The sequence below is a fragment of the Anguilla rostrata genome, chromosome 3, assembly GCF_018555375.3.
Source record: "Anguilla rostrata isolate EN2019 chromosome 3, ASM1855537v3, whole genome shotgun sequence".
Taxonomy (NCBI): domain Eukaryota; kingdom Metazoa; phylum Chordata; class Actinopteri; order Anguilliformes; family Anguillidae; genus Anguilla; species Anguilla rostrata.
Genome location: NC_057935.1, coordinates 20,719,665 through 20,791,753, shown reverse-complemented (window position 1 = coordinate 20,791,753; position 72,089 = coordinate 20,719,665). Strand labels below are relative to the sequence as shown.

Here is a 72,089-nt window from a genome sequence, read left to right as displayed (position 1 = left end):
ACATTCAGTTCCTGACTGGGCGTTAATACAGGACCCTGTACAGGATGAATCATTAGAAAAAGAAATGTGTGTCTGAAGGTTTTGAAGCAAAAGCCTGTGGGAATTATCAGTTTGTCAAAACAGATCAAGAGAAAGAAAAGACACACACACACTCAAACACACACACACACACACTTTGGACAGAATGGTCAGAATCGTTATTGTATCACGTTAGCGTTATAAACATATTGCTCAGTGCAGTCATCCTTGAGAAGATACAATGTTCTGCTCACAATGCTTCCTCTGTTATAGTTACCATGTTGATAACAGATACCATTAGTTTAAATGTATGGAAGAGAGTTCTGAGACTAAAGGTCATTGGTAAGACTCAGCCAATACTGAATATTCAAGTTGCCAAGGTCAGGGTGTATAGGTTATACCTTTACCAGCCATTGAGCTAACATTGTGTAACCTAAATGCAAAATACTGGTTCAAACACTTAAGGACATCTATATAAAGATATTTAATAAGGTCTCCATTGGAGCGGACATTTAAGGTGATTGCAAATATTTCTAACACACTGCAAAAGGGACTGTAGTCTCACAAAGTCATAGGATAAGATTTCATTCCATCACACCCCAATGGGGTTGTATTCATCCCACTGACCCTAATTAACAAGCCCCATTTGATCAGATTTAGAGTTTTAAAAAAGTCACAATTTTAAACATAAAATAAATGGAGCCATTTTTATCATTTTAGGAAATGTGGTGAAATGTGAAAATGTTAGTTATGTGGTTTTAGGGAAACATTTTCTTAAATATTGAAGTATTTAATTTCCTCTCCAAGGTCCTGCAAAAGGTTGTTTGACCAGCATAGGCACAAAACATGTCCAAGATTGGCGTATTAGTCACAGATGATGTAATTTGTGTGAGGCAGAGTGAAGATCTCTGTCCATTGTCCTCTCAGTAGGCACTAATGCATTATGCAGCAGGCTGGGCTGTACCTCGTGCCTAAAATGGCCTCCAGTAACAGCAGGCTTATTACATGTGGTTTACACATTGGAGAAGGGCAGTCTGGTATTGAATCTGGACTGTGCCAGTGCTGGCAGCCCCCCAGGGTGACACATAATTGGTGCTAGAGGGCAGGATTCTGTATGCAGGGATAACAGTGTATCATTGGGCACCACTGACCCCCACCTGTCAATCCTTCAGCCGCACACGCAGCATCCTCCTCTGACTCACGTCTGTGCAAGCCCGACTTGTTTACCATGGTGAGATGAGGCGGCAGTGACACGTTGTACAGAAGAGCACGTGCTTGGATGAGAACACATGCTCTCCCAAATGAATAGAGGAGGTTGTGATGAATGTCACAGCTTGGGCATTCATTCATTCATTCATTCATTCATATTAGAGATAGGGGCCTGACAGGTTATCCCTGACGCTGATCCACTGTCAGTCTGAAATTAAATTAGACAGAATTCTTGTTTGTTTCCAGAAGGTGTGGTTTGTCAAAAAAAGCCTTGATAAAAACTATGGTTAAGTTCATGCTTAATGCAGTGAAAGTACTCACTGAAGAATATTTCATACAGCTGCATGTACAAAATGGCTACATTTCATCTAAAATTAAACATTTTTTCTGCATTAAAACTTTAAAACATCTCCACATTGAGTGCAAGGGTTGCTTAAAAAAAAGTTAATATGGGCATCTAGATTTAGAAAATTCTTGCAGCTTGTTTTCTCCAAGGACTGTGTGTTTAGCAGTCTCACCCAAGTATAATGACAATAACTTTCCATGTTTACCCCATGGGCATTATGCATGACAGCAATGTGAGTGTATGTCAAGGTCAAGTCCACAGTACCATGCAGAGCACAATGTCCTCATCTCTGAATCTCCCAGAAGGCTCGGATAAAACCTCTCTTTATTCATTAGAAATTTGCTGAAGTACCTTAGTAGACATTATTTTGGCTGTGAGTGGATCCTTGACAAAGGTTTCTGACGCATAGACAGACCTGGCTTGGTCTGGAAAAACCTTTAGGCCTGCTCTCTGTGATAGCCCCCCCCCCCCCCCCCCCAGACAAAATCAAACCCACTCATCAGAACCAAGCCCAATGCTTAATCCCTTCTTATTCTAGAGAACCTGGAACAAAATTCAAAGCAGCCAAGGGCTTTTTTTCCCCCTCTGTTTTTGGCAGGAACTTATTTATACAGGGTGGTGATTAATTATTCATGGATTTTTTAGGCCGACTTGAAAAGCTTATGTAATTACTAGGCCACACTTATGACAGTATTTTGATAGAGGAGAACAACTACTTAGTAACATGGACATGTATTTTGACTCTGTTTGACTCTGCTGAAAGAGGTTTATGTCATTCGTCAGCTGCTACGCCATCCACCCAGTTGCCTTCTCCTGTCTCCAAACTGGAGGCAAGTGGGAACTGTTTGTATTTGTTTGAAGGAACTTCTCAGAAAACAAGGTCACTGCTCAAAGTTACAAATTGCAGTAATGAGAACAGTGATTGTCTGAAACTAACATCATCAGAAAGTTTAATGTGCCCCACCCCCCACCACCCACTACCTAGCTCTGGACTTGTGCAAGGTATTGAAAAGGTACAAAAGGTTCTTGTCCACAGAGGACTTTGAATGTTCAAAGGGCTGCAGAAACTAAACCACTGAAAAGGACTCTCCCGAATGAGATAGGAGACTGTGCCTTCATAACAGGCCTAATGGAAGCAATGATTAACATCTGAGCTGATCATACCTGTGCATGATTTCTGATCAGCCGTAGGTGAGCATGCTTGCGTTTCAGGTGGCTGCTGTCCGAGAATCTGCACGGGTGCATTCCACTTGCTTGTTTTATCCATCCTTGCTTTTTTTCCTTGCATCGGAAGGCCAAACTGGTCAAAATATGTTAAATTGATGTCTGGCATTACGCATTGTCAACGTGTGATTCCAGACGTCAGTTTCAAGTATTTTTGACCAGTTTGACCTTCCATACTAGGAAAGGAAGCAAGGAAAGGAAGGAAGGAAGGAAGGATAAAATAAGCGATTGGAATGAGCCCTAAGCCTCTCTGGCTGTGGGAGGTGCAGCTGACATCAGCCAGTGAGGGGGAGGAGCCATCTCTGCACAAGTACCATTTAACCCTTTCCTTGCGTGCCCAAACCAAACATGCATGCGCATAACTCAGTCTGACAACCTGCGTTTCAGAAAATGCCACTGCGAGTCCACTGACATTAGCATAATGTCGGCGTCAGCTGCCTGCTGGATCAAAAAGATGACACCGTTTAACACGATGAGGCACAAGATGCCATGGGATCAGAGAGCCGGGATCATCACCAGCCTCGGGAATTAGATCACTCAGATATAGCAGAGAGTGATCAGAGGGAACGTGAGATAAAAGTCTTAAAGTCAGAGTGTTGACTTGACCTGGCACACATAACAGGTGTGTGCTGGTTCAAGGAAATACACCACTGTAATTGCATGTTTCCAAGAGACAGGATATGTGTCATTCTCCTTTGTAATCCGAAGGACAGCTGCACACACACCATCCCCATGATACTGATATACCTGTTACAATATTCCTTCCAGCACTTTGTCCAGTTCCTGCTGAATTACACGTGTTCCACACATTCATTAGAATATATAACAGATCAGCATAGTATAAAAAATGAAAAAATGTAGTCTTATGTAGAATTTGATTGAATACGTTTGACATTTTCCTTCTTTTCAATTGCAGAGAAAAAAGAAGACATAAAACATATAAAAACATCCTATCAGTACAAACCTTACATATAGATAGCTAAATATATAGTATCCCTGTGTGGTCACTGTATCTCATTGTCTCCTTTGTATGGTAAATGGCAGTTGAAACCAAATTTGGGTTGGGGCTTGATATTGCAAGTTAAAATACTGATAGTTTGTAGCAACAATCAGATATCACAAGGGAGTGTCTCAGAACATTCCAAAATTCCAAATGTCCCAATTTCTCAAGGTTTTACTCAGCATTAGAAGACACTACAGTGCTCTCGGATGGCGTGCTGTCCCTTTAAGATCAGTAGCACTGTTTTCAGTGTCATTTTCTACGGTAAAAACATCTGCGCTGCCATACTGTGAGAGCCCTGCGCAGCCCGTGGAGGAAGCGCGTTGCTCATGTCAATGGAATCCGCCAGTCCCAGGAATCCCAGGAGTGTGACTGAATGGATCCGCAAGGTGGTGAACATGTGTCCTCTTTACTCCCCGCCGCACAGCTGAGTGCACGCGGGCCGGATCCGGCCTTGTTCCGGGCTTAAGGATCGATGGAATTTACCAGTGCATTCCTCCATTCCCCCTTGCCCCCCTCCCCCATGGGTCCATAGCAGAACGTAGCCTGGTGCATTTTATTCAAAGGCATTCTTTGAGCTCAGCGTGATGCATGTGGAAGTAGGGTAAGCTGCTTTGTCGGCCATCTTCTGCATGACGCCACTTTCCTTAACTTAGCATAAATGTATAAGAGACCCCTCCAGCACCCAGAGCATAGATCCTACTGCAAAAATAGTTTTATGAGGGATTGCGGGCAAGTTAGCCACTCCGGGATCAACTGTCGCGGCTGAAAATAGCTTTAGCATTTAAAACGGAACAACATTGGAGTAAACTTACATCATCACCACTTTACAGTCAATCTGGAGACTGCAGATAATATTCCAAAATCACTTTCCAGTATTATTGGTGAGCACTGGCAATGTTCATAATTCACATATTTAGTATATTGCACATATTTAGTACATATGTACTTTTCACTACAAAAAATATTTTACTTTCCATAGAAGTATTTAAGGCAGTTTTCATTAAGGATTTATTTATTTCTCCTGCTTTGGGTTTTTTAGCAGCTTAAAGCATTTTATTTTAATTGAGTGCAGCAGAATAAGTAAACCGCCTGCCAGCTAGGCTACATTACGGGCTTTACAAAAAGCGTGAGTAATCAATATGTCACGGATCCACGGCCTCCCTCTCAGGCACGCTTTGAAACCGCTCGTTAGTCTCACTGCCTAATTGCTCGAGGCCCTCGGTACAGGACTGTTGTGACTTCAGTTGGTTTCAGGGGCCCGGTGTTCTTATCGGGTTCATTCTGCCCTTGTGATTTTAATCAACTTTTTTTTTGCCTGTTTTGCATCTAGGGCACCTGGAGAAGCGAGCCAGCTAAATTCATTTTGCCCACAAGGACATGGAGAGAAGTGAAGGTTCGGAAATAATATTTAAATATATGCTTTTGCATTGCCTGCAGGGGGGAGAAAATACGCTTTTAATGCATCTGTGAATGCATCAGAAATTGCACCCCTGGATGACAAGCAGTGAAGGAGACACCCACTGTCTGGAAAGATAAATATTTGTTACATTTTGAATTCTGCGGACTACTTCGATTGCAAATGTAATAAGCTGTCAGCAGACACTAATGACGTGGCTGGGGGCCAGGGACGCTATTGAATTTGTAGCAGCCGTACGGGTGGCCATTGGCTGGGAACTGAAAGCATCTTACACAAAAGCAAGGGCTCAGAGGAGCTGTAGAGGGCGAAATGTCCCTGCTCACGAAAATCAGGCTCGGTAGGACAGAATTTCATTCAGACATGTGTCTGCTGAAAACACAATACATCCCCAGAGGTAAGCAAATGACTGCATGTTCAGTGTCCTTTCATAAAACTGCACCTCCGCGATTCAGCTCAGGTAAATGACTCATTGAACTCATTGAGCTGCAGTCGAAGCCTTGGGTGCAATGTAGTTTACATTGCAATTTGTTTGAATATGGGAAAAAAACTGAATGTCACATCCAGTTTACTTGTGAAAAGCAGGATAACCACGCGTTCATGTACAACGCATCGAGGCTGTAATAACTGGCCACATTTGTGCTGTTGCTGATATGTTTGGTTTATCAACTTTATCCAGCTGGAGGCAAATTTGTCTCCTCTTCTCTCTGGGCACCACATAAAGCCTTTATTGAAATGAAAGACATTCTCTCCAGCTGTGATAGCACAATAAACCATTTATTCAGCTATATGACAAGTAGGTTGGGTGAAAGGAACTGTACTGCTGACAAGCAGAGCCCATCTCTCGCTGTAGGTACCCACCTTTTGTGCGGCAGGAAGTAGAGAGGAGAGACCAGATTACCGTGAAAAGCTGGACTTTAGAACCATTACACAATTCAGTGCTGTCCCTGCTGAATGAATCCGATTCACTCTCTACCTGGCTGGTGGATGACCAAAAAATGTCAGATAACAAAGTTTGTTTGCACTACTGTGATAAGCTTCTGGAATTCCTTTGACTCCTCCATGAAATTTTGGAGAGTGTAGAATCATGCGTAGAGTTCCTGACGGAGATCGATGCAGGACGCCATCGCATGAAGTGTGAAGCGAGTTAGAAAATGGATGGATGGATGGATGGATGGATGTCAAATCATTCTGCTGACTAGAGAATTACAACTGAAATGGCTATGCAGTAATGATGCAGTGCCACTGACTGACGAGAAATTGCAGAGAAGGTGAGACACCGAGGATAGGAGATTGTGCCACGTTTGGCGATTCAAATCATATCTTAAATTAATTGGAAAAAAGTCAGTCAATTGTCCTTTGTTGAACATTATGCAATGCAGACCTCTGGCATAAGAGGATTCCCAAACAATGGCTTGGCCAGTCATAGTCATCATACCTGACACTTGGGTCATTGTAATTGGATACATTGTGAATTGTACATCATAAATCATAGTTGGATAGAAAGAAATGGAAGCACACAAAAATGCATTGATTCTGAGCTGTAATCACCAGATTTTCAAAAAAAATGTTGTTTGTCCATTGCCTATGAATAGCCTATACTATGCATTGATGTATCATACAATGGTTTGTAGCTTAAATGTAAACTGCTGACAGGAAAACATTTTGGGTCACAGGTGACTAATTGAGAAAGAACAGAGATTGTGGAGTGACTGTACCATAAGAAGAATGAACTTTATCCCCAATTGCTTTATTCTATATGACGAATGAACTTGCAACTGATAAGGCCATCAAAAAGCTAGTTTTCTCTGCTTCTTAAAAGCTTTGACTGAGCAGACATTCTCTACTTCATAAAAGTAGTTCTCTACTTATAGAAAGTACTTCTAACAACATAAAATGCTATGCATATGTTTTGCAAATGCCTTCATTAATCAAGCTGTAAGGCTTCTAGATAGCTAGAAATGAAACTACATTATATTGCAGAATTAAACTGATTTTCCTCATTACAATGCAGGTGAAATCAGACTATATATGCAGTATATATTAAATTGACAAGAATATACTTAAAAATTGTGCACGTCACAAATAATACAATTTGACGAGTGTCAATTCTCATTAATCGGGCTAATTCCCTGTATCACTGAAACAGAGTGATGTTCCCAGCCCAGAGAGAGAGAGCAGATATGATGTATGACACTTGTAGTCATAAAATTGTCCGAAGTCATGACTATCAGTCAGTTATATTTTCTGACTAGCTGAAACACCCCTACTTAACAATGCACCTTTAAATTACCAATGGTTGTAATGGACAAGTCTAAATATAACCATATAACCAGTGCCTTTTCAGGAGGCACTTATCCCAGGATGACATATCTGCTGCCACTTACGATGCTGGCACCTGAAATTTATTTCTGCACATTTATACGGTGGCTTTGAAGGAATTATGAGGTTATACCAGGACGTAAAAAACTTCCCGTTTAGCATTTCAGAGCCAATCAAAGGTGCCTCTGCACAGCATGCAAATAATAAAATATGGCTGGTAACAGTCAGTAGTTTGAACATGTGTCTTTCCAGTTTAGTGAACAGTCAGCTTAAAGTTTGGTCCTTTGGGAGAATTTCACAGTCAACATGCTCATAATATATTGGTGGCGTGTGTGTTATTGCAACATGTTTTTTGTCCAAAAGACAGCAGGAAACACCGCTCATCTTTCCCTCGAGAGTTTCATAAGCTAAAAGGCATTCCACCCCGGCCACACTGACCTCTGTCTTTAGCAATGGCATTTTATACACAATGAAGGTGATGTGATAGCAAGTTTCTTTGCCTCAAGCTTTTGCTTTGGGTTACTGTGCTTTCTCTTCTCCCTCCATCAACCACTTTATAACATAAAGTGTGTGTGTGTTTGTTTGTGTGTGTGTGTATATGTGTGTGTTTGTGCCTGCATTCGTGTGTGTGTGTGTGTGTATGCGTGGACATGCATTCTTGTGTGTGTGTGAGTGTGTGTAAGTAGTAGAAGTAGAGCATATGAACAGATATTGAGGTTGTGAGAAGTGCTCATCCCATGCTATCTGCTTGGAGATGAAGCAGGCAGATCAGAGTGCACTGCGGATCGGTGCACTTTGGGGGCAGGGTCCGCTTTCCTCACCCCTCAGATGTGCAATACTGCTGACTCCTCGGCTCTCCTTTGTGATTGGCCACAATATCCTATCACTCGCCTGCCAGACACAATCATCCTCCACTCTCGGAGAGCTTTTGCCCCTCTTTTCCCTTGAGCTTGCTTGAAGCCCACCACTGCATTCAACATCACTTCATGGCCATCAGCTTTCATCAGTGCTCAGCATCAATGCAGTCGCCAGTGCCCTTGAACCCCAAGTCATCCTCTGTTCTCCCCCAGGGCAGGGCAGTGAAAAGCCTGTTTGAGTGAGTGAGTCTGTGTTTCTATACCTCAGCAGAAAGCTTTTTCAATGATGCATATTCCACCAGGGTTTTTATTCAGTTCAGTAACTTTCTGGAGGAAAAGTGACCGTGGATACTTTTGCTCATCAGAGGAACCAAAAATCCCTGTAGAGTACCAAGAATAATCTCTTTCACAGTCTCAGTGCACATCTCACAGAATAACTTGATTTCTTCAAAGTGCTTTTGCCAAAAACCAGAATAACGTTCAGTTCATTAACCCTTTTCAGGTGTGGAACTTAAAACGGTAAGACATTATTAACTGCGTGCCCAAATTAGACTGAGACATGTTTCCGTCAAGTCTAGACACTACTTCTGAATAATCCATCTTTTTCCCTTAAGACCGTGGGCCTTCACTAAAGACTTGTAACATTCTAATAGAAGTTTTGAGTGGATAGAAAATTATGAGCCTCTGTCACAAGTGAAAACTACCAAATTGTATATTCAAAAACCTAAACAATGCCGTGGAGACTTGACTTGTAAAGAGAAGCCCTACATTTCTGACACTTCATTCTGCAAGAAAAGACTGAACATTTCTTAGAATGCCAATGCCATATTTCCAGCTAATGGTGAATGCAGCTTTCTGTCAACAATTCAACAGCATTCCAGAATCAAGTGGTGTGAAAGGGCAAACAAGCTCCCAGGCGAACCACATGTCTCATTTTTCGTTCTGTTCACAGACGTCCTTGTTTAAGTACATGTCATTGCAGGTTTATACCTTGTTATTTTGAGGCAGTTTTTCCTGGTACCTACACTGTGAATGAAATGTGTTCTAATCTGCCTGACAGAGAGGATGTAGATTCTACAATGTTCTAAAACGTCTTCTACCTTTTGTTCACTTCCAATAGGCAAATTCATTAGCAGGACCAGGTTTCACTAGGGGCAATCGTTTACTGAATTACCCCTGTTTTTCACCAGGGAGTGTTCCTATAGTATAACCAAGGGCATCATGTTTAATACCCCATTGCAGCATTGCCGATTTTTGATGGATGCAAAAGCATGTTATGTTTTCTTTTTCTTTTCTTTTTTTTGACTGCCGTAATTGCTCGAACTGCTCTTTGAAATTGGCTATTAGTCACAGCTGAGCGCTTCCATTTCGATGAGCCTGTTTAAAGTAACTGGACCAGAGGATGGGGATGATGGCACACACCCCTTAGACAAACAGACACACACACGCACACACACACACACACACACATCATCTTAACCAGACTGACCTTTACAGTCTAATGGACAAATTACAGACAGATTAATTTATTTATAGCTGTAGATATTGATAATGGGTAAGCAGTGATATGTGACTAATCAATTACAGGTGTATCACTTTTCTCGTTGCACAATACACTCTCTCCTCTGATTGCTATGGAAACTCTGTGTGATGTCCCTGACCAATCACTGAAGACTATAGATAGGAATATGAGGCGAATGGAACAGGATCTTAGTTAACCTCACGATCACCCTTAGCGGAAAAGAAAATGTACTGCTAATAATTATTTTAATGGATGATTGCCTGACACTTGCTGTTAAACTTTAACTGGGAATATTAGCTCAATAATAGCTGTCATACATTTCTAATACAGATTTGTACCAACTTTGGGTGAGGTACAATTTGAGACAACCTGGGACAATTTAATGGTAGCGTTTGAAACAGACATGGAACGATGACATAGCTAGTATTCTAGAAGAGCATAAACATGGAGCACATTTTGTGTGTCCAGTCAGATGTACCAAACCTCAGTATTATATGAAATGTGGCTGTGGTTCTGTATACTCTATATAATTATCAAAGGAAGGCTCCCTGACTAGTTATAATTATACAACAGGAGATCAGCAGGGATCCAAACGAAAAGTCTAACATGGTTTGTATGGGAAGTGTGCTCTTTGAAAACATCTCCTTAACCGTGCTGAAAAACAAAGGACATTCATTTGCACATCAGACAAAAATACCCACAAATGTTATGGTGTTCAACAGGCTTCCAGTGTTGAATACAGACATCCCTGTTCCAGTAATAAGCTTTCTTTTGATTCACATGTAATATTTTAAAAAATTTCTACAGTATCATTTGTTTCTGACCTTCATTTATAGCCAGCCTTGCTTCAATTTTCATTAAATCCCCACCCCTTACTGAATGAACCAATAATTTGCATGTGTGACCTGTGAAACAAATCACTTCAACACAAGTTTAAGCCTAAGTGACTAAAGTTTTAAATTGCAGTTACTTTTTAATACGAAATATCAAATTATGCAGTGCTACATTTAGGCTGATACACTTTTTTCAAACTGTTACAGGTTTAAGTTGTTTATCCTGCCTCTCATTCCACAAAGGAAATCAGCTCTTCAGTGGCCTTCTACTTTATTGCAGGGCTTTTCCCCATGGCTGGACTTTACCTGCATGGTCTCAGAGAGATTAGCAGATGGGCTTTCTGCTGTGTTAGATATATCCCCAATCAGGTCCAAATCAATAAGCCACAGCTAGCAGCCTGTTCCATGGTGGCTGGAGAGAGATAAACCATGCATGGGCCACCAAATGCCAGGAAGGTAGATTGGATGGATTGGGCTATCGGCCAATTCCTGACCTCTAGCAGGTCCTTCAGACTGATCAATACGCTGTGTTGGCCCAGTGATGGGGGCAGTCTAAGCACTCCCAGTTGATGTCTTCTCCAAATGCGGTCACATTTGATGGTTTTTCAGATCTATTTATTTATTTATTTATTTATAGTAAATGAGGCAGGGGACTGCTAGCATTGTCCTGAAGGTTAAAGTGTCACATTTGTGTGTGTGTGTCTGTGTGTGTGTGTGCGTGCGTGCCTGCCTGCCTGCATACATGCATGTACAAATGCCAATGTGTGTTTGTGCATAGGTGTCTGTGTGTGCATGTGCCTGTGTGCAGGTTTTCATGTGTTGTCTCTGTGTTAGAGAGGTGACCATTTAAGCTTTCATAAGCAATGAGCCATTCTGGAGCAGACTGGGAACATGGTTAATGGTGAGAAAGAGAATTAGAAAGTCTATTTCTGATAAGTTGGAGCTCTCAGTGTGTAAGTAGTGATAATGTTGTGTGTGTGTGTCTGTGTGTCTGTGTGTGCATCGAGCGAGTTGAATTTCAAATTAAAGTAATGAAGAAGGTGGACAGAAACCTCCAAGGAGCAAAGCAACTTTGAATAATTTGCTTTTATGAATATTTAATACCATGCATTTCAACCAGGTTTGCTTCAAAGCACTGCTTCAAAGACACATTCAGTATAAAGGTCTTTATCCGTTTTGTTCTACAGTACTGTTGTGCTTTACCAGGTCATCTACTCTCAGCATTTACGACTGAAAGTGTCTGACATTGTGCAGCGCAGCAGTCATTTTGAGCCAAATACTTATGATTATTTGCAGAGTGAACAGATTTTTAAAAGCCATCAGCTACTTCATATATCTGGCTCCATTTCAAGAGATATGACATCAAATAATAGTTTCTGAATGATCCTTGTTGCATAAACACAGTGTGTGTGAGTACATGTAACACACACAAACTACACTGATGGACACTCAATTATTTCTCCTCCATGAGCATTTTTAATGCTTCTGCACAGGCCTAGTCTGCAGTAAATTGCCATGACCTTTCAGAGACTCGGCTAATCAATAGCCAGGCTCCCGCTGCAGACGCGGCTCACCTTTTGGCTGCCCATGTTTCAGAGTCCCAGAAGAACCGGGATTACCCTGCCCTGGGAGGAGCTGGGCAGCATAATGACTGCATTCTAAACACCTTTGTCCTGCTCCCTTTGGCTGCACTTCAGCCATCCTCCCTTGGATCCAAATGACTGGTGATGATAGAAAAATAACATGGTAGCTAAAGCCTCTAATTGGTGGTCTGGCCTAGGTCTTTGCATAAGGCCGGCATAATCTCGGAATCAATATGTTCCGAGATACTGGGGAGGGGGGAGCTTAAAATCAGCTCTGGGAATCCACGCTGTGGGCTCATCAGAGATTCTCTTTAATGCTCGGCCCCCAGAACGCAGGATCAGGGCCAAGTCAGCAGGGCGAGACGCACTTCGTCCTGCTTTGATCTCCCCGTGTCGTGCTTAACCTGATGATGCACTGTCTCCGCACAGCCGGATAGATGCAAAACACGCCGCCAAAGTGTGATTTAGCATGCTGGAGAGCAGAGAAAATTCGGCCCGCAGGTTGGTGACTCCAGCACTTCAGAATCGTTTATTCCTGGAAATTGTATCTGTGTGAATATTGCGTTTTATCGCATATTTTTCCTCTTCTTGACAGTCTTGTTAGACTCAGCAGTTTAGCTAATTTCTCAAATTACAAATGTTTTTGATGTTTTGAAGTTATCATTAAGCTACAGGAATAGCATTTTCCTGTGGCTATGTAAGTAAAAATTGAGAGAGGTGGTAAGCTATTGAGGAAGTCGACCGCTTGTGTACGGCCGCTGATGCTGGAAAGTCTTCCTCTGAGGAAGAGTGGCGGGTTCGTTCACGTGTGCCGTCACGTGACGGGAAGAGACATCTATTTCTGTACAGCTCCGCCCCCCAGCCCTCTGACTCATAATCTCAGTGTCCTTTAAAACCACCCAAAATGATCTAAGATGCAGGGGGAGCCACATTCATTTGTCTGTACTGTTTGCTCAGTAATAAGGGAAGGCTGGGGGCATTGGATAGGTAATTACACCATAGGGAATTTGATTAAACTCATCGGCACAACCAACACCAGTAAAAGCAGATTGTCAGTCGGACTAAAGAGGGTGATTTAAATTTTACAGCGTGTTGGTTACTCTGTAAAGAAAGCCGATGTTTTCAATTTGAGTTAATTGCCATCTCTTTTTCAGTCCATAAGAGGTGGATATTGCTCATGGTGATGTGGGTAAATAAAGAAGCTGTACCCAGTGGTTTGGAGTTTCAGCAGGGCAGACTAAGCTGAAGCATGCATTCAAACATTCACAATACAACTGTGAATATTTCATTGAAACGTATATTTGAATCAGAAGTAGGAGGTATTATTAAGATGTAAATAAAAGTATATTACTGGCAGTTTATCGCAGACTGAAACCTTATAGGCCCAGCATATAAAAGCATGATGTTCTTTTATAGGGCAGTGCACCAGTGATGGGTCTATGAGGAAATAGAACCAAGTTTTCAGTTGTTCTTGGTTCTGTATGTCCTGATAAGCATGTTTCTGTGAGGCGATGTATTTTTTAGATGAGCTGTGTATGTGAAAGCAAAATGTTAATAAAAGATAATTGATGATAACTTCACAGAGAACTGCCTTGGTTGCCAAAATAAATAATAATTATTTTGAAGTGCATGACCATGATCACTATTCTCTTATTGCCAATAGTCTTTTTTTAGAGAGAAATCATAAGGAATCCTTTAGATGATACATAAGTTTTTATTTTATATCAGAGAGGCAAGACTGTGATATGGGGCAGCTGAGCATCTACCACAGCGAGGCTTGGAATGTCACTGCCCCCCGTCTACAGAGAGGTTAAATGATGTCATGTGTGTGATGACCTCACAGTCACACAGATTAGAACCAGATGTGTTTGGGGTCCCTGCCCAGCACCGTTTGAGGGCTGTGGATTTTGAGGGTAGATGTTGTAGGCCTCAGCTGAGAACTCATTATTTCAAGTTATTTTTATTTATTAAAATTTTTTCTTGGTGATAATGGGATCAACCTTCACAGCCAAATACGGGTCAACAGTGCAAAAGAAAATCCGGGACGGCCATTTGCTCAGTACAACGTATTTAATCCAGAACCGGAGATCAATCTTTAAACAAAGAGATTTAATATTACAGCGAGGCCGGCTGGCAGACCGTTTTAGATAAGCAAACAGTGATGGCAGGGTTAGATATAGCAGCCAAATGGATGGCCAAATAGCTGATTAAAGATATGCGATAAACAGTCCCACAGCAATTTTATCAACACGGCAAATGATTGCTCATTCTATAGGTCATCCTTTGTTGTTCAAATGCTCTGTCGTTAGACCGGTTAGATTTGAATACACTTGCATTCAGCGGGCCATACATAATGCACGCGTGTAAAAAAGATAATCACGCATGTGTGTAGGCTTTGGTGACAAAGTGATGTAATCGTCAGCTTACCGCTCTGCAGTCGCTGCACAAAAGAGCCGCGGCACGCGCGCCGCTCGCGGTTTTTTTACGATAATTAGCCGCGCCGCGCAATTACCCGCCAAAGCGCGAGATCCGCGGTGTCTGCTTGACACAAAGTGCTCTCCCGTCGGGACGCGGTGCAGTAATAGGTCACGGACCGAGCGGCGGGCTGATTTAAGCTCGTTTCGCTGTGACTTATTACTGGGGCCTGGCTGGCTTACCCTTTAGATTGATCTACATCACCCGGGGGTCACCAGTGTTTTAGGGCTGTCCCTCAGAAGTGAGCGTAATGAATAGGACATGGGACTGTGGTATGATTCATCTACGGTGCGAAAGCCTGCGTGAGGGTGCGTGCGTGCAGGTCGAGTACCAGAAAAGGGATTGTGCTGCACAGTCTTTCACACGCTGTGGCCCTTCAGGACCGGCACTGACCCTCACCGCGCTGGTGCTTTTTCTCTTCAGGACCCGGGTTCTGTTTCACAAAGCAGGAGTACTGAGCTAGCTGGATAACTGCACTGAGTAAAAACCCGGAACCCTCCCAAATCTGGAGTATGGGCTGATGTCAGCTGAGTCTTGTGTTTTATTCAGCACAGTCATCAGCTAGCTCAGTCATCCTGCTGTGCGAAACAGGGCCTAGGACTGCATAGCCCTCCTGCAAGAAAATGTAAAAATTAAATAAATAAAAAAACATCCACAGGTCACTTCTTGCTGGGAGGTACCACTGTCCTGTTTTGGAACTAAGGTAGCAAAGACATGGGTATCACATACATTATAAAAGAGAAGGAAAACATCCTAAACTCAGTATAAAATGGAGAAGTAATATTCCAAAGCTAAGGCAAGGTTGACCTGCAGTTGGTAGATTGCCAGTGAGTGGAAAAGGACCCCAAAATCATCAGCTGCCTGACACGTGAAACGTTATTGATTTATCTGACTGGGTCACCTTTGGTTTGTTTGCTTTATCTGCCTACCCCCCACGTCAATGTTCAATCCCACTCATTTGGCTGTAGGTCCAAGTCTCACGTGCTGCCTGACTATATTGCAACCTTCACTTGAGGAAGACTAATCTCACTATCATTGCTTTGAGAGACTGTTTTGTATGACTTCACGTACGGTACTTGCCCTTTACCAGGGTCATTTACACTGTTGATATCACGTCACATAGGGAGTGGTCCAAAAACTATACATATTGTTATGAACAGCAGTAGAAGCTAAAATGAAAAAAGGAAAACTACCAGCAAAACACCCAGTGGCAGCTCCACTGTGTTTCAGTTATTGTTGTCCTTTTGATCTGATTTTCTGAATGTATTTCGAAAATAATCAGACATGTCCCATAAGTGCATGGCACAGATAGACTACTGTGTAATATCTAGGAAGAAATCTGTTCTGATCTCCTCTTTCCACTGTTGAAACCCCTGTGTCCAAGGAAAGCCATGCTCACAGTAATGAGCTGGCTTAGAGATTATTACCGCAGAATAAGAGATGGTCCCTCATTTGAATAGTGAAGATAGCAATTCCGGCCATATGAAGCAGGACCGGCAGCTCCGCCTTAAGTCGGGCTTCTGTGCTCTGCGCCTGGGTGACCAATTGTCCATCATTCTAATTAAACTCCTCATACATATACCATGCGTGACCCACAATGCTAATCCCTGCCTGTTGTCTGTTGGAATTTTTTCCTATGTGTTCATATTGTATCTTAAATACAACATTTTTTTCACTTAAGATGACGATGCCAATATGTCTTTTGTTTCTATTAGAAAATTAAAAGGTTCGGCAATTTTTTGGTTCGGCATGGCAAGCATTCATAACCCTAAATCTCATAAAGAGAACTGCATCGGTATCATGCTCAATACATGCAACCTTCCCATTTCCCACCAACCCTGGGGCTGAAGTGTGGAAAAAATCATTTGGAGCAGCAGTAAGCCACAGTGCGCACATTAAATGATAATTGACAGTGAATTGCTCATTACGGAGCACAAGGATTTAGGTGCCCTTTGGTAGAAATGAAAAAGAAACTGCCGAGAGAGTTATAAGTCAGTTATAAAGTAGATTTGTTCTTGCTTTAAACAAAGAACCTAAGGAACGATGTTTGTACACAAACCCACTCACCCAGTTCCCTCCTCCCCCAAGGAGCATTGTAATGGGTGGGGCGGAAGGGGGCAGGGGTGGGGGCATTTCGGGAGGTCCGATGTCCCATTCAATGATGCTGATGAGATGAGACTGGAAGCACCAGTTAAAATAGGTCAGTGCCCATCAGATCAGATCCCCCCTCCCCGCGCGCGGGGAAAGGTCAGCGCGCTCACCTTGTCTGACAGGCACGAGTGTCGTCATGCTTCGGTGGCTTCGCCCCTCGCCGACACCTGCTCGGGTTTGAGTGAACACAATTGTTTGGTCCTGATCTATCACTGGCGAGCGACGGCAAAACAAGGCAGAGCAACGTAACCGTGTGCAACCGTGGTGGTTTTGCCGTGTATTTGGCGATGAAGACGAGACAGGAGCCATTGATTTGTCAAGGAGAACTTTTATTACAGCTCAAACGGCTGCAGAGAAGTTATTTCCAGTCCTAATGATGCCAGGCGCAGCACAACGTGAAACGGTTCATATTTTACCTTCACTCACGCTTGCACAATACATTTCAAAATTAATCTTCTGTTAATAATGACAATTTTTTCAGTTATTGCTTTTGCCGTCACGCCCTCGCGCAATAAGAAGTTCAGGCTTTCGATTTGCTGTTGCATTATTCATTTTTTGTTTTAACTGAAGGACATGAAGATTAAAGACCAGCACAGGACTGCCATCAATGGGGCTGCATTCAACTTTCTGCCCCCACCTTTTCAGAGGGAATTTACAGCAGTTTCTACATCAATGCATTCTTGGGATTCATTTCTCAGTGCACACTGAGCTTCTGAAATTTACGGAACTGGGCTTGCAATTCTAAGGCTGCAGGTTCAGTTCATAGGTAGTACATAGCTGTTGTTGTGCCCTTGAGCATTTCACTTAACCTGAATTGCTTCATTAAATATGCAGCTGCACAAATGAATAGTATGTAAAGAATGTAAGCTGTGTAGGCGTTACCCTCAGTTGCGTAGCTAATATCAATCAATGTTTTTTGCTCACCAATAGGCTGTCAATGGGCCCTTTTCACACTTCCTGCTTTTTTTTGCTGGAAATTGCTGCCGAGAGGTAGCTTTACTTTTGTTTACTCTAAAGCACTGCCATCTTTTAAATCTACATCTTCAGCATATTGCTGGTTTGGCAAGAAACAGAAAACTGTTACCCACCCAGATGTCACAGCTGGTTTGCTGTGATTCGGGGCCGTCATCAGAGCAGAAGGCAAAGCTGGAGAGACAGGTGTAGTGAACACATCAGTACCTGTGAGGAAACTAACAATCTCAGCATCCTTTCATGTCTTCACTTGAGTGAAGTCTACCTGACATTATGGAAACTAAGAGCACAATGCATGTGACATTTTTGGGCATGCTGTGATCCTGTAGCTCTTCACATTAGACCAAACACTTCTGCTTGATTTGGGGAAGACCAGTGGACATTCAGATTACCGTCATGGAGATTCTTATGTCCTGGCCTATGTGACCACTGGCCTTTATGTGCAATGCCTCCTTTTTCCTGTGACTAAGTAACTCAACTCAATCAATGCCACCTGGATTTTTTTTTTTTTCTTAAAATTGGGAAATCTTTTCCTCACTCCCCATCATCATTATCATTGTCATCCTTGTAACAAATGCAGGTACATCAATATTGTTTTAGTATCTAATGCATTTTTGCATGCATCTTTAATGCATTTGAATGGTAACCTGTCGTGCCCACTTTATTGGGGATGCATGAATTTTGAAGTTGTGGATGTTAATTGTGTAAATAATGAAAATCATGGTTTGAGCTCTGTAAGTCACACTTATATAAATAGAAGACCATGGAAGAGTCCAAAAAGTAAAATAGTGACAATCTAGACACCAACCCCTGAGGTTTCAGTGACTGGGTCATCCATAGTTTGCTTGCCTTTTCTATCTTCCGTCCCAGGACCCTGTTAGATTGTGTTCAATTTCCTGTGGATCCAAATCTCTCATTTTGTCCAACCGAGCAAACTTGTGTTTGAGTAAGATTAACCACCCCAGCATACCTTGGAGAGATGGTCCACAGCGCTTCCTAATAGAAGCAGGCAGCTGAGTCTGTCTCCCCAGTGAGCTGCTGATCTTTAACAGCTGGGCCCTTTTGTTTGAGAAGTTGGGCCAGTTGTGTGTTGCTTTAACACACACACACACACTTATACTTCTATGCACACATGCTCATGCACATATATGCGCACAGGGTGCCAGGAAGTACAGTTCTTTGGAGTATTCACCCCCACCCCCACTTCCTGTGCATAGGAGAGTTCCATGCAGTGCAATGTAGGTCATATTTAAAAGTTCAACACCAACTTTTGGCCAATTTTCAGATTTCATGTTTAAGTAGAAATAATATACGATCTATGCAATTGTTAAAGAAAACCTGTAATTTATTTATAAATATGTTTTATCTGTCCAATTTATGCGCGGTTCTGTGGAATCCTTCCTCACGGACCAGTATTTTGGCTGTCTGACAGGACCCATTCCAAAGCCCCCAATATGAAAGCTCTTCTGAATCGACTTAGTTTTGTCACCAGTGCATGTGCTGTAACAGAGCAGCCTGTGACAAGATTCCTCTGTGTCAGGTATTATGGTCTTTGGTCTTACTACAGAGAGTCTTTAAAGAGGAATAAAATGTTGACATAAAATGTCTGATTCCTGGCAAGGCCTGCAGTGGAGCCTGAGAGAGAAGCTGTAAAGTTGAGTTGGGAAAAGCAGAGTTGAGTCACAGCTTTTCTAAGTATTCTTGAGCCCTGAAAATTTGGACTTAAACTTGTTACTCACTCTCTCACACAGACATACTGTCGGTGCATAATACAAGTTTGTGATATTAACTGATTGATTTATGATTTATTTTTGAGATGTATTTTGAAAGATTAATGGGATTCAAATTGTTTTAATGGAATTGGCAAAAAAATCGGAGAGGAATTCTGTCTGGCAACAAAAACCTTATAAGGAGGCCCTTTGCAGGAGTTCGTTTTTGGGAAATAATTATTGAAAAATAAAACTTTTCTTACAGGATACAGAATGCTTCAAGAGTTGATAAAAGGAGGTATCTATCACAAAATTAAACACTTGAAAAATAATATCATGTTTTGTTTTTGTATATGCAGGATTAAGTGGTTTGATAAATATTGGGGTGAACTATCACCACACCCCTGCCACCAAGTGGCTCTGGGCGAATTGCTTTCAATCTATGAGAACCACAGTGGGAAATATGAACATTTTACAATATGAACAAGAGAATTTCAAGAAGCCATGCAGACTTAACATATGTGCTGCATAAATTAGCCTCGAGGTCAAAAGGAATTTGAGGGGAAAGTCCTCTCTTAGATGCTGACATTGTATGTTACATTCAAAGCTAAAGAGTAATTCGTCTGGAGAGGCGGAGGAGGGAGGCGGGGGCGGAGTAAAGTGTGACCTCAGAAACAGAAACACACTCATTTCCCTTCGGGTCTCCTTTGGTGTGAAATGGGAGTCAGGGATCCACAATGTTTGCCGCTCTCCAGCTGCAGGAAGGGGAAGGGCTGCACAGGGACTCCTGGGAAACGGTCACAATGATTCCGTTTGCAGAGAGAGAAAAAACCCATCACCTTTAGCACCTGCTTCAAATGCTACTGGGGCCGTTAATATTCCGCTCACATGCGATGCGGACGAATCCACAGAGCTCCCACCATGTAGCTCCAAGACAATAAGGCCACATAGAGAGAGATTTCACTTCCTGGAGTGAGCACAATCTGTGTCAGCTTCATAATTGTGACAAAAACATTATTAATATTCTGTACTGATAAAGTCACGAAGTTGTGCGTGGAGCTAGGCGGTCTACATTTTCCTGTTTAATAAACACAACATCTATTATCTTCAAAAGCTTTTATATCAGGTAAACAGGGCAGGGTTGACTACTTGTACATATGGTAGAAATATACGGATAAAATTATATTACATGCAAGACCTAAAATGGTTCCAATTGACTTGAAAGTGAGCTTAAACTATGACAATTGGAATGAAATTTCTTTATAATTCCATGTTGCTGAAAGGCTCAGAGAAAGTGAATAATTATAGTAAATGTAGAGTAGGTAAATGTATAGTAAACTGCCCACCTTGGCAGCCAGATGACAGATTAAATACAGCATATGAGAAAGTGTCAGCAGTGGCGATGAATGGCTATATCTGACAGAGGCTCACGCACAAGCTGTTCACTTGGCAACAAGATGACTGACTGCTTTCGCATCTGGTATGAAATACAGGTTGTTTATCTGACTTAACTCAAAGTCCCTATGGAGAATGTCATTGAACAAAATTTCATCGGTTCAGTTTTTATTGTCAGCAAATATGTTTGAGCAAAAACAATACTTTTTCATTCGACTGGAGTAAGCAATCGGAGGATACATGCTGTATTCAAAAGCATTATTTTACATGATTAGATACATTTTTTATATTTATATTATAATGCAGCATCCACAATAGCCCTAGTGTGTTTTTTTTTTTTTTTGGTTCACATGTTTGTGTGTGTGTATGTGTGTGGAGCTCTTGCTCTCAGTGTGTGTAAGGCCCAAGGATGTGTCTGTTCAGTGTCATAGAAGTTGTCAGTCCAAGGCCAGTGTCTGCAATCCCGACGAAGGAATTTTGACAGCTTCCTGCAGCCAGATGGCTCTGCGTTCCACTGCAGCTGAGAATATAAGAGAAGAGGAAACACAGCAGTTTCCAGCACTCTGAGGGCTGGTCCCTCTCCTCCATGTGCTTCCCTCCTCAGTCCTGGGGGGACGCACTGGCCTGCTGTCTCCCCCAACGCTGTGCTTTCCTGCCCTTGACACCCACACACCCCCATAGGCAGAGGCAGCCACAGCTGGTGTTAGACCTCTGCTTTCATGCACACGCACATGCACATGCACAAGCATGCATTCATTGCTAATGTTAGACCCTCATTACTGGAATATACGTAGAAACAAGACTTCTGAATGTAAATTCATGCACAGGCTAAAACAGCAGGAGTTGCCACTAAAGTTTATAAATGCATGATTTTAATTATCCCCTCATTTTCAGAGTTGCAAAAACACTGTGTTTTGATTCTAGGCCTTCTAGGAGAGGTTAATCTCAGCACGAACATACATGAACACACACAGAATCGCCTCCAGACACAATTGACTATTCAGACATCACGTTTTCATCTGTATATGAACACACACAGACAGACAGGCAGCCTTACACACACACACACACACATACACACACACGCCGTACACACACACACAGTGAGGCCCTCTACACTCACGCACAAACCAAAAGTGGCTCCATTACAGACATCCTTTCACACAAAGGCACAATGCTAGAATGCAGGTCACTGCGGTCTGGTGCCGGACACACGCTTGCAGCTGGTGTGAGAGCAGCTTGAGGATCTGGAAGCGTCTCGCTCTCTTCCCTCGCACGGGACGGTACCGCGCCGGGACCAGGCTCTGGGGACCCGGGTCTTATTTCAGAAAGCTGGCGCGAGGCAGCTGTGCCTCCCGCACCGAAATAGAAATGAGAACGGCAGAATGATTCAGCGCTCAATAATGAATGTGTACTTTCCTAAGTGTCCAGCTCCCTGCTTCCCTCACACGGTCATGGACGTTTAACCAGTGGTGTATAGTGCCCTCTACTGGAGCTTTAAGAATTGTCACATTTTTACAAAGCCACCAAGAAATCAAAGACCATGAAATTAAAAAAAGAAACCGGAGTTGTTTCCCTGACACATCTTAATTCTGCTTGAAAGATTTAGTGTATTAATAGAATTATTTATTAGGTTTTTACCAGGTTTTTATGACTTACAGCCAAGGGGATATGTTCTGATGAGTACACAGTTTTTCTAGTTGTTACTTCTCCTGCCACTCCACCATATATATCCATGCCATTACGCATTTAAGTTACCAGTAACTTTGCTGAAAGCAGTGAGATCTGAGACCAAAAATACACATACACACATCATGCCTTGTGCACGCATCATGCATATCAAGGCCCATGTTTTCCTCTGGGGGTCTATTGCACTGTAGGATAAGTAGCTTGGCTTCATTTAGTTCTTGTTTTAGGGTTCACAGATGTATAAAATGCAGCTTAAGCTCCCCAGTTTATTTACAAGGAGTGGAGAATTCAATATCTTGGCTGATAGGCAGTGTGACTGTGACAACAGGGGAAATATCCATCTGGCCTCAGTAAACCAAAAGCTACAGAAAAGCTTGTTAAAAATGACAGTAATAATGTAACGCAGTAGGAGGTTAGAGGCAATGATCTCCTATAGACGTTTCCAGATGTAAATCATGATTTTCCAGTTTCCATGTGCTTTCCTGGGTTATATTGCACATTCATAAAAATGTGTAAATGGCGTCGTCATAGACTGACCCAATTCCCCTGCAGCTACAGTAAACACACTAGTCCTACTAGTATGTAATGATGACAGTGTATGTGCAAGAGCGAGAGAGAGAGAGCAAGAGAGTGAGGAAGAGGGGGTAATGTTGGTCTTCAACAGCAATATCATGACATCTAGTGGATACAGAATGTACACACATGCAGAATAGCATATTGTGAATGAATCAACTTCATATGTATGTATAAAAATGAAAATATCTGGTAAATAATACCCTAATGCAATCTTTAATATTTTAATATTAATAAAATAATTTAACATGCCTCATTGGTGACGAATGCAGTCCTACAATGTCAAAGAGGGCAACACAAAATGAATACAGTAAATTTTCTGTGAACTTTTATTTTTGTTGAAGTTATATTTGCTTCAAGTACGAAACAACTTGACTAAGTGTGAGGATCCTGGCCAACTGTTTTGTAACACATATCCGCACAGCATCATTTTCTCAAAATGGTGTGTGCGCCCTGTGATAAGTAAAGTAAACTGCCCAAGGTGTATTCCCACCTCCCGTCAATGCATGCTGGGATAGGCTCAGCGCCTCCCATGAACCTGGCCAGGAATAAGTGGGTATAGATAATGGATGGATGAATGGATAGATAATTTTCTGAACACACTATAGAGTAATCTTGCCTGTGCTCACCATCGCCGCATTTTATATGATGCTTTCTTATTTAAAAATCTATAAAGTAACAATGGGAAAAAAATGGTTATCAGCGATTTTTAATTTTTTTTTTATTTAGGATGGGGGCCCATATTTAATTGCACATATTTCGTGTGTACCGTTTCGCGTTGCACTTCATGTGTTCTTGCGTAATACGTTTAGCACTTTTTGTCCATCGTCGCGCACCATTATTACGTAACGGAGCAACTCATGGTGGACGTGCCGAAGGAGAAGTGTAGGTAACAGGTTATACAGCTAAGGCAAAATAAAGAACACAGGTAAGAACAAAGTATTTCTTTGCCAAATAAGAATCACTTTATTATTTTAGCGATACTTCCCTTCTTGCTTGTAAATGAAAATAGTGAACGGCAAAATAGATGAGGGACTCAGATCGTTGTTAGCCAACGTTAGCCAGTTAGCTATCTTTCAAAACAGCAGCTAGGTTAGCCAACATTATGTCAGCTACGTTTACACAAACACCAAACGGTCAGTGCTTACTAACGTGTTATATGATCATCTGAGTTGGCTGTAAATTAATATCATATTTAAAATAATTCAAGACAGCTTCATTTACAGGCCGAACTGTGTATCATTGACATGACAGCTCTGATAGTTGTTTTCATCGATAAGATTGCTAATCAGTCAGAAAGTGACATCGCTCTGCGCGGAGCTATTCAGGCATCAAGGTAGAGAAACTTTAATTTAACTGTAATTTTCCTACCATCACTCCTAGCTAGCTGTTGATAGCTCCTGTTGTTATTCTAGTGCCAATTGCTTCGCATATGGATAGTCCGTGTTAGCTAACAGACTGTAATTGCGTTATCAAAGGGTAAACGTCTTATCTAAACTGGCAGTACTTTCATCACAAACTGCATGTGCTAACACATCTTTGTAGCTGTGTCATACGTTGGCTTGCGCTTGGTAACTAGCAAGATTCATACGCAAAGCAACCATTCTTGAGGTCAGTTGGCTATTAATTGTGAGTAAGCTACTAATTAAGGTCTCATCATAACGGTTTCCCTTTCAGGTGGAGAGCAGGAGAGGCCCGTCAGGATGGCCGGTGTAAGTACCGTAGATGATGTTAATTTCCAGTGTAATTCTCCTCGTGCTCTTTGCTGTATGTCTGCACTAACATCGCTGTGTAACGCTGCGTTATTACGTTGCCCCAGGTGCTCTGTGGCAGAGCCAGGCTAGTGTCCTACCTGCCAGGCCTCCACGTTCTTGTAAGCAGGATCGCGGGGGCCAGAGCCTTCTCTGCTGCAGGGTCCTCTGGCTCAGACGAATCCCACCTGATGTCGGCACCCTTCGATATGGGTACGGATCTGTATTTCAGAAATGAGCTTTTGTGTGTACACACCGTAAACAAGGCAGTACTTTAGAGTTTTTGGGTTCTCATTTAATATGTTTATGAAACAAAAAATATGAACTTACAAACTGGTTTCATGGCCTATTATAATAATTTTCTATTTGACTAGCACAAGTAAGTGAATGTAAAAAAAAACACTGGGGTAGAGTAATGTTTTCAAACTGTTTAAAATTGTTTTTCTTTTTTTGTTCAAACATTTTTAAACCCTGTGTTTAAAACCCAACAGTGGGGCATTTTGTCCCAAAATGAATGTTGTCATTGTGTTAACTTGTATTGTTACTAGCTTTTGAATGTCCACATTAATTTGAAATTGTGCACAAGATGTCAAGGTCATGAATGGCAATGTTTAATTATTGGACCATTTCCAATGTGTCAGGCTGGTTAGTTCATATTGCCTAGTTCCTTGTCTACATTGTTTTAGCTTGTTGTTAGGATGGGCTATACATGCTACTAAGATAAAATTGTGGACATTTATCATTTTTCTCAATATCTTGAATGCGCATCGAAAACTATTGCATTTCATTAAATATTTTAACATTTTTGCATCAGAGCAGACAAATGCTTTGATGTCTAAGACTTGTGCAACAGCATAACTATTGTTATTAAAAGCAACGGGTGGTACTTACTTAAAGGCCTGGTGATGGTGATAATAAAGGCATTTTGTGATGACACTTCCTGTTCTGTTATATAGGGCCCAGAACCGTGTGGCCAGATGAGAATATGGGCCCATTCGGTCCTCAGGACCAGCGTTTCCAGTTGCCAGGCAACGTGGGCTTCGACTGTCACCTACAGGGTACCGCGGAGCAGAAGAAGGGTCCGGTTCACAGGACGGTTCCAGACGTGCTGTCTGCCCCCTCCAGCAGCGAGAGGCACGAGTTTGTGATGGCGCAGTTCATCAACGAATTTCAGGTAAAATTTTAAATAAAAATAATGAAGTTTTTTATTCAAACAGGAGACCCAAACCTGGTCTTCACAGGCAAAGGCTTAGCAAGTTGTCTCTCCTGTGACACTACCTGTGATGTTACTATTACCACTTTTATTCCAAAGCAATGACCTGGGTAAAACCCGTGTTTGCCGCTGGTGCGAAAGGTCAACCCGCTTTATCCAACCCGGGTCCGCCACCCTGCTCACACCCTGGGGTTTACATGGGTCCAAATGACCTGAGTCGGTGCTCCACATCTCAGAACTGCTCTCATGCAGAAACGATGTTCCGAAACTTATGTAAATATTATGTATGTAAATAATGCTAACTAGACTCACAGCTATAGTCATGCCAGGAGAGAATTTCTCAGTTGTCACAAGTAAACATGTAACAGTGAATATTAAATAAAAATATGTTACTTAGCACATTTGATGACATGGTTTTACGTAAAAGGATTTTCCAGATTTGGAGCACATTACTAGGCTATCGATTCAGGAGTTAACATTCTGAGTTTTGCCAGCATAATGGCAAAGTGTATATTGTATGCACTAGCCAGTTGGCTGCGAAGCTGTATTAGCCGAAAAAAACAAAATGTGTACAGAACTAAACTTGCAGACCCGGGTCTTAAGTGAATGGTACATACCAGTGACCATAGTGTGTTGTGAATGGGTCAGACGTGGGTTATATAAATATATTTATATTGCATTTATTTGGCAGACACTTTTATCTAAAGCGACGTACAATAAGTGCAAACCAAAGGTCATTGGAACAACTACAAAACACAGGTCCAATAAGGTACAATACTCATTTTGTAACAGCTATTCATAGCCATGAACACATTGAGTCTAGTTCACACAGTAAACATTGCTGTGACCTATCCGATGCTAAGTCAAACTAGGAGGCATGACAAGTTACATCAAGATAATGACTGGGATGGCAGGTATGCTATCCCGCCAAGTTACGCCTTGGCGGGGCGGCTGACCCATACCTATATACAAAGTACAATATAAGTACTGGATGGAGGTAAATGTAACATGAAAGTGGCACAGGAGGTACATGTGTAGCATGAGTGAGGGGGATTTAAGGGATAAAAAAAGATCCTAGATTGGGAGTGCCCCGCAGAGTGGTGATAGTTGGTTAGTCCAGGTATAGTCTGAAGAGATGAGTCTTCAGACCACAGCGCAAGATGGGCAATGAGGAAGTGGTTCGCAGAGGAACAGGGAGTTCATTCCACCACTGGGGAGCTAGGGTGGAGAAGCTCCGTGGTAGGGACGAGCGAGAACCATTCACCCGGATGGCAGGGAGTGCAAGTCGCCCTGCTGCTGCAGAGCGGAGTGGTTTATGTGGTAGTTCAGTAGTGTAGTGATTTTAGTCGGTAGTGTAGTGATATTATCAAGATTCCAGGTAGAAAATAACAGACATAGAATGTCTCTGGTATTGTGTACACGGCAGTATAAGGTAATGGTTAGGTAACTCGCCTTACTTGAATGTAATGTAATGTAATACGGCGCTTGGGGCAGTTTTCTGTGTTGCTGACTGAAGTGAGAATTTAATTTGTGGATGTCGTTAGTCTTCTTCTACCAGTGGTGATTAATTACATCTTTGTTTTGTCCTCAGGGGAAAGAAGCCCCTCCTGTAACTCATAAAGTCAGCAAAGCGGAACAGTACTTTGACACCTCCAATGTGGAATGTGCCATACAGTCTTGCCCAGAGCTGCTAAAGAAAGGTAATCATTTTGTTCTGCGGTGCAGTCGGGTCTCCTGTTGATTAGCACCAATGCCCATCACAGGAAAATAGAGAAATCACTCTGTTAGGACCATTAGACTTGCATTCAGTCTTACTGCATTGGGGGTTTGATTTTTAGTATAGTTAAATTTGTAACTGTTAACTTACGCAACTCACTCTAACTAGTCTCATTAGTGTAACTAGTCTAAGCTGTTCAAAGGTACAATTTTATTTGGGTTTGTTTTTGCAAAGGCATTTCTGTGGATTTTACAGGTTTGTTTTAGCAGCTCAAGGTTCGTATGATTGTTTTGGCTAGTGCATATTGATGCCATGTTTTGTCTGAGAGAGTGTTTTCCTCCTTTTGGTTAATATTAAAAAGTCTTTCAAAAACAAAAAAATGCACTCATGGTATTCATGCAATGCGTTATTTCTCTTGGAATGAAATGCAAATGCTTGAATGTGCAGTAGTTAAGATGTCCACCAGAGGGCAGTGCCATGCTTGCTAACTAACGTCATTTTAAGCATTGAGGTCAAGCTTAGCAACAACAGTCAAATTCTTGCCGACTTGGATTTATAGTAAGATGTTGCTACATATATGTAATATGTTTGAATTTGTGTACCAGTAATTAAGATGGACGCATAAGTGCATTACGGTTATGGTGACGTGTTATTTACTGCACGTGCTATAAATTCCGTCTTGTTTCTTCAGATTTTGAGTCGATGTTCCCAGAGGCTCCGTCCAATGGCATGACCGTCGTCACGGTGACCCAGAAAACCCAAAACGACATGACGGCGTGGTGCGAAGAAGTGGACGAGGAGAGGGAGCTGCTGCTGGATAGAGTGAGCCCATGCCCTGCCCTGCGTCGACCGCACTGCATTTCCTTTGGGCGAGAGGAATAATTTATCAGGGCTCCCCCCCCGAATGAATGCACGAGTGGTGACTTGCCACACAATGCTCTTCCCATTTCAAATGTGTTACTTCACCTGTGCTATAAGCTAACACTGAACTGTAGACATTGGCCTTAAAACTACTGAATTATACTACTCAGTAATAATGCAAAAAAGAGCAGATTCTCTCTCCAGGGTCATAAGAACCCTGTTATCCATAAGCATCTTTGACATGAATGCCTGAAGGCAGGGAAAGCTTCAGTAGATGGCATGCTGCCTAGCTGGCTACCATTACCTGATGGGCACATATTTGTATCAGTATATAGACTACAAGCCAGGACACATCTGCAAAGCTATTCATATGTCAGAAGTGTTTATGTTAATGTTAAATACAGGTATTGTGGTAATGCAGTAATCTTATCGTAAATCAAGATAGTTTGTAGAAGGGATTCCTTTAACCAAGGGTAAAACAGTCACTAGAGAAGCAGGCCATTGACCTTATAAAATATACATACATAATTTATCTAACAAGTTCAAACAATTATTTTAGTCCTGCTGAACTTACTGTAAGTAAACTAATATATAAATGGAGCATAAACATACAGAACTGAGAAATTAGTACATGGAGGACACAGTGGGTCATCAGTCAATTCATGTGTATTTGTATTCCTGAAAACATTTTTTTTAAGTATTTTATCTGTTCCAGATATCGTTTGATGACCCTTTTGCACAGATGTATTGTCTTGCCTTGTTATTCTTGTGCAACGCGACATATTCTATGTTAGAAAGTGTTTAACCGCCCTCCTCGACATAAGGTCACTAAAAGAATTCCAGACAGTTACGTGTGTTTATTTGTGGAGAGGAGACGGGATAGTAAAGGAAGCAGACTGTCGGAGGAAATATCCGGAACCCGGCCTACTCGGATTTGGTTTCGTAGGCGTGGAGTGGAAAATCGGTTATCGCTGCGCATCTCGGAGCGACGTCGTATTTTCCAGTCTGCGGGAGAGTCGTGCCGTTAAAGTGTTCACGTGCTTTTGATGGCGGGCGACAGTCTGGCCGTCGGTCAGCGTGGCTTTGTCCACAGAGCTGTCGGGTCCCTTTCTAACGGGTGTCGCGGAGTCGCGGGGTTACGCTCTGAAAGGCGTCGGAAGCGGTTCGCTTCCCACAAGGACAAAGGAAGTCGCGCGTCGAGAGGGAGCGGGCGGCTGTGAAAGAAACGGCTCTCCGCTGCGGATCGCGTGCCCGTAGCCGCCTGGATTACTTACCGTCTGGTTAACATCGCTGCCGTGCCGCGCAAACGCTGTGCGCTAAGCTCGTTAACGTGCTTCGCCGCGGGACGGCCGCACCCCCCGCCAGCCCTCTGTCACCCGCCATCCCGTCTCCATGCTAGCAACTGTTGCCGGGGTCCCCCTTGGTGACAGTGTGACCCATAGTCTCATGGTGCTCATGGGAACTGGGTCCCAGCGGCACGTTATATGATTTGGAGTTAGTACTGCCTCAGGCCTATTTACACTCAGTAACACTGAAAACAAAAAGGTTGCACAAAGCATGCTCTGTTTCTCTCAAAGCATGTTCATTAGTTGACAGTAGCTTTACATCTGAAACAGTTTCATACCTTTTTTTGTTATTGGGCTTGGTTACTTTCTAAAAAACAGAAGAGATAGTTTACTCCTGTAATATAAATTCAAGATAGCCCTCCAGAAAGTAGGCAAGGACACTTTAAGTGGACGTTGTATCTGGCTGCACTCAAACAGTGGCCCCTTTGGTTTACCAGTCTCCATCAGTTTAGAAACATGCACGATTATTCAGTGTGAAAGTTGCTGATGTATGTTTATACTCGCCGGTCTGGGAGTATTGTTAGCCTGGCCTGGCGCTGTTGCTCATATAAATCAGGGAAACAGACCTATGTTTCTCCTACGTTGTAAGTCACTCTGGATAAGAACACAGCACAGTTGAATGTGGTGAATGTAAAAGCTAACGCCTGTGCCCTTGTCCTCTCTCTCCAGTTCATTACTGGTGCTAAGGAGATCTGCTACGCCCTCCGGTCAGCGGGATTCTGGGCAGATTTTATAGACCCCAGCTCGGGACTAGCGGTAGGTAGCCCTCTGCGGCACGTCATTGTGTTGTGTACACAGTAACGGATCTCCCATGCACACAAATTAAAATATCATTTTTTGAACATGTGGGTAGTCCAGAAAACTTTCAGAAGCTGCTGCTCCTCCACCTCCTTAAAAAAGGAAGACGTATCCCAAATACCAAAGAATTTGTCATTTACATCTCTAATGTGTGTGTCGTTTTCCCCCTGCTTGTGTCTCACTCCAGTTCTTTGGCTCCTACACTAATAACACACTTTTTGAGACGGATGAGCGGTACCGGCATCTGGGCTTCCGTATCGAGGACCTGGGCTGCTGCAAAGTCATCCAACATGCACTTTGGGGGACGCACGTCTTCGTGGGGACGCTTTTCACCAACGCGCCTCCCCACAGCCTTGTCATGAAGAAGCTGCAAGGAAACTGAGGGAGGGGGAGGGGGGGGGGGTGCGTGGGGGTAGGGGATGGGGTTGGGTCTGGGGGGCGGTGAAGGCCGACCTTTTAAAAAAGCATCACAGTATCCGAAATACAGACAAGTACTGTTTTTGTAACCTCCTCATTTCCGTTCTGTGTAATTTGTAGGATTTGAATGTAAAAAGTTCACTTTCACGCCTGAAATTACACATTTTCTCTGAACAGTTTGCACAAATCAGTCTCCTTGAAGCTACTCGAGTTCGCCTTATATTCTTTTATTGTTTTCATATTCATTTCGAGACAGTTACATTACTTCCTCTGAAAACGGCCCTGGTAGAGAGATTCAGGTTGAATAAAATCTAGTCTTCTGATACTGAGGCTTGACAAACTACCAGTGTGCAATATTGCCTTATCAATGTTACCCATAATGCATCTGTGACCTTGCAGAGACCCCTGCCCGAGTTTCGGGTAGATCAGTTCTCGTGCAGAGTGGAGGTTCAATCCAGGATACCTGTGATGCTTAGTAATGCTTGAAGTAGAGAGTGGAAACACTGTTATTCTTATTCAGTGACATTGAGGGATTTCTGCCGATGCGTTTCAGCTCGATGATTCTGTGGCAGCTTTCAATGAAACATAAATAAACCAAATCTCAAAAAAAGAAATGTCGTTGGTCAGCTATTTTTTGGTAGCCAGCGATGGAGGGGAGGGGAGGGGAGGGTGGGGCTGGGGAGGTTTGCGATTTACTACGAACAGAGTCGCCACCATGTCCGGAGATGGAAAACCGACACTCTTCTTCACAAAAAATAATGGCCTCCCAGGGCCCCTCCTGGTTCACGTTTGACCTTGGACTGGACAGCGGTGACCTTTTCAGCGGCCGCGCTGACCTCGTCGGGACGCGTTCAGAAAGGCGCGGAACCTGCTTCCCGACCCGGCTGTCCTTCGGCGTGCGGTGAACAGGGACAGAATTTCATCACGTACGGTTTCGCGCCTGGCCTGCATCCTGCGCTCGCTTCGGTTCGGCCCGGGTTTGCGAGGATGCAGATTGAAAGCGAAAACCGCAACCTTCACGCCAAATTTGGGGTACCGGGGAGCGGCTGTGTTTTGTTAGAAATTCTCAGCTGTATCTGTGACTCTCCCTGGGGAAGCATTATTGACTCCTGTTTTAACACCCAGACCAGATGGGCCATAATCAATCACCAGCGGGCCTGACAGTCTGATTTCAATGCCGGTAATTTAGACAAGTGTCCTGTCGCACTTTCTCAATGAACCACAACTTCTCATCCAGGCAGGAAAGACATTCTGAGATTCTCTGCTCTGATATTGAATTATCTTTAAATGTATTGTGGCGTAATATTTGTTTCAATAAAAGATCACGGTTAGTCATTTTAACCCATTATCACTGTTCACCCGAGTGGTAAAATGATTCTGGGTGTTTTCTTTGTGTGCCAGTTGAAGGGCTCAAAGATGCAGTATATGAAATGTAAAAGTTTTCTAGTTCTAGGGGCATAATGCTATGTTAAATTAGTGATACTTGTGAGTATCTTGACTTGTACATTGATTTTATTGGCAGTGAAACCAGCCAGCTCAACACGGTGCTACTGTGTCACATGCCATTTTTTATTTCTGACGTGCTGAAAGGGTTCATTAAAGCCGTTCTGTTCCTCCTCTCTCTCGTGGCTGGTCCACACGTCCACTCAACTGCCTTTGTGAGAACCCTAGCGAGCTCATCACTTGAGACTAATGGGATCTGACCTCACTAATACCCGTACGTGCGAGGCTTGACTAGAGGTGAAAGCTATTGTTAAAGACGGGCCCTCTGCTCTAGCAATCGGCTACTTTTCACATCGCACGTATCTCTTACTGTGTATTGCCTCGGGCGAGGGCGGGACAGGCGTTCTGGGTCAGCATGGAACCGGTTGCCCCTCCCGCTTATTCTGAGCCAAATGTGATCACGGACTGGAGGGTGAAAACCAGTGTTTTGGCCCAGCGCTCCATGGAATATAGTTTGTTTCCTGAAATTAATTTAGCATTCAACCGCGCTTCTGAACATAGATTGAATGACGGGACTAAAAACTGGCACCGAAAAATGCCCAAATAATTATTGGCCGAGAAATATTTTAACTTGCATTTATCCTGGGAGATAAAGAACTATACAAATAGATAACTAGCAAGTGCATGGATTTGCGGACTAATGCACTGAATATTCTCTTTTCCTGATGGCACCAGATTACACGCACTGCAACATAGCTGACCCCAGGCTAAGGTATCTGTATGTTCTATGTTAATTAGGTTATTTAGCTTCGGATGCCGTCAGTCATGTGAGAAGAGCGATCATGCAGTTTGTAGGCTACCCCTTTCATGAGTGACAAAGCAGGCGTAGTATCGTGCAAGCGCCAAACGCAGCGCAATTAGAATTTCGGCTGGTCTGTAATGTATTTTGTTTGCGTGCGGTGGATCACGCCAGCCCTGACACATTAGCCTACACCATATGTCATCCTGAAAAGGAGGATGATTGACGGGGTTTTTTTTTCTTCATTAATCGCCTCAGAAAAGGGATGCGTAAATTTTGGTTCGTGAAAATCTGGGTATACATCAAGTCTGAATAACTGACTGTCTGGTCATTGAATTTTGGCGTAAAACCTAATTTCCTAATCTCGTGACAACAATTCCAGCGTTATGAGTTCAGTAGCCCAGCTATCTGAACCCACGTCTTAAATCCCTGCTAAACCTGCACTTTTTTTTAAACCACGGGGCTGTTTGTTCATAGCTAGCTACATTTAACAAATCGTTATGGCACAGCCTATGGCTTACTGCACCGCAACATAGCTTACAAAGCAGCTAAAATCAGAAGAGGCAGTCGCAATTTTGCCCGAAAAAAAATGCATTTAAAATTACGCAAAAGAACAGAAGACAGGTTTAAAACGGGAAGGCCTGGGTCCCCCGTAATAGAAGGTCGGACCCATAATCCCCCCACCTCACCGATGAAAATAACAATATAGTCCAACAAAACGTGAAAACCAGGCTGCTAGCCTAAAACCCAGCACCAAATAAATCTAAACATGGCCCGTACCAATCCAGCAGCTGCTCTGCCAGACCTACACGGCCAGGAACGACGAGGAAGAGAATCAGAGGAAACGTGCAAGCACGGCATATAAACTCCTTCCAATGATACACACCTGACGCTGCCGTTATAATTAACGCAGACACAAACAGGAAAGAAGCGCAGCACGAGTAGGCTACAAAAACCACACACTACCTATTTAAAGACACACCCAAACCGTAGGAACCTCGCCCGCCAGTGTAAAGCCACACCCCCAAATTCCCAAAATGTAATATTCTGTTTTCTAATTTGAAATAAAATAAACCATGTCCAGATGCTGGCACTATTATGGGCATTATAATATATTTATGCTGTAGACATATAGACATGTAATCGAATTACTATCCATGACATTCGTGTATAATACATTACATCATCATTTAGGTTTGCTTCTGTTTAGTGTTAATAGCCAGTGCATTCCAGTTTTGGGTGTTTAACAAATGCTGAAATTAAGGGTCCTCGGCCACAGGATTATAATTTTAGCTGCGGGCCAGGGACTGCATACAGAACTGATACAAAGTCTGTTTAAAACATTTCATTTATATTTGTGTTTTAACCATTTACAGGGCACTATTATCCAGACCAATTTACGCAACCTACATTGCTAAAATACAGAACATTAATACAGCTGGATATTCCCAGTTCCCTAACCATTGTTCTGCACTACCACCACCTTCCATGTAGTTTATTTATATGTTTGCTATGGCATATTGATATTTCACGTGAATGAAAAGATCTTATGAATCAGTACGGTGTTGATTACTTTCTACTCAAGCCCTGCTGCAAATTCATGTTCATGAAAGTGCTGCACCATTTGTCCATACAAAACCCTGTAAAAAATAGTTTAAAAATTCCTGTTAAACCCTATGTGAACGTTATTAAGGTATGTTATGCTGTAAGTAAGGTTTCTCTGCATACATGACAGGCATAGAGTGTTATTTTCTGAGATTTTGCCTTCAGGTGTGCAGCAATTAAGCTCATTAGTTAACTGTCAAACGGAATAAACTGCGTAAGTGGTCTGTCACTTTCATAAATTCCCAAATTTGGGAAAGGTTAGCTGGAAACTCACCGCAAGGTCAGGTATGACACAACAAGCACATTTCTCCACAGTGTAACCCCAGAACACACAGGCAGATTCCTTCATTATTTCTGATTGAGTGTATATATTTCCTAAACTGAAAAAACAACAGTGAATGACTCACCTTGTAGGAAGGTAAATGTCAGCAGTGCGTACATCTTGGGCAAGGTGAAGCCCCAGTTCCTGTCTGAAGAATGGGGGTCAATAGACTTATTTATATGAGGTGAGGCGATTGAAAATGATTCCTCACATCTGTCTCCGTCTTTGGAGTCAACTTTCTTCAGGAAACAAGCTCTGTTGCAATGAGAAACAGCATTCACCATTTCTGTGAAGGTCTAAAGAGCTCTGTACTAGAAAAGGATCCACACTATATTTGGTGCACATTGATTGGATATATGATAAAAGTGCAGCAGCATTAAACAACAATATTCTAAAACATGAATTTTATTAATATTTTGTTTACATATGCTGTTTTTACTACTGTGAATGCAATAATATATTTTTTTCTTTCATCATGATGTGCATGTAATCATCTGTAATTGGTGACACTGTTTTGTGACTGGTCTTATAATAGTAAAGCATATAGTCTCCTTTGCTAGTTCTGAACCCAAATAATGTTTTTAATGTCATGATTAGAAGCTCAAAGTAATAATACACTCAAGAATGAGATAGTATTAACACAGTAATGCTTGTCAAGGCTGTATGACAACCATCAGCTTATATTGGGCTGTTACAGGATTTAATCTCATTCCCACTTTTGCATTTCCTGAACGGTACATTTCCCAGTAGATGGTGCCATTGAAGTTATTGTTTTGACATCTCAAACTCAAAGATCGTTCTGATGTTGTTAAAGGAAATGGCCTTCGGAAACTAATTACATTTTTAATACAAACAATGCAAAAGAAAAAATAATGTCTTCATAACTGAAATAAGATGAATTCAGTACATTATACGATTTATTTGAGAAATAAATTCTGAAATACAGAATGCGTAAAACATGCATGCTAAAAACATTCATTTTAGTAGCAACCAACAAAATATACTGTGATAAATCACTTAGCAACTATAACATAGAATTAGGGTCACTATATAACAACAACAACAACAACAACAATAATAATAATAATAATAATAATAATGCTTTGCTTCTCACTTCTCATACTCAAAGCACTTACAGTACTCAACCATCAATATAGTGTAGCACCCTCCTGGGTAATGCACAGTAGCCATTCTTGCACCAGAACGCTCAGCACCCATCAGCTGAGGGGAAGAGGGAGAGAACAATATTCAGCCAATTAAATTGGGGATAATTATGTGGCAAGTTGAGAGAGCCAGGTTTGGAATTTAGCCAGGACACCAGGAAATGCCCTGCTCTTTGCAGCAAATGTCATGGGATGTTTAATAACCAATGAGTCAGGACCTTGGAGTAACATCTCATCCGAAAGGTGGCACCTCATACAGCTCAGAGTCCCCATAAACACACTGGGTCATTTATTTGACCAGAGGGAAGATCACCAACCCCTGCCCTTAGCCACCGCCGGCCGTGGGGTACATGGTGGCATGTCTGCTGACAAACCATATACTATTGATATTATGGGGTCAGCACCATTATTAACAGTTTTATACTATGGGCACAGAACAGTCATAAACAGCCATGAAGTCATACATCTGAGGGATGTAGAAGAGGCAGTATAAACAGCAGCGGCAGCGGGGACAGAGGGTGGGGAATATTGGGTGGAGACCTGGGTACTACAAGGACAGGATATGAGCCACCAAACATGTGCATCCTTCAGTTATACAAGTCCTTCTCCTGCTGAGTAAACTGTCAGTTTCCCTCTGAATTGAATTTTAGTTTCCTAAAAGGTGCTATGAATGTCACACTACTACATGGATGTATTCAAAGCAAGGTGAAAAATATTTTGGTGTGCTCGATCATGGAAAGCTGAAATCATCATAACATTTCTGGAAACAGGATGGAAAAAACCCCAAATATGCCATATCCCCAAATTAGATTTTTTATGATATATAAAAACAGCCCAGATGGATAAATATACACCCAAAGTCAGGAAATATCTCAGCTGGTGACAGCTTTCTATTTGCATTGTCCCTAAAGATCACAGGTTTGATTCCCAGGTAGGACACTGCTGTTGTACCCTTGAATTAGGTACTTAACCAGCATTGCTTCAGTATATATCCAGCTGTATAAATGAATGCAATGTAAACGCTATGTAAAAAAAAAAAAAAGTTGTGTAAGTCGCTCTGGATAAGAGTATCTGCTAAATGCCTGTAATGTAATGTCTTAGGTTAAAAATGATTATGCGTCAGGAGCCATGTCACTCCAGAGGTCAAAGTGTACCCCAATCCAGGTTTCATGTAGCAGCTGATGAACATGCACCCTCTCCAGGTGGGATTGTGCTCTATCAGAGCGCCCTTATGGGACCAGACAGGGAGACCGTGGGTACCATTTCATAGCTGGGACTGATCCAACCCTTTGTCGGATTGCCAGCATTGTTCAAACAATGAATGCACACCATCCTGTTTGTCTAGCATTGGTAGAGGCATTTGGGTAATGGATGGATCTTGGTTATGTTGGATGGTATTTTCACTAATGTGCTCTGCCCCCATGCATTTTTTGCCCGTATGTCTCTGAATACAAAGTCTTGTGGCATGAGGATGAAGGGACCCTTTACTGTGTGTTTTGAAAATGGCATGAGTGAAAATTGAGGAAAACCTGTTTGTGATGCAACCAAATTAATATGACATATGAACTAGGAGAATTCCTGGTCTAGCTTGTAAGAGTTCTTTTTGGGCTTGGTGTAGTGTGTTAAACACTTCACTTTGCTCTCTAGTTTTCCCTCCTCCAGTGCTTAAGTCTGCTTTATTCTAGTGAGTCTTGAGACATTGCATGAAAGTCTTAGGAAGTATTATAATGAAATTGAGACCGCTTCATCTAACTGAATTTGATAAGGCAAATCAGAAAAAAAACAGCTCTGCGCTTTTTATTTTCCCGGTTTGACACATTTCCATTTTGTTCTTCCCTCGAATTATGTCATTTTTTCTTTATCACCACCCCACACCTCTCATCTTCTCCTGGCCTCTTCCCACAATTCCCTGCCCCAGCACTGGTCACACTCAGTACCTCTATATAGGGCGTGTATGAAACACCGTTCCTCAAGAGTGGCCTGCAAGGATCTCTCCGCTAGCTTCTCTGCCACAATTATTCCATTAACCAAATTACACGTGATACCGAGACAGACAACACATCCCTTCACTCAAAGCCCTGTTCTAAATCACCAGATGTGTTATTTTCTGCCAGAAATTATTAAGGTGTCAAATTGAGTGTGTAATTATATCAATTAGGCAACTGAGAGCAGGGACAGGAAGGAAGTCATTGCAGACTGGTGTTCCTCCAGAGAGGAGATGGCCAGCTCTGTTCTGAGCTCACAGATGCTGAGTGACTGAGGCTCTCCTTAGGGACCGTCTCAGACAGTTTCCTGAAAACGTGTCTGAGTACTTCCACAGTCCTTGGACCCCAATTCCTCCTTCCTCTCCTCCCCCATCGCTAGCAGCCCGTGTGGTCCCGGTTCCCTCAGGCCCCCCAGCAGACATACGCCCCCCCCCCTCCCCCCCCCACCACTTTAATGCATATGGGGTCCTTTAATCTGTAATATCGCCCGGCTCCCGTTCCAGTCTGCTCTAAATCCCTGAACCCGCCCCCCAAAAACAGCACACCGCACACACGGATGTGTAACAGTTGACCTTCCTCGTCTCCCAAATTCACCCCTGTGTGTTCAAACCCAAAAGTGATCCAGGATGTTTCTTAAACTTCATGTTTGAAACATTGTCCTGCTGTAGCTGCCAATGATCTCAACAGGGCACAGAAAACCAAACTTGGAAATAGAGCAATGATGTCTGCTCCTCAGTTGTTGCTTTACACATTTCAGGCAAATATTTACATTTTCTGGTCAAAATATTTCTTATTTCACAGTATCACAGTATTATGAGACAAATATAGCCTACAAATATATTTAATTTATATTAGTTGTCTCACGACTTGTGTGTGATCAACTATTTAATGTGTTTCTGACATTTTTGGAAATTGACGTTAATTGTAATTAAGATACATTCTAGATATTTTGCAGTACTTTAATAGTTATTCTAATTAATCTCTCACTTAATATACAATTGCGCAAAAAATTCTACATATTTGTCTTGATTTATACATATAACAAAGAGTAGATTCTAATAGGACTGCTTCTGTCACAAAAATAGGATTCCGTTTCCATTTCGGCTCAACCTATCCTGAGGGTGTGCTGACAGGGTCATTAAAATCTCAGCATGGTTGTGCGGAACAGGACGTGCAGCAATGCACTGCAACAATAAGGCTTATTCTTCAGACTCCAAGCTTGGCAATTGTAACTGGGCTCAGAACTGCATGTAATCATTAAAAGCATGTTATCTCTCATCTGGAAAGCATGCTTTCGGGAAAGGGGGGGGGGGGCTTTAGATGACTTTCTGAAGCCTGAGAAATGGATTAGCAGATTCAGGGCTGGCAAAGAACTTTTGACATTTCGAACTATGCTGGAACACTATTCACGGGGCATAATGAAGGAGCTGCACAGAAACGCTCCAGTTTCAGGTAAGTCTCTGCAGTGTGAAACACCTTAAATGGATGTCTCCTTATCCAGCTCATAACAGTAGCTTGCCCGCAGACCATTTGCAGACAGTCTCTCTCATGGCGACCTCCTCCTCATGGCCAGCCAATGGGGAGCGATGGATCGCCTTGAAAATTCACACCCGACAGCCAAGAAAAGCTAATCCCCTTTAAAGGGATTCTAAATTACAGTTCTAGGATTTAAGCCTGAGAAAGACATTGCTTTTTTAATACCTTGAAAACAGGGAAAGGAAAGAAACTAGATGTATCCCTTGCCCTAGTCTTAGCTTGGCTTGAGGGGCTGTGTAATTTCATCTAGTCCCCCCAAAAAAAAAAACGTCTCAGAGGCTGGAAACCAAATGCTTTTGAGAAAAACAAAGACAGCTTGATTTTTGCCCCAGTGTCCATCTATGGTCAGGTGACAAATTATCCCGATAATTAACCTTTGACCCCTGACCCTTTTCTTGTTTCTTTATTCTGCCCAACCTTGGGAAAATGACGGCAAGTCTGGAGTACGACAATTTGAAGACAACGGCCGTTTTGTTTGCACTTAATTGGTATGAAATATTCTTGTGTCATAATAGTGCTGAATCAATGTGAAGTGACAGATAATTCCTGCTGTATTTGACCTGACCCCATGTCCATCTTTCCTCTGATTGGCGGTCCATTATTTCTCACAATGACCCAGGTCACTGTGTCACATCCATGTACAGACAGGCAGCTTTTGGAAAACAAAAATCCAATGCACAGGGTCTAGAAGGATGTGGGCCTATAAAGTCCTTTGTGTTGCTCTCAACCTTGACCCAGGAAGCTCCGAGCAGAACAGCACACTCTTCTTCCCTTGGCAAACTCTTTTGCCTTTGATGCTGACCCAGAGTAGGCAGCTTGTCCTTGAGTAGCTTACTAAGGGTGAACCAGCTTCCCCTCATATAGTATGATCAGGAGAAATGAGCACTTTCACTTGCTTGATAAGAGCAACAGAGCCAGACTAACCTGGTTAACAGCAAAGATACCACATCACTATAGTGCAAGCGCAAGTCAACCATGCTAACCAAGGACCACACTTCAAAATCTGTACCATATCAGTCAGCTACGTAAATGCAACCAATCATAATCCAGAGGAAGATAGGGTGGCTTTTAACAGATTCCTAAATCACTTGCATACCATTTCAACCATCAGAATTCCATATTTATGAACCTTGGGAAGTCTAAACTTAGATTTTCTGTTACATATGGGAAAGGGGTTGGGAGGAAACAAAGTAATGAAGTCATTCAATTGGTGGTAATGTGTTAAGAACCAAAAGGCATTAGAATTGATAACATTGGAAAGTTAGGGTAAGGTTTTAAGATAATTTAGCTCCAGACAACAGACAGTGCTGCGGAACAAGAAGCACTCTCCTGTGTCAGTAGTTAAAAGGTCTTTCCTTCACTTTTAATATGAAGTTTCAAAATGAATATATACACTTTCATACAATTATATACATGGATATTACATGTACAATATTTACAGATCATGAATTCACACCTCAACAGCTTCTAACTTCATTTACAGTACAGGGAAGGAGAAGATTTTTATTACTCAGTTACGATCTGATTTAAACCGTTATGGACACTGTCCTCTTTTACACTCAAAAAGGAAATTAGCACAGGCAATTTTTTAAACAGAACATAAATTAAAACTACGATCTATAAATCTACCGATCTATAAATCAGACTTGACATGTCACTGGAATGTTCAAACACTGTCTCTGACAACCACTATCTAATGCCAATTACCATTTTCCACAAAGAAAAAAAAAATAATTTGAAAGAATTCATTTTTCAGAGAGTAGCCTTAGCTGTTATTCAAGGGTATATTTTTAGCACATCTACAAACTCCACCCAGCTGAGTTGCTAACAATCAAGATTTCCACCGGCCCTGTTGGCAGAACAGAAACGAAGCAGAAACAGGAGTGAATTATTGTCATATTTCTTGTCCTTTTTTTCTAGTTAAGGTCTAGTCATAACCCCGCACAGTAGCTGATACGGGGGATTAAAAACACAATAGATGACAGAGGAAGTTAATCTATCACAGCCCACGAGCAGTCGGCCTAAATAAACTATGCAGCTACAGGAACAATAACACTGTACTTGCAACCTCTGCATTTTCACACTGACCACATCACCAGCAAACTGACCACATACGTGCGGCCCACAGCCACATGCCACAGGAAAGGGAAACTCTAAACCAGGACAGGCTGCCTGAAGCCACAGGAGGCAGAACCCAGTCCTTGAAGGCCACGGCGCCTGCTGTTTTTCAGTGTGTTTCAGCACCACTGATTCATTTAAGTCGATTGGCTTAAGGATCCGCAAATCCACTTGTTCCCAAGGCCTTAAATTAGGTGCTGATGGAAAGGAAACCACAACAAACTGCAGACAACGCAGCCTTCTCAGACTTCAGCGTGACACCTTTGACTTAAGAATTCACAAAACACAGAGTTCAGTCCTTTCAGTCTTAGAATATATGAATGTTATGACAATAGTTCCATTAGAATCAGTGACAACACATTCATATTTTAACAAACAACCTATTAAAATGTCCTAATTTAGAAGATGATCCATTATCTTGCCTTAATGACACCTATAGAAAAATCATGAACTCATTTTACAAAGTTTTGTGATAAGAAAAGCAAGTTAAAAAAAAAACAGTATTAGCAAAAAAACGTGTCTCGGAAAATACTATTTATAAAACAAAGGCATATATGAAATGGAACATCAAATAGAAACAGCAATTTTCCACCAAATCATGCAAAGATGTAAGCAAATGTTTGATAACCCACAGGGCTTGTTAAAAATACTTTCCCATGTGGCATTAATGGATGAAAGCTTGTTATTAGTTTTAAGGGGGAAATTAATCCCAGAGTCTCGAATCTTGCATGTTCTGACCTAAATGCAAAAACTTCAACACTGTTGTTAAGAATCAATACATTGTACAAAAATAAATACTATATATGTACATATATATATTACACATTCAACACAGAAATGCAACATTATAATTATGTTTACTTAAAAAATCCTTTCAAATTTGCCAAAAGTACAGTATCACTCTTCCAGCCAAGTGTCTGCTAATTAAAAGACAAACTAGCTCCCAAGACAACAAAACTTTAAAAACCAAAGAGGTTTGAACATGCTGCTGCAAACATCTATTTCTACAGTTTGATCACTGTCCTGATACTGGAGAGAGGGGTAAAAAAGCAAGTTAAAAATTGTCCAACTAATAAACTGTGAAATGTTTTTTTGTTTGTTCTTTTTTTTTGTTTTTGTTTTTTTGCAAACGTCTAATTTGGCCTGTATTACTCTTATGCATGGCTGAAAATGAGGAGGATGACGATGGCGATGAAGCAGGACGCGGCCGGGCTCTGTGCGAGCTGGCCGGTGCGGTTGATCGGAGAGGTGGTGGCGAAGACTGCGTCCGTTTCGTTCCAGGGCAGTGGCAGGTTGCAGATGTTCCCCTCGCAGCAAGCAGTGCAGACCTGGAGCCAGAGCAGTCAGCAGGAATTTAAACCAGGGGTGTGAGGGAGAGAGACCGTCCGTCTGTCTGTCTCCTTTCCATTTTTAACCGCTACTAAGATCGTTATGTTGTTAGCTCTTACTTTTCCTCGACTGTCCCATTCCTTTTGTGTCTCTCATCTTTTCATTTCTTCATTCTCAATTGCAATGAATTTCTTTATTTTGGTCTTTCTACCCTCAATGCAATGCAAAATGCGACAGAAACGAGTTCTCCGAACAAATTCCCAGGTAGTTTAATGACTTACTCAGTAAAGATTACACGCAGGAAAAGCCTTAGGAAGCAAACACACATTTTACCCAAGAATCACTCTTTTCAACCTTTTTACAAATTTTACAGATTTTTTATAAATGCTTGGTATGTCCAACCAAAAACTTTCCATGGGCTTTATCAGCACCACCCTAGGTGCCTTCCCTGGTCTCCAACATGCTTCTCACAAGCTTCTATAACAGAACAAAATCTGAGAGGTCTGTTAGATTCTGTTTTGGCCATTTAAGCACAATGGAGCATCTTACAGTCAGCTCCAGCCTGGAGAAGACTCATATTTCAGCAGGGATTACTGCTAAGTCTTTCTCTGTGTGAGCAGTTTAATTCCAGCCTTTGTCTTATCAGCAGTAAAATCAGTTTGGAGGCTCTGAGGATTAAGTCCATGTGCAACAGAGTGCTGCTGGATAAAGCAGACAGGCAATGTGCAATACACATATTTATTAGTTTGAGAGCTTGTGGCTCGAGCATCATTTCAATTGGGGCTTCTCATCTATGTCAGCTGCATGACCAATACGAAAGAAATTCAATTGCAATGACTATTCTGTGTGGTTAAGACCCATGATGACCAAATTCTTGGGGCTCTTAAATTATCCTTTGGCTGAGATCTTTTATAAAGCAATACATCAGCAATGTGGCCAACTGATAAAGACACATTATTTTTAGCCACAAGTTTTCCAGAGGAGGAATGAACACAGGCTCGAGAGACACAAAATTCCAGATGCATTCCAGAAATATTTTCCAACTTTCCCCATTTGGAGGGCTGAATCATTTTTGAAATGATGAACAATATCTGTCTTTGTGGACTAGAAGAAAATACAGTGCGTACTGCAAGCTGCCCACAAAAATGTTTGATTTTCACTGATTATTCCTAAACTAAGTCACATCCTTCCAAATGGATATTATTTAAAGCGTCATTTTGCCCTGGGTGGTTTAGGCATTGAACATGGTTTATAAGGTCTTTGAATAAGGCCAGCCTAAACTCTGCCCTACTGCAGGGTAACTGAACCAGTCAGTCTAAACTGAGCAGTCCTGCTTACTCACCTTGTTTCCTTCATGGTCAACTTCAGTGCACCCGGTAGAGAGGCATTCCTCCAGGGCCACACAACGCTTTGTCACAGACAAGCTGTCCCCTTGAAAGTCCATCTTGTGGCGGGTGTAGCAGTATCTGGTTTCTGCAAAGGGCACATTCGTTAAGCAAGGAACGAACATTCCCGATAGGCAATCATTCTAATAGCCAATCAGACCAGCGGAAGGCTGACAATGAAAAGGAGATCAGGTAATGCGGGAAACAGATTGCATTTTGGGATAGCGTGTTAATTAACATAAGGGAACAAATGCAGAGCTGCAGAAATAGTGCATTCCAGTGAATTTATTTACACAAGCGCTGTGTGTGATTGGCCCACATTTGTACTTTATTTCCTCAGGGAATGTGAGAATTAGAATTTTAGACAGTGGCCATTGGCCAAGAATAACTAAGACTGTGTGATTATGCTAAACAGAAAGAAGTTAAACCACCATAAAAGCACATGATGAAAATTCAAGGCAGAAGCTATCAGAGCTTTTCCTACAAGTGAAATACACTACATGGCCAAAAGTATGTGGATACATGAAATCCAACATCTCATCCAAAATTATGAGCATTAATATGGAGTTGGTCCACCCTTTGCTGCAATAACAACCTCCACTCTACTGGGAAGGCTTTACACTAGATGTTGGAGCACTGCTGCAGGGATTTGTTTCCAATCAGCCAGAAGGGTATTAGTAAGGCAGGGCACTGATTGGGCAATTAGGCCTGGCTCACAGTTGGCTTTCCAAATGATCTAAAAGGTTTGGATGCGGTTGAGGTCAGAGCTCTGTGCAGGCCATTCAAGTTCTTCCACACCGTTCTCGACAAAACCATTTCTACATGGACCTTGCTCTGTACCCAGGGGCACTGTCATACCAAAACAGGAAAGGGCCTCCCCAAACTTTTGGGGAAGCACAGAATTGTCTAGAATTTGATTGTATGCTGTAGCATTAAGATACGATTTGGATGTCCAGATACTGTTGGTCATATAATTCAGTATCACATGGGTACACGTTTTCCTTCATCAAAGAAGTATCCTGAAACAGAGGGATGTTACAAGTCTGAAAAAAAATTCCCACCTCTTGGGCAGTACACGTCCGGAGCCCAGCGATTGCAGTTGTAGTTGTCAGTTGCATTCTCGCAGGTGAAACACTTGAACCCACCTGGGTATGGCGTTGCTGCCAACACAAGCAGAACAGAAACAAGGCAAGCTCATTAAAACACCACCCAGGACACAACACCTTTCAGCATTCAGTCATTCAGCTACATTCGGTATTCAATTTAAAAAATGAGCGACAAAATTAGTTCCAGAGGCCTATGTAAAAAATAATGTAAATTTGGTACTGAGTTCTGAGAAGACAAACCAGCAAAAAAACACTTTTTGTTATCAGTACTTTGCTTTTATCACAAGCAGAAAACTGTGTAAAAGTTCTTGGTAACTCTTTTGGGTTTTGACAGTTACAAACAAAAGCAAGAACTGTTAGTGGACACATTCATGATGGTACAGAGGGGCAAGAGGGACACACTGTGCAGTGGTCTTGGGAAAGAATGGGAGTCGTGTGGGTTCTGAGTCCATCTGCTGTGATCAAACAGTAGGGCTGGCGGGGCCCTTTACACTGGCTGAGGGGGCCCTCGGTCCCGTTACATTAATCTGGTTAGGGGCCCCCCTGCCCCCTCGCCTCTGACAGCTGCAGGTCTGAGGGTCATCCAAACTTCATTCACCGCACAAAGCCTGCCAATCAAATGTAGACCGATACTGCCACGGCAACCAACCCCCTTCACAACCCGCCCCCCCCCCACCCACACAAGCACAGTTTCACACACACACACACACACACACACACGCATAGACACACACATCATGAGCACATGCACACACGCACACTCACACACAAGCACACACCACACAAGCACACACACACACACACAAACACACAGGCGCGAACACACACATCATGTGCATACACACAAACACACATATACATCATGTGCACACACACACATCATGTGCATACACACACACGCGCACACACACACACACACACACACACACAGGGCTGAGTCCAGGTGTTCCAGCTTTAAGATGGATAAGTCAGACTGGGGCAAGGAAACGGAAGAGAAAAGAAGCTCAGAAACTGAATTTCTGGCTGCGGGGTTGGGGGCAGTGAGGCATAACTACAAGGTCTGTCCTCTAACATGCCCTCTTCCCTGAGAGCAGTTGGTTATTTTAGCCTTCTGATCTATAGATTCAAATTCCTCTCATATGCTTCTGAGCACGCTCAGTCATGCGATGGCTTTGGAACTGGAAAGGACTTTGAGGTAACAGCTAGGTTATTGGCTAAAATAAAAAGGACTGTGTGGGTAATATGTGGTCACAGGGAATGCAGCCTGGGCTTAAAGGATAAACTGTGCCATTTTATGGGACCAGACACACATATTATGACTATTAACTGGTTTCATTTACAATACACATATGCTTGTGCAAAGTTCTCTTACAGAAAAATGTTATGTGAGATTACCCAAAAGTCTAGATAAGGTATTTTTAAGCAGGTAGATATACAAATGCACAGTGTGCAGATATGCAGAATACATTTGTTATGTGGTATGAAAATATATGCACTGTAAATCAGACCGAAAAAGCAATTAGTGACTGTAATGGCCTTTATGACTCACTGTAGAAGTTCACAGTTGAACATTAGTAACACATTTCCACAAAAAAAATTGTTAATGAAGCATGCTTACGCTGATCTATCTGCCAAAAGTGTCTTTTTCCATTACTGCAAAAATGAGGAATGCGCAAAAATAATAATGCTCCTATCTTACCCTGAATGAGAGGCAGAGCACCACTGGAAAGCACAAAAGACACTGGTGTTTCAACCAGTGACTGGAATTTACTGCAGATAATCTGTGACTCATACAGAACCCATAAGAACTATTTAGACTATTAGCATCCATAATATCTACATCTTAAGCACCCATAATAACTGCAAGCCAACAAAATTATAAGGTTCAGCGGTTTGTCTGCGCCACTGTTATGCCATTTTGAAAATCGGAAATCAAAAATGATATATGAACAAGATAAATCTTTTTCTCTCTCAGACAGCACATAACCACAAAAAACCAGGCGACTACACACAACCAGGTGACTATCTGTGACCAGTTGACTACTCACGATCAGGCGCAATTTGTCCTTTTATCCTTCTCTTTAATGGCGCCTGCATTAAAAATCAAGGCATGTTTGCCAGCGTTTGCCTAAGTCAGTAAACTTCCTGTACAATAAGTCTACACTTCTATGGATCATACAAATGTACCAATGTACACTAGCTAAATGGGATTATAAAGACGCCTGTTTGCAGAGATGCACCAAGGGAAAGAACCTTTCAGGGCAGGGACTTTGGGAACATGATCCGATTGGCACCACTTTCCAATTAGGGAGTCGGCTCATTCAGCCCATTCAACACGGAACATTGTGATGGAGTCACATTAATTACCGGCGTTTGTGGTCGTCATCGTTTCATGGCCGGCACCGTAATCCCCTGATGGACTGGGAGCACTGAACATTAATTAAATCAGCATCCGCAATAATTAATGCTAGAGAAGGGGGGCAGGGCCTTGTTAAGATAATCATGGAGATTGGGATTTAGCCTGCAGGCAGTGACCTGTGTTGGGAGGGCTTGTTAACCTAACTAAGAATTCTTTGTAGCTTCAAAGACCTACTGTATGAGGACATGAGAATGGAAAATATGCAGCTAACAGCTGGCAAGACAGGACACTGGACAGTGGCATACGAGCAAGGAGCTACAATAGAGGAAGACAGTGAGAGGAATAGTGGAAGAAGAATTAAGGATGGAAATAAAACATAAAATTAAATGCCAAAAATAAAAGTATAAGAAGATGAATTTAAAAAAAAAATGTGATGACAAATTGACTGTGTCTTCTATTTGCATGGATTAGGTAGGTTAACATTCATTTATATTCCTGGTACAACTGTGGATTCCGACTACCTAAAATATGCTATCCAAGTTTCAGTGCTATTCTTCCATCCACTGAATTTGCTAATTCTATCCAATGCTAGTAAGTAGTAAGCACCCAAGGCATCCTCCTTTATACTGTAGAGTTCTGTTCTACATTCAGCCATTTAGCAGGCGCTCTTGTACTGAGTGACTTACACAGCATACATTTGACATATGATCTATTTACACAGTATTACATTTCTTTCAAGGACAGTGGTAGTGCACCACCCAGGAATCAAACCTGCAACCTCTGAGTTACGAGTTACTCTACTGCCACCCCCCGACCTCTGGGCAGGATGCATGGACTGAGGGGTAAATGTAGCATCCAGATTATGTGACATTGCTGGAGCCCAACAGTGGATTTAAGGTGGGCTGGAATCAGCATAGCAGAGCAGACCAGAGCAGAGGGGCCAGTTCTGCGCCTGGTTCTCTGCTACACTGTAGCAGGGAGGCCCGACTCGGGCAGATACGTGCGTGGGGAGCCGCGCGCCCCATCACTTCAAAGGGTCGCGCTGGGCGGAGCAGGAGCTGCACTCAGCGGTCAGACCAGCTGTGGACCCGTCTGGCTTTGGCTGGAGATCAGAGAACCACGGAAGCCCCCCACCCCCCTACTGTTTCCCACCCCCGCCGCTCGGCCTCTGCAGCTAGGGTTCATCGAACCCCTCCGCCCCCCCACCCCCCTCCACGGGGTTCACAGCGCCACCAGCGGCTGTAATAACACCCCTGCCTAATCACTGGTTTCGGGGGGGGTCCGGGGAGTCACGCCAACCAGGCTTACGGGATCTGAGTCCGCAGACGCCGCCGCACGGACGCTAAAGCGGAATGCCGTGGAAGCCGCCGTGTTCTCTGAGCCAACCGCGAGCCGGGAATTTCACACCCCTTCATGGAAATAACCGAGGCCGTATCCCCGATGGTGACAGCGGCAGCGGCGTGATGCCTTTAGCAGGTGCTCACAGATTACACGCCTGGTGTCCAAATCAAACGTGAGACTTATTCAGAGAACCCTGTGAATGCCTTGGAACCTGCCTGACAACTTACTACACAAACATCTGTGAAAATTCATCCAATGAACACATACATCTATGAAAAGTACCTGCAGGCTCGTGGTAGTTTGTTTAGTACAGACAATTGATACATAATTTTATGTAGTCTTGGCTCATTCAGAAAATGCATTGCAAAAAGGCACATTTTCAGAAGTTAAGAAAATCCAGAGCATGCTCTTACTTGAAGGATGGAGGTAGATGATGTCCTTTACTGTGAAGTCCCGGGATTCGGTAGTTGTTAGCCAATCAGCAATGAGAGCCAGCAGTAGGACCCAGGCCCCAATAGGCCAGGGTTCCATTGCTGGGTGTGGCCTCACACATGCAAGCTATCCAGTTGGCCAACACTTCCTTCACAGAACAGTGGAAAGGCACCTGTTAAGAAAATGTAAAATCAACAAGTGTGACATTGATGTTGCAATGCATGAACCACTTTCAGCAATTACACAAAGACTGATTCATTATATTCAGCCATCTTTGTTTCATTCATCTTCTCATGCATTCGATGTGTGTCTGTTGGAATTCGAATAAAGATCTTTTCTTTAGTGAGTGATATTTTCCAGCACATTTAAATAACAAATAGATAATTACAGTGCAACTCAGAAGTTGTGCTATATCAAAGTAAAGTATTCATATCCTAATTGGGCTCACAACATCCCTTTTCATAGAAGAAACGCTGAAACTAAGCATGCTTAATAAGTAACCATCCACCGACATGATGTACCCAGCTCAACTCGACTTTCAACCTCTTAACCTCCATACTTTTTTGGTTTTCCATTGGGCAAAAGTTGTGGATAGTACCTGGTACCTGGTACTTTTTTGGTATCACCTCCGTCAAGGTTCCAAGCGAGCTGAGGCGATACCAAAAGGTGACGTGAAAACACTGCAGAACACTGATTGGTCATGACGACAAGCTACATTGACGGGGGTACTATCTGCAGTGGAAAACAGAGTACCTGGTACCAAAAGCGAGTACAGTCGAGTAGAGTTGAGCTGGTACCATGCGGTGGAAAAGCGGCTTTTATGACACACCTGAATTCCCTATACCTCTGACTGACAGGCAGCTGAAAAGGAGGTGGTGTCAATGAAGTTCTCATACCGAACACTTTACAAGAATGTATGTAACACCTACAGGGGTGCTTTCAGCTCCGTGATAAAAGACTGCACCACACCCATATCTGTGGTAATCTTCCAACTAGCCACCAGACAAAAAGAAAATGGCTCTTTATAGTGAAAACGATTTCTCAGTTAAAGCCTCTCCTCCTGGTAATGACATCGGCCTGTCACCAGCCTGGCTTTTCCCTTTCACAGATTTGGTCAAAAAAACAGCTTCTGTCCAACAGAAGCAATAGTTAGCAAACTATTCTCTATACCAGGTTTTTGGGAACAGGGGCCTTCCCTGAATTGTCCCATTTGATTCAGGAAAACTCCCCGGAGGTATTTTTCCTCTCCTAGTCTTGCTGTGGAAGGGGATACCAGCTGATATCTTCTCCCATGGTTATTCTCCACATCTGTGAAGTCCCTTCTTAACCCCCCCCCCCCCCCAAATGGTACTTCCTCCAGCTTGAGGGCGGATCAGTTGACACCACTAATACCCATTTCGAGGACAAGAAGCAAGGTGGGGGGGGGGCTGATGCGGGGCATCTATTAACATGTGTATCAATGGCTATTCCTATTCCCTTCTGGAATGGTCATGTGACTACGGTGATTTGAAGCTGATGAGTGGATTCCAAAAGAGAACTGTTGGGTGGAGGGGGTTGGGGGGGTATTGCGTATTGCGGATGAAAAACCCCAACATAACTGTGCTGGTAAGAGGTTTCACATGTTTCACAATTAAATGATAATAAACAAAACTCAGATAGGTATGTGATGGCTTTAAGATACAATCTTGAAACCAATACAAACAAAAAAAAACATACAAGAACACCACGCTATTATATATAATATCCTGAATTAAAGTGTCATGACCAACAGGACACATGAGTGAATTTGCCTTTAAGTCAAATCTTTTTAGTAGACATTGCTGCTATATATATTTAAAAAAATCTAATCAAATTCTATTTGCTTACTGAACAAAGTGTGAAGTGATGAATTGTATCCTTGTCTGAGGTAAGGAAATATAGCTTAATTAAATGGCAGGCCTCTCATGAGGCCTAAGTGAGTCACAGAGGCAGTTTTCAGCCCTTGAGGGAGAGCAACCGCCGCTGATATAATCAGCAGCACACCACACAAAGACGGGAAATTTTCCCTGAGACTAAACAAAAGACGGCTCCTCTGAATACAAAATAACAAATTGATATTCCACCCCTGCCAAAGAACTCCGACAGCGGCCGCTATCACACAACATAACACCAAAGACAACGGAAGAACTCTGAACCCTTCCTTTCTCTCATTTACTATTTAAATGTTAGGATTTCTCCGTCTAGCTTTCCTGGCCCTGTATTGGCAGTAGCTAGACATCAGGAGCCTGTCTTGTTTCTCTATTGGAGAGAGGACCGTGCCCTTGTTTTGACTGAGAAATCTGTGGGCCAGATGCAGTGTGATTGAAATTGAGAGTGTGGAAGTTCCTCCCAAGTGGTGTTCAAATCCAGGTCGGTGTTATCAGCAAAGGAATTAGCGGAGAAAAAAAGCTTCAGTGAAGGGTTTTGTAAACAAGATAATTGGCCGTATTTGCATATCACATTACAGTATCAAATTTCTTTCTACTGTCTCGATGTCTTCCAAAATTACCCGATTATACTTTCTCCTAAGCCCAAGAATATTTCAAAGGAAGCGCTTTATTCAGTCATTCAAAGCCATGTTCAGGGTCAATGCTGCTACACCTCACAGACTCAGGTAATTACCTGCTTTGCCAGCAGAATAATCACTGTTGCATGCTGGGAAATTGATCATAATAGCTGAAATCAAAGGGAAAACTTGAGCATTATTCAGCAACATTGCAAGAGAGATCCTTTGTTACAGGTTGTGTTAAACTAGCTCTGAGCTCCATCAGCATCACGGTGAGACATCAGGGTTTTTCGTGCATTGAAATGTCTTAGACGGGCCGCCTAAGTGTTGTTTCAAGCCACCTAAGCTGCCTGTAAAAACCTGTAAAATGATTTGAAATGATCCCTGAATTTATTGGTACAATTTGGTTGGACCGCTTTCAAGTTTACATGCCACCTTGGACACGCTAAATTAGCGTGTCTTGTGCGCGCCAGTCAGGCATCTGCTATCGGTGTGATTTTCAATACAAACCGCCTACCTGTAGTTTTGTGTCTTCAGGGCAATTGTTGGTTTATTTATGTCACGTCTACTGACTTTAAACATATATTTATAGATCACTACAGAATGCAATTTGATATAATTACTTGAAAATATCCAAAATATGCGCTTATGGTTCATGAAAATATGCTATCTCTTTATAATGGAATGAATGGGAAATGGTATGGGATTTGGCAAGTCTATGCAAATATCCATATCATACTATAATCTGTAATACCATTAAGTGGATTCTACTGCATTAACCTACACTGTTTTAGCCTATCTGTGCAGACTGAACAAAGAAATAAAATTCTGAAAAGCCTTTAATGTTGTGAAGGGTAAAAGTAGCACAAATCATTTAAATACAGTAAACTGGTATTTGTATGGATTCATTGAGTTAATTAATATTGCACCCTAAGTTTTGATTGACAAAAATGAAACACATTTCAAGACATATTACAATTCCAAATACCACTATTCCAGTACAACGTGTAAATCCTTCAGTATAGGCTATATTCTGGCTATTCTGGCACTTACAATATGTAATCCTTCAATAAATAATTCAATTGTTCCAACTGTTTTTTAATTTACGCTACTCGTTTCTTTTCTATAGCCTACATCTTAATGCACTGTGGTGGTCTCTTGAAAACCAGAACTTTACATTCTAGCTGCATATATATAGGGAGATGACGTGTGGAGGTGACGGTGGCAGTAGAGCCACACTGACCACAGTCACTGTCTGTCACACAAAGTCACCACCTAAGCCCTGTTTTGAGCCAGGAAAAAACCCTGGATGTGCAAATTATTTTCAGGGTCGCTTATTATCAGCAAGAAAACAAAGCCACAACAAGTCCACTTGTCCCATTCCAATCATTCTTACCAGCGGCCACAGTAAAGAGGACAGCCCTCCGTTAGCAGAAAGCACTACTGCCGGGTCATACGGGCGGCTTTGAAATGACCCTGGAAACATCCATTCGGCACAGAAATGTTCCAGCGTTATCCCAGGCTTAGATGGCCAATTCTCTGCCCGTCTGAAAGTGACCGTGACCCATAAGATCACGGGGCTTGACGGACCAAACTGTACAACACCTGTCCCTAAATCCACCGACATCAGCTCGGTCACCTTTATCAATCAGAGCAACAGATGCACATGGGACGGAAGCCAAGAAAAGGATCACAAAAAAATGTAGGCGATTTATCTCAGGATAACCTCGCACAAAGGTGAGTCATTCATCTTAGCATTAGCGTTCCACTTAATCTCTGCCAGCGCAATCTGACATCCCCAGCCAAATTCCTAATTGCTACCTATAAGACTTGAAAGATTTACTATAGAGCTCAGTGGCAATTTTAAGATTACTTTACACAGATGTCTAGCGACCCAGAAAGAGCGTGAATTTACAACCTTTGAACGCTTTGTAACGAAAATTAAACACCGCTCGTTAACAACTGAGCCTTAAAATAACTTCGATAGGGACGCCTTTTCTGTACGTCCGATTGCATCCTCGGTGCGTCGGGGAGGTCACAAACAGAAGCACGGGGCCCGGCGGCGGACCGTTGCCACAGGCGACCACTGTGATCTTCAAGCATAACAACATATTAACGCACATAATACGCCAGCACCTATTGGTCTCAAAGCGGATGAAAGCCTTTGATGATTTTCTACAAAACGCAGGCAGGAGCCCTTCGCTAGCTGCCCGTGATATTCCACGCTCTGGTGTCAGCTTCCGAGCCCAAGGCAGGAGCTCCTGCTGCCTGTCAGTGATCCAGAAAGCCTGCGTCTTATCGTGGGGTGGAATCCAACACTGTGAAACGCGGTGTGAGTTTCACTGGGTCAGAACAAAACAAACGTACTTCACTGGTAAAGCATCTAGCATGTAGCAGATGCTCTTATCAACAGCAACCTACACTTACAATCTCCACCTTCTAAACTTTATCAAGGGGAGCAGACACTGCCTCCCATTTCATATTTCTTGCTTTATTAAGACAGGGAGAATAACAGATACAGGAACAGACAGAGAAGGGATGTCAGCTCATAAAGAACCATGGCAGGCGATCGAACCCCCAACCACGCGGGGGTTCCCATATATGACTGGAGAGTCGTCCACCCCACAGACCAGGCCACCCATCCTACCTGAACTTGGCTTCTTCTTCCTCACCTCTTACCCCAGGAGAGAAGTGATTACACTACTGTTTCACATCGCTCAGTTCAGTTCATGGCTAATGTGCATTCACAAAACAAATGTAATTCTCACACCTTTACTAAATAAGTTTATGCAGAATCATCTGAGGGTAAGCGACTTGGTTCAACTTATTTAATAAGCTTCGTTTAGCCTATTAAATATTTAAAAGTAACTATATTCACATCATAATTAAAAAACATAAACTACAACAGCACCAACCACTTAGCGCTCAAAGACATTAGTACTAGCTTTTTCACATTACAATAATATATAGATTACATCATTAAAAAGTTATTAAATTATAAAAAATAAAAATAAATAAGTAAATAATAATAATAATAATAATAATAATAATAATAATAGAAAAATAAACCTCTGCATAGGACAACAGCACATTTCTAACTTTTCAAAAGGGTTTGTCAAAAAAAAAAAGACTGTATTCGCACCCATGCTCATTATGTTCAATGTACCAGAACAGTGAAACAGTGGAGAACAGAGGTACAGAGACTCCCCCCGTGTATGGCCTCTTATAGGTGCTATCCTTTGACCCCTCAGACAATACGCTACTGTATGCCAAAGCCGCGTTTGACTGCACTGAATTTCCTCAGTGATCCTTATCATTAAAGAGGCTGTGCGTATCCTCACAGAGGAACTGGGGTCTGCTTGACGAGGAGGCACGAGAGCCATTTCCTGTTTCCTGTTTGCTACTGGCATGCTAATAGCCACCACTGCTTTAAGTAAAGGCTTCCAGATCACTAGGCAGAATAAACACTAGCTAGACAAAAGCCAACTTATGATAAATAGGTCATAACACTGAACATAATTCATAATTGTGGGCATGTAATTCAATATCTATATTCGTACAGACATCCATTTTAATTTCCCCATGACGCTGACATCAGCTGTGCTCCATGTCAAATTCCAGTTGTCAACATCCAGTAAAGCACAGATGAAGCCTGCTATTTAAGGCTATTAAACAGCACATTCCAGGACCACAAATGCCTTATCATTATCTCCATGATATGGTATTTAGCTGGCCCTGGCCAAGTGATTTACATCCAGCCAGATACCGTAGAGACACCTGCTATGAATTCCAGAAGTGACATCATTTAGTGCCACTCCAAAAGAGAACGTAACATGAGGTAGCACTAAGGTAGATCTGAAGGCACTAAGTCTCTAAAAGTCTGTGCAATTTATCCAAAAAGCTTTACCTGCAAAGAGTCACTGCCTCTGATCAATCATTCTTTCAGTGTCCACAGCTTTAACAAACAGCAGCTAATGGGTTTATCATATATTCCTTTTTATATTCCTTTATTTGTAAGTGATGCTTGGCTAATGACAGGGAGAAAAAAAACAATTCCAAGTGCATTTATTTCCTTGCGAGTGATCTTCTGTGAATCCCCACAGGAAGCCTGGCTTACTGAAGACAGACTTCAATATCTAATGATGCCCTGCTGCATGACATGCTACATGTTGTGCACCACAAAAGAAGAAATTAATCTCTCTGCCGCCACATTTCAGAACAGTTTCCTTAATGAGATGTAATGAGCAACATCTTGTGCATTAAACATGAGCTAATTAATGCCGCAAAGCTACAAAAATGCAGGACAGCTGTCATCCTTCCAGACAGTGCATATTTGGCAGGAACTCTAAAGTACACACCCTCTCGCTTTCTCTGCCAGCACTCTGCACCACAAACACCCATCACCGTCATTCCTTTAAAAGTGGCAGGATTGCTGCAGTGGCTGAGTTGTCAAGATACATTATAAATACCTTAAATTATTTCTTTCATTCCATAACTAACAGAAGAAACAAGTGTAAAGTTAAAATACAGAAAAATCATGTTAAAGCTAAAAAGAAATAATAAAAAAGCTCCATTGGGTAGGGAAAGGTTTTGGGATGCTGAAATGTTTTCGTGCCTTTTCTTGTTTGCAACAAAATAGTGCCAAGTTTATCGCTCTCTCTCACATAACCACACAGACACACACACGCACACACTTTTATAACACTTATGTGAATCTGCGGCAAAGAAACAGAGCTTACATTTCTCCTGGGGTCCTTGCTCTAGGCTGTACCTCACACACTTAATTAAGGAGAACGCCGAGGTTCCTAAGGGCTCGGTACCCACAATGCCTGCTGCCCGCCTGCTGGAGAGAGAGAGCCAGTCAAGTGTGAGGAGCTGAACTGCTGATCACGTGCGCACTGATATTCACACGCTCCAGCTCCTCCAATTCTGCAGCGTGTGTCACCACCAGCAAGCGACACCCGACACAATGACCTCCACAGTTCGGCTGCAATCGCCACCGACCAGACCAGTACAGACACCACCATGGAGACAAAAGCCAGAATCTTTGCAGAAGCTTTAATTAAGATTAACATTCATTTTCTCTATTGCCAAACAGATTTGTGTTCCTCATCATAATAAGAAGCTTAGAAATGATCCATGCGCACACCTTGCAATTAAGGTTATCATGTTGTAATGGCATGAGGGAAATCAGCCGGAATCTCAGGTAATGAAATTGTTTACCAACTAAGTCCCAGATCTAGTGCGCTGTGCATTCTGGGATAACACGTGCGGCACTGTAAATTTGAGATTGACAGTTCGATGATGGATGCAGATTTTTGCCACATGAAACTGTCCCTGCTGAGAAATTCTATGCGCCACATTCCGCACAGCTGATGAGGCCCTATTCATCACAGTGAGGCGGAGAGGAACCGGTCGGGTCTGGTCGGGTCCGGCCTGATCCACTCCCTTCCCTCACTCTCAAGCCAAAGGGCATGTTTGTGAGCCATCCGCAGCTCTGGCAAACTGACAGTTTCCTCTGTCCGCTTCCAAAACCATCGCTCGTAAGACACACCAGACATCCTCCATTCAACAGAGAAAAAAACAGCCTAAAACAAAGTCAGGTGATCAGGAGGGGGGGGGGGGGGGATGGTCAGTCTGGGTGTGCCATTCACCCCACACTCACTCGGTGGTGTTTCAATACTGTAGGGTATTGCCCTGATAACAGGTCATAATGGTTGCCCTTAGTTACAGCCAATGACTGACAGGTTGGGAAAAAAGGAGGGAAGAGACTAAAAGCTTCCCTTAAACGGAGTTCTTTCTCTGAAAGGTTGCCAGGTTTGGAAAGGCGATCCACTCTGGCAACGTGATATTCCAGGTCGGGTAACAATCCGTGAATGGGGGGGGGGGGGGGAGTCCTCCTGTCAGAGAGAAATGCAAATTCCTCCTCCTGTGTCTTCACAGACTCTCCAAACTCGTCAGACCAGATCCGAGAGGCGTGACAGAAACTCAGAACAGAGAGCAAGTGGCTCTCGCAGCTGCGCTACCAAAAACAAACTGCTGGCCTTTCCCAGTTGTTACTTCCACGTCACTATCACTGAGAAAAAAACTTAACAACTAAACTTCTTTTCAGGATTTCTCATTTCCAGCAACTCATTTCAAATAATTGCAAAAAAAACATCTAATGTCAAACTTTATCAATATGCACAGTTTTTTTTGCTATTTCAAAATTTTAAAATAAGCAAATAAATAATGCCTTTCCAGCCCAAAAAACACACTGGCACTCCGGGTTTGGAACTATCAACCACTAAGTTATAGCAGGAACTGACTCACTATCTCACATTACCAGAGCAAAGCTAACATTGCATTCCCTACCTAGACAATTAGCTCATATTTGTTGCCAAATAAAAATTAATGAAGCTTTTGACAGGCTCTTCTGGTTTAAACAAAAACAAAAAGGCGAATCATCCACATTGAATGGCAGGCTACAATTACAATGTGTACTGAAGCAGCTGATGTCAGACATACGTCATTCATTGTTCATTTTATTTCTTTATTTAATCCTCAAGAGAATTCTAAGTTACCGTGATGTTCCCTCGGCTAATCCGTTTGTTCTAGAACACACTCCACCAGCTCGGCATGCTGCACTGTTCACGCGAATGTAGACCGTCAGATGTTCGGGTCATCAGAAAGCATGCAGACAGCTATAATCCTCCTACAGCTGATTCATCTGCACGGAATGAGAACACCAGAGTTTGCGTCCTTGGTGCGGTAACATCGGCTGGTTCATCTACTGGGTTTAAGTTCATGCAGCCCTCCTTTAAAAGGAATCATCACAGAAAATATGTTTCTGGCATGTTTGTGAAAAGAAAACCACATCTCAAAATTACATGTAGAAAGGCAACGTACAGGAAAGACTTGTTCTTGAAAGGACGTAAAACCAAAAGAAAGCACCCTTAGCACAACCGGAATAATTGCCAAAAAGTGAAGCACAGGAGACAGCGAATGTGCTCCGGATGTTTATCAAATGTACCCGGCGGGCTGTCTGAATAATAAGAATAAAGCAGCACTTAAACTGAACACAATGTTCTCCCTGTCACAACGTTAAATAAGCCACTGGATGTGTGTCATTGTGTCTGGATGAATCTCACAATAATCTTTGAATTGTTCACACACCACAGAACCTACACTGGAGTTTATGCAGATTATTTGTTTTATTAAATTCCATGTCTTGACTTGAGAATAGTTGTTCTTTTCCTAATCTATGCATTTCTGAAACTTTTCTCTGGAACAGTAATGCACAAAACACATACATCCAAGTTAAATCAAATTAATGGAAAATTGCATATACTCTGTCGTTTACAAGTTAAACCTGCAGGTTCAGATCATCAGTATGTGCAGTGACATGCTTAATGCAGCAGGCCACATGCAAGAAAAACCGTAACGCTCTGAGGATGAAAAAGAACATTCCCTACGGGAACGTATACTATTACCTTTGCCCTCCAAAATATGGAAATGACAGATATTAATTTCAGACAAAAAGCCCAATGGAAGTCATGTGAAAGTCAGAAACACCTTAAAGGAGGGAGGATACTGTACATGGAAGTCGATACATGTTACAGTGTTCAGTATATTATATACATGTTAGCATTAGCTTAAGTAAAAGTAGAGCAGAACTAGTAATAGTAGAAGCAGTTTTGGCAGTGAAAAGAGGATATGAACATTTGGAGAACAGATGACCTCACAATGGGGTTCTCTTTCCAGAAACACCAATGATCTGCACGTGAACAGAACAGCCATCATTTGGAGAACAGGTGACATCACAATGGGGTTTTCTTATCAGAAACAGTACCAGGCTGCACGCGGACAGAACGGCCATATGGGAGAGAATGTAGGACAGCACTGAGCCCCTATCACTCCCTCTTCTCTTTCTCCACTTCTTCATGCCCTTCTTTTTCTCCATCTTCTTCTCTTTCAGTACTTTCCCCAACCTAACCCTCCTCCCCTTTCTCCACTGAGCCATGTACAGGAGAACCTGCCTGACACTCCAGTGCTAGCGCCTCAGCATGAACAAGCAGCCTTGTTTTGTACCAAATATTTCAGCCGAGGCTCAAGGGCGATCGCCGACCCCCCCCCCCATCCACCCCCCGCCACGGGGGAGGCACCCCCCTTTTGTCCAGCGACAAAAAGTTAAGCCCATCCTTGAGAACAGGGGAGGCTAAATCCTCTCTGAGGCCATGTGAGACACGTGAAATTTCGGCGGATGCAGGGGTGGGGGGTGGGGGGTGGTAGGGGGGGGAGGATAATGAGGATCAGAGCGGGAATAATGCACCCCTGCGGCAGCAGCGCAAAAAAGACGAGGGCTTTATCCCCTTGAACCGGGCTACGAAAGCCGCGGCGTGGTCAAAAAGGCAAAAGGAGCTAATTGGGATTTTGGAAGAGAGGCTTTTCTGCGCCTTTGTCTTATGACAGGACTGTGCGAGCTTCGGCAACTGCGTGTGTGTGAGCTCCCAGACATGCCTCTCCTGCCCAGACGCCGGACGGGGGCTTGCAGTGGAAACTCAAACGGATAAATACGCCATTTTTTAAGTACCTGACAGTTCATACTGGGTCACACATTGTTTCTGTTGTACATACAGTAACGTCGATGACAATACGGCAGTTGTTTTCTTCGGGACTCGCATTATTCAGAATAAATGCCAAACAGCTCAAGGGTTGCCTCAGTTTCTGAGTTACTGAATGTGAGGGATAAAACAGCGCAGAGGCTGCCTTAAATTCTGAGTTATTCAGAGTTAGGCATAAAGCAGCACAGTGGTTTGCCTATGCTAGCCCCAGGCTACTGCGCAATAAGTGAAAAGTGTGGGATCTGAACAGTACTTTATTCCCGACTGACGAGGTGTGGGAGACAGGCTCATGGCCCCTGGGGTGGGGGGAAGGGGGGGGGGGGTGCATGCATGATGATCCCACATGGAAACACTGCTCTTTTTGGGGAAGCGTGTGGGTGAGCCGGTGCTCGTTTGGAGCCTCATAATCAGTCAGCGGAGGCTGGTCTCAGAGGTGGGGGGGGGGGGGGTGACGAGAGGGAACTCAAACAGCAACCCTCAATCTTCCTACATACCTGACCTACACATCTTCATGGTTCTCTGAATAGAGCAAAAAAAGTACTTTACCAAGTTATTATTCAACATCCACATCCAAAAGTTTTTATCTGAATTTATTTTTTATTAATCTCACTGTTTTATTAGTTATACCAAGATACGATAAGAACATTTAACTGAATAGAATAAACGTATCCAAACATGTAGGCGCTCATTTACGACAGCGAAATAATCACATACGTATCCATATTACATACAGTAAGTGTGTACATGCCCTGGGAAAAAAATACGTTAAAGATAAGTCTGGTACAAATTTATACAATATTGGTCTCATTATCATAGATCAATGAAATCACACCCAGGGAATAAAGCACCCTACTTCAAACGCAAAATCTCCTGAGACAGTACAGTGCAGTACTTCAGTCTTCTGCACAGAAATAGCTTCCTCAGATTCCAGCTTACCATGCCTGCCTGTGAGAAGCCCCTTCATATGAGAGACGGTAGACACCACAAACCCATATAAAACAAAGGCCCAAATAGCTGTGGATAAAAAATGTGGAGGATAACTAATTTCCCACTCCTCATGAGTGGCTTAAGACATTCAGTTAAGTCTTTCATGTCTGCTTTAAAAGCAGTCTCTCAGTTCACACCAGCAGCCCTACGAGAGCCTTATTTTGCACAAGGAATTCCAGACTTCCTTGAGAGAAAATGGCAGTTCAAAGAACTTGCTTAATTAAACATTTCGGCTCGTTCGGGGTTAAAATACATGCTTCTTGCTCTTTGATCTACATTTCCGAAGACAGCGGAATACTAGGACTTCATACGGAAACTTCCCCGCTACAGTGAATTATAAATATTAATATGCACCCTGAAGGCTTATTTCCTTCATACTCTTTACACACAGAGCAATACTGTTATGGCATGAAGTGAACTCACAGTAGTTCCATTAAAAAAATCAAGTAGACCAGAGACAGAACTAGGTCTGCACTAACCTGGCATGGGCAGTAGGCTAAATTTATTTATTATAACCTTTGTATTTATTTACACGTATATATTAATTAGCTGACACAGCAGCAGGGCTCTAAACCAGCTATCTGACCTTCCATTGAAAACTGCATACAAATCAAACCCATCTGCTCCCTAAACATACTGAAAAGTAACTGGGAGTAATGGTAATTAGCATCCAAATTAAACACTGTTAAAACTGTGTCTGGATCCTGCCGCAGGCTGCTAGCATCGTGCAATATTGCACCATGCCAGTTCTTCACACTAATTGAATCTTAACTGAAAGTGAGAACAGCAAAGATGCAGAGTTATGTGAGAAAAATAACATCTCATAATCCTGAAATAGAATCCACTGTGAACAAGTGGTGAAAAGATTGTGCAGTTCCTAGACATTGAAGATGCTTTATCTAGTTCTTGAACTTAAACTGTATGCTTTTTTGGCAAACATCATCTCAAAGACTCAAACATTCAAAATGGTTTCTTCAATTTTACAGAGATGTATTAATTCAACCTGGGTATACCATTGCTTTCCAAAGACTGAAGTAGTCTTTCCTGTGTGCTCTGAGGGTGATGCTATTGAGTTTTCTGTCAATCAAACCCTGTTATAATCATGCACATTTAAAGCCTTCTATTTATGGTTTGTCTTACTAAAAACCCATTGCAGTGAACATCTAATATTTACATACATTTACATCAAGGCATTTGGCAGACTCTCACCCAGAGCAACGTACATGAGTGCATATGTAATGAACAGAGCTTGTGCCAAGTCGGTGTCACAACTGATTTAGTATTATTTATTACATAAACCTACAGCACAATGTTAAGTGCCATAGAAGGTGTAAGAGGGAGTTGATGTAGCGCTTTAAGTGGCAAACTGGTTTGAGGGTGTAGTGTTAACAAAGCACAGGCGGGGAGAGTAAAGCTGTGATAAATGCTTAGTTCAGTGTTCACAGAGTCAAAAAAGCACTGTAAGTAGACATGTTTTCAGTCTGCAGTATACAACCATCTACTGGCTTTTTGGGTGTTGTTTTCCACCATTAATACATATATGAATACAATTACCTACTGTTTTAAAGGTAAGGTTAAAAGGTAAAGTGGTCTGTCTTCTTTTTTTTTGGTTAGGTTCCCCTTTAAAGAGAGGCATGACAGAAGTGCATCTCTCTGTCCTTGGCACCCGCCCTGTTGACAGGCTGTTATCACGGGGAGAGCGACGCATACGCCGCGGGCTAACGGTATGATGTCATGGAGAGGCTGATAGAGCTGCTGCCGGGGTCCCAGGCAGAATAAGGAGCTCTGATCCTCCTCTTTCAGCTCCTAAACCTCTGCTCTCCTCACCCCGATGAAAGTTTAGGCCCCGGCAATTTGTAAAGGGCCTGCTCTGCGCCTGGGGGGTCAATCTCCTCGTCTCTCGCCCCTCCTCCCCTTTGCCCCATTCCTGTTTTCGCCTCATCCCTCTATCCCCGACGGGGGTGCAGCATTTTTCTAACTATGCATATACACAGCGGCCACTGTAGCCCTCAAGGTCTCGACCAAATGTCTTCAGCAAAAGATCCAGCCTTGAAAACAGATAACAGCTCAAGTGTAAGTTGGTTCAGTCACTCCCTAGTCAGATGCCACAGAGGCCGATTCCCCTCCCGCACAATGCTGCCAACACAGATTTATGTCTAGAGAGTGAAAGCAATGTTATCAGAGTCTCTCTGTCTCTGTCTCTCCCTCCCTTCATCTCTGACTCTCCTTCTCTCTCTCTGTCTCTGTGTGTCTCTCTCACAGTCTTTCTCACAGACTCCCTCTCTATTAAAAATGCAGTACGTCTCTGTCTCACACATATTTTTGGTGTACTGACACACACTTTTGGTGTACTGACACACTGCACCCACTCTCTCGAGATAGGGTGAGGCTTGACGGCACTCACGTGACCGGCCCCGTGGAGAGGGGGCCAGAGTCTCGGACACACTCCAAAAAGTCAATTTACACCTCTCTGTCCAGTCTGACCCTGCCTGCCTGTCCCAGTTTAAAAACTACTGGTACGTAGGCACAACCATATGATTACATGACTGCTACAGAGCAGCACTTGATTCGGAGCTTAAATTTGAACTTGTATCATGGCAACAGCACAGAATAGAACAGAGCACATAACAATCTCACAATTTACCTGAATGCTAACCTGGAACCAAAACCAGCACGCCCTTATGTCAGCCCCAATTACCCCTCTTAAATCAGCCAGGCCTCACTAGCCAGGGCTTAAAGGCACTGTTTAAAGGGAGTTTAGGGAGCCGGAGGCCTGCACTGTGTCTCACAGGAACCGCAGCGTCAATCAGCAAACGGGAGGCCACCGCAGGGCACCTCCCACACCTGGATACATGTGCCTGCTGATAAGCACTCCCTGTGACCGTCTGTGTGTTAGTCTGTCATTCTGAGGGGTCTAATGACACCCTTTGAATTTATCATCATGTCACGAGGTGGGGGTGGGGGGGGGCGCAACCGCACGGGCGGCAAGTCTGTCTCCAAGACACAACTCTTCCTGTCGGGGCTCCTAACTACTGAGGAAAACGTGTCGACCTTCGGCGATGCGCGCGCGCCGTGGAACAAATTAAACGTGCCCCAGAAGGCCAGGGAGAAACAAAAACACTGCGCACCTCTAACAGTCTACGTCAGCTGTTCCCAAGCTTTACACTTTGTTCCATCAGACCTATCACTGTTCTGCAGTGAGAGCAGAAACTATTCAAATCTTACAAAATACGTACGTGATTTTTGCGTGAGAAATGATAGAAAGCAACACAGAATGGTGTGATGTATTATTGCTACAAGAGGCACCGTTTCTGTGTGTGGATGGAAAAGAGGCACTGTGTGTGGATGGGCTCCATGGACTGGTGTCCACTCTGCCGACCGTGGCCAGCACCCTCACAAGCCAAGCAAAAAGGCGACGGGCACCCATTGCCAAAACATTTGGCACGCCTCAGCCTGGATTTTAACCCCAATACCAGCAGGATGGCAGTGAAAACTCTTGACCATAAAACCGATTCAGTTAATAAGCAAAAAAAAAGAAAAGAACAATTCACATGAATATTCATGTGAACGAATATAGCTACGAATATTAATATAAATGTGCAATGACACCATTTATCCGAAGTTACCTCCTGAGGACATTCCAATTCGCCTTAGGGGTACATCTGCCTCAGTGTGGGGCCCAGTGGTCCATATTTCTAAACAGCCAGGATTCCAGACACATCCATCACACAGAGGGGATCTTTATCAAACCCGTGTACCACTGAGTGGTACTCAGAGTAAGGCCTGCATAGAGTCTAACTGTGCCTGTGATGTTAGCCTGGCAAATAAACAACTAAACCCTGTGAACAACTGCCCAAAATAGTGACCCAATAACTGCTTATCACACAAATAAATCTATTAAATCATTTTTTCTCTTCAAATCTTAAAACCCAAGCTCTAAAAAACTTTTATAAAAAACATGTTTTTATTTATTTTTAATTAAGCTGGATTTGTTTACTTTTAGCCTAGATATCACCGCCTTATTAGCATGCTATTGCAATGCAAGTGAATCATAATCTGCTCCCTCTGCGTTTAATCTTTCTGCCACAAGAGAGCCGGAATATATGAGAATCCTCCAGCAAATGAGAGTTCATGGGATTGTGGGCCCTCTCAGAACCTTTGATCTGAACTGAAACCAGGCAGACCTTTGACTGCTCCCCTGACGGATCAGTCTCTGGGGAAATATCGCCTATTAATGACTTCATGAATACTGGCCTACTGTACACCACAACCAGACAGCCGGGTCTCGTTCTCCACGAGATATAAAGAAGACCTCTTTCATTTTTCAAAATTAATTTCACCTCATCGATTGTAATGCAGATGACCCCTCTATCGGGGCAGTGCATGGCCCGGGTTTTCATTAAAGTCACAATGCAATGGAGGAACTAATCAGTGAATCTGTGGATGGTGGTGAGAGGGGTACAAGGAAGATTCGTCCTGAAGACAGTACACACACAGACCATCCCTTCCAGAAAAAGCAGTAGCTTTCAGACACTCTTTCCCCCTGACTTATACGTAACAGAAACAAAAGAAGAAAAGACGACTGCTACGTTGAGGCTGCCGTATTAGTTCACTGTTTAACACTATGACTTAAGCTAATCGTGCTTCTATTTGTCACGGTCAGTCCTGGCATTCAGTTTACCACAGTATGCTGTACAAGATGTTACAACATGCTGCTCCTGACAGCAATTATAATGTGCTGGGGGTGGCGAACACACTCATATGGATGTACCGATCCTTTATCTCTCATTGACTGGTGATGTATATTTTTCCCTACTGTGCATTTAAAAATATATACACTGTGTATAAAAAAATAAGTTCTGTGTTGTTAAATATTTTGCATATTTTTGTTGGTAGACAACATGGAGGTCAACAGAGTAACAGGCAATGTACAATAACGTGGACTGACCCCTTTTTAATGTTACTTTTCTCCGATACATTTATGCTTAAGAAGACTTGCCAATAATGTCCAAATTAAACCACATATCACCAAATTTATCCAAACTACCAAGCAATATTTCAGATAGATATTTTCATTACACAACACTACATTTGAATTCCCTGTTAGATAAAAACAGCAACCTTACAAAATAAAAATTGACTGTACATAATGTACTGTACATAGAAAAATGTGTTTAGTTTTGTTGAAACTGAAACAATGATATACGCATCAAAAACAAATTTTATATTTAACTCTGAATATGGTCGATGTTTGTGATTCACAAGGTTAGCATTGAACAGGGTGTGGTGTGCATTTTGAAACAGTTATACAGGGTCTACACAGAGAATTCAAATGAATGGGCTTTGCTCCCAGCTACTGTACCTTATCAGCACTTAGGAGAGAGAGCACAGATACCGTACTGATGAAATAAGGCAGTAACAGCACACATAAACATGTGCCACGACCATCTAGAGTCTCTAGACCCAATGTAAGTGCCTGTATGAGAAGCTGTATATATTATAAGAAGCCCTGCATATACATGCACCTGCTGTCCAAGGCATTCTCACAGAAAATCCCTGCCATTCTCTCCCCTTTGACAGGCAATTCGACTCACAGGATAGAGACAAAACACAAAAAAGTGTGCTCATATATGGAACATAAAGCACATTATCCACCACGGACTAAGCCAGATGCTGAAATTTTGTGTTGTTTCCTTTCTTTAAAATCACAAAAATGAACTGTTATTTTTTTAAATGTGAAAATATGATATGTATTCATGATTTCAGTTCAAAGTAGACTGGAACAACTTGTTCTCAAGCAGCAGGATACAGATTTCCTTTGTCTTTTGTCTTTTCAGGCATTATTATTAATTTATGTATAATGCAAAAACTGAGCTCTTATACGTCTGATAACAAATTGTTATCCGACGTATAAGATTCTCATGCATTAAGCTGAGAAAAACTATTAGAAATAATAATCATATGTAATCAGTCCAATGGAATAATTATAATTTAAGTGATAAAAATAATATTACTACTTGTAATTTAATAATGACGTAAAATAAATTTGGATGGGGGGCAGCAGGTGGGCCAAATGAGAGTTGCACAGATTATAAAAAAATGAAAGTACATGCACAAAAAAATAATAATAATTGGTAAACAATCGTACTCAACCGGAGCTTATTTTAGTATTACTCCGTACACTCAACCAGTACACCATGATGAATACTTATATTTCCATTGTTTCGATTTGGCTACAATAACAAGAGCACGACGTGAGGCGTTGCATTTTCACGCTAATTAGTTCCAACAACGTTATCAGTTCGTAAAAAAGCTTCGCCGGAACTTACCAAGTGTTTCCCAGCTGTCAAACTCCACGCGTGGTCCTCTGAGTATTCCACGGGTCAAAACAAACATCCACTTTGCCGTTCGTTGGCTTTGCGGAATATTTGTCTGTGGATTCCTGCTCTTTGAACGTCTTTGAAATGAAATACATTAGTCAGGGGGAGCTTTCGTTGCGCCTGGCGCCCCGGTCCTATCAGAGGTCTCGGTAGGCGTGCTCATGTAAGGCTTGGACCATCTCAATAGGCTGCACCCTGACAGAATTGGGGGGGAAATAGAGTAGAAAGCCCTATCTCTTTATATACCCACCCATATCTTGCCACGGAAGAAACAAATGCTTATTTTCCAACTAAGTCATTGCTGACGGCGTAAAACAAAAGAACACAGTGGAGTCTAAAAAAAAAGTTTTAAACAATGTCTCCTCAGTTCTAAACTTCAACATACGTATAGCATACGGAGACTGCTGTATGTTTGCAGCTGTATATTTTGTATAAGTGCGTTGGTCACAGAGGGTGTATTATTAATAAATCGTATGAATTAATCGAAAATAAAAGTAATCTCGACAGAGTTGTTCGGTATATGCGTTTAGCAAAGCGTCAGTAAGTGCGTGCACATTACGAAATTCACCTGATCCCAGCGCCCTCTACTGGACACTCTACTAGCGCAGAACCTTCAATTAAAATCTGTGCTACGTTTATTTTATGTTAGCCTGTTTATTTATTTATTTATTTATTTATTTATTGCTCAGTTACTTAGGGTAAATCTAAGTAATTCTAATATGTTTATAATTCTATTATGTTTTGTAACGAATTAAATCCCTCTGACAGTATGCTCTAATACACTACTCTAATGCACTTGATTTTTAAAGCTTCTTTAAATATGTGTCAATTAATATTTAAACGGTTTCGTGTGTGAATAATAATAATAATAATAATAATAATAATAATAATAATACTAATAATAATAATCTTGTCTAACATATGTTATTCCTATAATCAGCCATCCTAGCGAGCAAAACCGGAGTTTTGACGTCAAGATGGGTGGACACATAGGATAACTTCTATATAGCTCAGGTTTTACCCAGATATAGCATGGCTACGTCCTAGTCGGCTATAAAACTTTAAATTTTCAACCAACTGCAGCCAGGTTTTCACCTGAACCTAGACGCCGTTTCCCCGACTTTTCACCACAAATGTTCACTGGGATCCCTCGGCCAATCAGGTCATTACATACTGCGCCTGCATGAATACGAACCGTTTCTCAGTGGCACAAGGCACTAATGCAGCTTTTATCAAAGGAATAGTTTAGTTTAGAGAGTAAATGTCCATGTGGCTGTATAAACTACAAAATCCCAAGTCACTGTTACGCGCGGTACAAATGGTGCATCCGCCCGTTTTCTGTAATAAATGCTCAGTCGCTAGAAACAGAATAAATTATAAGCACAACCAGGACCGGTATAAGATCAAGGCCCTTTTATATGATAGTGTTGTAAAGATCAGGCGTGTGTACAGGGACTTACGTACCAGCAGAATCATGTTTCCCGGCTTCGAGGCAAACACCCCCAAGCGTAGACTGTTGCTGTCCGCTCGCACACTGTTTTGTTACATTATTATACTAATATAATATATATATTATTATGTTATGTTATGACATTATAATACTATTCTGTAACAGTTCGGCCCTGCAGCTTTCTTTTAACGTTTCGTTCCTTCTTTGAAGCCGTTAATAAATCGAATTGCTTCAAATCAAATTGTATTTAAGTTTTGAAAATATGGTTTATGAGTGTAATGCGTAAATGACTGATTCATGAAGTCAGTCAAAATGTGCAGAAATGTTCGGAACCGACCAGTGAACGTAGAACCTAAAATAGGAAATGCTGGAAACGCGAAATTCCGGGGATGCTTAGGCTGCTTTAAATACGCCATTATGCCCTGTGGCGCAAATGAAGAACAATACACTAGCAAACACGATCCTCCGTATAAATGATCAACAAGATTCTGTGTAGCCTATAGCATAAAAAGAATTTCGAATGAAATTGATATTGTGAATTTGAATCTATATGTGTAGGCTTTACGCATTGCTGGATTCACATAGTAGACTATCGAAACTCGGCAGTATTTACCAACTTAATATAATTCCTGTCAGGTTTCCTCTAGCCTTTAAACGTGAAATTCTCAATCCCTTTTTCAGTTATAGATTAAATTTTACAACACATGAAGTGTTTCCAGAGTAGTTTTCCCTAAGGCTTATTAGGCCCCGAGATAAAGGAAAAAAATAAGTTTAATCCAAAGTAGGCTATATTTATCTCTTGGGATTTTAGGAGCATAATACTGGCACATGGTTTACGCACTGTAGCCTACGAATTATGTTTTTAAACAGTTACTTGCATCGGAAATGCTACAGTCACACACTAAAGACATTTGACAGATTACTGAGGAAAATACTTTTCCCCAGAAGAGACAGACAAAAAGCTCATAATGTTCCAGAAGAATACCAGAGGAAATCCTCTTAAGTGCATTTCTCATTGGTGCTCGCAGTTTTGAGAGGAGGGTAAACGGACTGTTAAAAGGCAATTATTCAATGTGTATATTGTGGCTCCCAGGATCCTTTCTTCCGTGTATGGCTGCGTTCCATGATACGCATTCCGTCAAATACATTTCCTGGTATATAGCCAGCGTTGAGATCCAACCCTTTTATCTTCAGTCATGGGTCAACAGCTACTGTTGTCTTTCAAAAGTCACATGACGTTGTTGTAAGAAGTTATATTTTGATTTAATTTATTAAAACATGTACATTTTGCAGTGCTCTTCCAGAACAGACATCACTCACCTTTTATCTCACCACTTTTGGGCAGGTGATGCAAAATTAGGAAAAAGAATCCTTAAAGCCTAGTGTTTAGTGCGCATTGAAAGGTCTTCAATACGGGCCCTGAAAACAGTGGTAATGATACATTAATGTTAATGGTGTTTTATTAATGTTTTATGAATGTTCTAATTATTCTCCCACTGACTGGAATTGAATAAAAAGGATTACCAGTGGTGGTCAGAGTAGGATTACCAGCAGTCTCAGAGTTGTGAGGATTCTCATGGTTCACATTGCTGAAGTGAAACATTTATTACTGAACAGTTCTGGAATAGTAATGGTGTAGGAGGAGTTTTCAGGTCAAAGATTAATCTAGAATGTTCCACATGACACATGCGGTGTCACCAGCTGACGGTGTTCATACCTCGCGAGGGGCATCAAAGTTGACAAAACAGCAGTCGTATCCCATGGTAAATTACTTAATGACCGTTACTCCTGGCTCAGATGTAAAAGTAGATGTGTAACAAATTC

The 72,089-nt window shown here is 42.3% G+C and overlaps 2 protein-coding genes across 5 annotated transcripts; one reads left to right on the top strand and one right to left on the bottom strand.

Annotated features, from left to right (window-relative positions):
* The first annotated feature begins 12,644 nt into the window (after positions 1-12,644).
* Positions 12,645-32,012, top strand: mmadhcb (metabolism of cobalamin associated Db). Of its 2 annotated transcripts, none has more exons than XM_064326693.1 (8): positions 12,645-12,832; positions 24,973-25,007; positions 25,115-25,259; positions 26,003-26,220; positions 27,851-27,959; positions 28,668-28,798; positions 30,853-30,939; positions 31,169-32,012. In XM_064326693.1, the coding sequence occupies exons 1-8, from the start codon at positions 12,769-12,771 to the stop codon at positions 31,361-31,363; spliced, it is 984 nt and encodes a 327-aa protein (XP_064182763.1). In that variant the 5' UTR covers positions 12,645-12,768; the 3' UTR covers positions 31,364-32,012. The 2 variants fall into 2 exon arrangements, with proteins under 2 accessions (XP_064182763.1, XP_064182764.1); XM_064326694.1 differs by lacking the exon at positions 12,645-12,832 and adding an exon at positions 24,075-24,223.
* Positions 32,013-42,177: 10,165 nt separating this feature from the next.
* On the bottom strand, positions 42,178-69,024 carry lypd6 (LY6/PLAUR domain containing 6). Of its 3 annotated transcripts, none has more exons than XM_064326692.1 (5): positions 68,765-69,024; positions 50,303-50,493; positions 46,145-46,228; positions 45,041-45,171; positions 42,178-43,697 (listed from the first exon to the last, which is right to left on the bottom strand). In XM_064326692.1, the coding sequence occupies exons 2-5, from the start codon at positions 50,418-50,420 to the stop codon at positions 43,524-43,526; spliced, it is 507 nt and encodes a 168-aa protein (XP_064182762.1). In that variant the 5' UTR covers positions 50,421-50,493; positions 68,765-69,024; the 3' UTR covers positions 42,178-43,523. The 3 variants fall into 3 exon arrangements, with proteins under 3 accessions (XP_064182762.1, XP_064182759.1, XP_064182761.1); XM_064326689.1 differs by having other exon boundaries at positions 46,145-46,243; positions 68,765-69,015; XM_064326691.1 differs by lacking the exon at positions 68,765-69,024 and adding an exon at positions 57,585-57,686 and having other exon boundaries at positions 46,145-46,243.
* Positions 69,025-72,089: the final 3,065 nt, after the last annotated feature.

Coding starts and splice junctions, on each gene's coding strand:
- mmadhcb (XM_064326693.1), top strand. CDS start 12,769: ATGCAAAACACGCCGCCAAAGTGTGATTTAGCATGCTGGAGAGCAGAG. Junction 27,960..28,667: donor CCCAGAGCTGCTAAAGAAAG/GTAATCATTTTG, acceptor TTGTTTCTTCAG/ATTTTGAGTCGATGTTCCCA. Junction 28,799..30,852: donor GGGAGCTGCTGCTGGATAGA/GTGAGCCCATGC, acceptor CTCTCTCTCCAG/TTCATTACTGGTGCTAAGGA.
- lypd6 (XM_064326689.1), bottom strand. CDS start 50,420: ATGGAACCCTGGCCTATTGGGGCCTGGGTCCTACTGCTGGCTCTCATT. Junction 46,244..50,302: donor CATCTACCTCCATCCTTCAA/GTAAGAGCATGC, acceptor TTGTGTTGGCAG/CAACGCCATACCCAGGTGGG. Junction 45,172..46,144: donor GGACGTGTACTGCCCAAGAG/GTGGGAATTTTT, acceptor TGCCCTTTGCAG/AAACCAGATACTGCTACACC.